We start from the raw sequence: 72,089 nt of genomic DNA, 5'->3' as shown, positions 1-72,089 counted from the left end.
ACACACAAAATTTCTAAATATTCTTGGGGCCATCTAAATTATAATCAAGTTGCTTATTATATTAAAATTCATAGGACCAGAAATCACATCCTGAAAGAAATTTTCCCAAACCTCACAAATATTAACTTCATCACTGGCTTAGTACCATGCTTAAAAAAAGAATAGAAAGTTCAAAAACTCTTCCATTGCTTTAATGGCATGGTGTGCATCACCTCAAAATATGCACCACTTTGGCTTCATGGGGCTGCAATGAGACACAGACTTTGCCACTTAGACATGCATTTATTTCCATTACTAATATTCATGTTCCAGTGCAGACAAGAGGAGATTTGTTTCAAACTAAATTAAACCAGGACAATATCCTAGACCTTTGCAAGTGTGTAGTGATACTATTTAGTAGTACTGCTGAGTAATGATGCTGCTGCTGTTAGCAGTAGCAGTTTTTTTAGCATTAGTAGTAATCGTGGTGTACTGTAGTAATAGTATCACTTCTACTATCTCGCAGTAGTGATGGTAGTGTTACTAGGATAAGTCCCAAGTACTGCTGATTTTCCTGTGCTTATGAAAGTGCACTTAACTGTGAATGCCTGCTTCCAACTTCCTTGACCCTCTCTGCTTGCTTCTTCCCTTTTTGGTCACTGAAACAATAATTTTTTCATTTGTGTACAAGATTACACACTGTCAGAGGTTAGCAAAGTAGGCAAATTGGAGTCTTCATTTTAGAATATTATTTGTCAGTTGACCTTGTAATACTATCTTTTGATAACTGCATATGACACCAGCTTTTAATACTCTGTCTGGCTGATAGATAAAATCCAAGGCACAAATCAGTAACTGTCCAAGGGCCTGATCACCACACCATGCCTAAACTAATGCTGCCTAAAGAAATCTGCGTGAGCTATTAGGAGGGGTTCGTCACTGATAATTTGCTACAGTGGGAACTTGACATCCTTGTAAGGGGCATGCAAAAAGCTTTTCGTTAGTTGTCTAAAATGGCTGAGAAATGCTGTGATGTTATATGTCAGAAATAACATTTTCTTTGATGATACGGGTGGGTCTGGAGAATTGCAAGGCAATCCTCTGTTGCATACTGTAAGAACATGTCACAGACCAGGGCTCAAAGAGCATGAAAATGCTGACCACTAACTCAACACAGTAAGATAATATTAATAATAATAATAATGATAACAATGATCAATTGTCACAGTCTTATTCATAAGCATTTTTTAGATCTGAAATCTTATTAGATCTTCATACACATCCCATCCATATACCTGACAGCCCTCTGCTGAGCCATAAAGGTGAGTGGCACGTGCTCAGTGAAGCTGCCTTATACAGTGAAATGGTTTATGAGAAATGACAATATATGATGAGAATACAAAACTTGATAATAGGTTTATTTATTGATTGCAAATAAAATTCATGAACTGTGAAACTGGAAACTGCACCAGAGGGAACTGGTCCAAGAGGACATTAGGGAAAAAGAAAGAGAGCGTGTGTGTGTGTGTGTGTATTACACATAAACTAAGTTAAAGGTTGCCTAAAGGCTTCTGATTCCACAAGCAGAGCCTCTGAGGATAGGATCTGAAAGCCTTTAATGCTACTAAAGCTTTGTCAGTAAGATATTTGCATATTTTGCCTACAAACCCAAAATGTTGTATTAATTCATTTTTATTTACCTTTCTGCCACTTCCAAAAGAAACCTCACAGGAAGCCATTAATGACACCGCTTCATAAGAGATAATTTTCAGAGAGGCTTTGCAGGCAGTGGCTAAAGGGGGGGGAAATGTGTGTCAAATTTAGGTTATTAACAATATAATCCTTAAACAGGCAGTATCTCAAAAAGTAATTCATCCTCAAATTTGACTGTAAAAACTGCATGATCCTTTCTGTGCATGTGATTTTATATTGCATGTCTTCTTTACTTCCTGTTTACTAGAAAGGGAAACAGGAGAGTTTTGAAGCGCTGGGGCTGGATGCTGGAAAACACAATTTTGTCTTCACGTTATGGCACCTTCCATTCACATTCAGGTCCCTTTCTCCACAGCCCCCCAGCAAAACCAACAGGCAAGCAGCTTTCACAGACCATGTGCAAAGGGCCACCAACAGCACCTACCTGCAGAGGAATCCTTGGGTTAGTTGGGAACCTCTCTGCAGGACACCCCCAGTCCCCAGCAAGGGACAGCACAAAAACTTTGCTTTGCTTTGCCATTTGCATCCTGCACGGGGAATCTGGATTGCCACAACAACTCACCACAAGACAAATCATACTGGTATCCAAAACATTTCCCAGTCTCCCCCACACAAAATCAGGCCTAGTGTCCCTGGTCTGTCCACAACTCACAACTGTAGGCATTTGAGATGAGATTGCTGTATTTGTTATAAGTTAAACAATATTTTTTGTTTACTGTAATGCCAGGTTCTTGGCAGATAGACCTTTGGACAAGCTAAATGAGAAGCAATTGCTCTTAAATCCATGGCTGCAAGAAATCAGGAGTTCCATTTAATACAATTTTAACAACATGATTTTTTAATCACAACATGGTAAAAGCAGTCTTGACCTTTTCCCTACTTAAGCACAAAGTACTGAAACTCTTGTGTCTTCCCACACTGAGAGAAGACCTTTTTTCTCATGTGAATTTATAATATTCAGTACAAGCTTCTTTTAAACTTTCCTTTTGTTTTACTCCCTCTACTCAGATCCTTTGAAGATATAATTTATTAGAGGTGTTCTCTTCCTTCCTGTACTTTTCTGCTCTGGATGCTCTATTTATAGTCTTTGTAATCCAAAATTATGTCTGAGGTAAAACATAAAGAGTCATACATGTAGGCGACATCAATGTCCCCCATTCCACTGCCCAATCCAGCACCTTTGTCCCTCATTTGTCCTTTAAACAAAGATTTCTCCTGATTATTTACATACTAATTTTTCTGCATTTAATCTACATTTAATCGTTTCATCTACATCTACTTTATCTCTATACAGTAGCTTTTGTCTCCTCACATGCTGCATAGACCAGAGTCCCATCACATCCTTGTAGGGCTGGCATATATGTTGTGCCCCTGACTACAGGTGAGTACTGTGTTCTGGTTACAACTCATCAGTGGCTCCAAGAGACTAAATAAAGGTTATATATATGAACCATACGAGGTGCCAGCAACCTGGGCCCCACTGCCCCGGAAGGTGGGCAGAGAGTGGGGAGAAGCAACATCTTCATTACATGACCACTCTCCTTCCACCACCTCCTTGGCCACAGTGCCTGGTTGAAGCTGGTGAGATATTGTGCAATTGTGAGGCTCCTTGGGGATGGGGCAAGGAGGAAAAAGTGCTACCTGGTCATGCCCTGGCACAATCATCTCCTCCTCCCCAATTGAAACAAAACAGGTCTGCACTCAGACTGTCCTTTTCTTGTTCAGGATAAAACTTGACCCATATGGTCTCAGAGAAAAGCAAAACACCTCTATTTATTGCAGAGCTGTTATTCCCTGGCACAACCCCACTGAAATCAATACTGCTTCTTCAGCACAAGTGTTTCAAAGCCCAACCCTACTGTGGTAGGTGCACCTGTGGTCCATTACAAGCTTCCTTCTTTCTGTGACAGATGAGCAGCTGAAAATGCTTAAATAAAAGCCCTAGCCTTTCTGAGTGCCTACCAGCCCTGCAATGCATAGACATGGGTTAGCAGGGAGGTGGACAGGGAGGTGAACAGGAAGGTGAACAGGAAGGATGAAAGACAGCTATGATAGGAATGATAAATTGTTAGTGGAAAGGCCTCAGTACCTAGTGGAGGCTTATGGATGGTTTAGTAAGGTTTTCACGGCTCTGTACTGAAAGGCTACAGTAAACTGCAGTTATATTTGTTCTTTGCAGGTGCTGTTTTGTTTTCCTGGGTTTTTCCACACAAACTGAGGAAACATTGTGTCTGGAAAATTACAAGGTCAGCTTGTGCCAGAAGCTATTGCTGGAGAAACAGCCCAGTGACGCCATTAAACAGGCCACAGTTAATTAGTAGCAAACCCTGAAGATGTTTCTTACATTATGACACAGAGAGATAGTGGAGAAAGCAAGAAAAAGAAAAATCTGGATAGGGGACTTCAAAATGGAATGTTTCTTAAAAAAATTAATATGGAAGAATTAAAAAAAAAAAAAAAAGCTTGGGAATGTAAGGTTGTCAGCTTTTTCTTCCTCCAAGTACAAGTGCTTGAGATATTTTCAAAAACTAGCAACAACTCTGTGTGACAGCATCCTCTCCTGCTGTGTGCTACCCCAGGAATGCGCCTGGGGAAAGTGCCACAGTGGTGAAAACGCATGTGTGGAAAAGGGGTTCTCCAATGCATGTGTTTGCTGGGTGTGCATGAGTAGTGTCTGGAAACGTCTCTTTGTGCTGATGTTCATGCCCTGTAATTCTAATACAACAATTATTTTATAATCCTTTATTATATTTTTAACTAATTTAAAGTTCAAAGTAGATTATCCATATAGCTCAGTTATTTAAATGCTAAAGCCTCTTTTTACACACCAAAAAGAGGGAAATTTAGATATTTCACCTTTAATGCCCCATGATAATTTTTCCCCTTCTTTCAAAAACAGCTGCAAAACCAATAAATAAAGTGAAAGTGAAACGTTCAGGGCCAGAAACTGTTTCTCTTTGCTGCTCCTCAGAGGTCATTACAAAGGTTTAATCCCCACTCTGTTCTATAAGACAAGCAACCCACAGGCAGTGATAGACCAGGGCTTGAGGGTGTGCATTATTGCAGAGTTGCTCTATCTGACTGACGTGGGCACCCTCACTGTGTACCTGCATGGCCTCATCAGTGAGAGCAGCCGGCACTACCAGAAGTGATTCAAGCCAGGCAAGATATGGATTGTGATCCGGAGGTGTCGAGACACATAGGAGTGTCACTTAGGGATATGGTTTAGTGATGAACACAGTGGTGTTGAGTTAATGATTGGACTCGATGACCTTAGAGGTCTTTTCCAAGCTAAATTATTCTCATTCTTTGATCTCCAGACACCTGAAGAGGTTAGTCCGGAAGACTATTTACCTAATTCAGTCACCATGCAAGTCAGCAGTGACAAACACAATCATTCACCCCCTCGTCCCCAACGGATTGTGTGCACCTGCTTCCAAACAATCCAGAAGATAACGATCCTAGCCCATGGCATGCTGCATGCCATATCTGCCACCTATTGCCTTGGAAAAAAGCAGTATTTTCTGCTAGTTGTTTGCCTATTGTTCATGGCCATTTTAATTTGGGTTAAGTTTAATTTGTGTCAAAATTTGTTCTCACCTCATTATAGCCCTATAATATTTGGCCTACCATTTCGATCACCAAAATGTACACACTCTGCTCAACCAAATATATTTGAGCATTTTGGTTTTCCTTTATTTTGATTCTATTTTTTCCAACAAGATATAGAACAGTATTCACTAGAGATTTAACAACTTTGGTACAGGCACTGTACCATAAGCAAAAGTAGAAACGACTAGAAAGCTTCCTGGATTTTATAAAATTTCAATAAAAATAAGATGGTTCTAAATAGTTATCAAATACCTTGCTCAAAACTATTCTTTGTTGATGGACAGAATTATAGTTGAAGTCATAGTTGTCCAGTAACTCCTCTGTGTTTCATTTTTACATGGTCTTATGACAGTTTCTATTTATGTTTCTATTTCTTCAGTTAATAGAGGGGGGGAAAGTATATATTCTCTTTACAAATGTAGGTGGGACAGATATGCAGATATACAACAGATATACCCATGTACAAACCATGTCTAAATATTTGGCCTCTTCCATCTGTAAAACCCTGCAGAAAAATAAAGAAAACCTAATTTTGCTACAATCATTTTGAAAACAATTACTTCATCTGCTAGTGAATTTATTATATTAATCTGTCTGCTTGATTTATCTGTGTTAATTATTTTTTAAAGGAGCAGTAGTAAAAATAACAAGTGGAAGAATCATATGCAAATGTGATGTCTAAAGAGCAGTCATCATATTGGAAAATAATTAGCTATTCATAAATGGTCAAGTTGAACTTACTCTGTATAACAGACTGAAACATAAGCCATTATAGGCAAGTTCCCCTGCTCCTGATAAGACATATTTTAAATTTAGATTTTTAATATTTTAATTTAGATTTGATATCCTAATTTTATTCTTTTCCCTCTGGCTATCAATGCTAGGTGTTATTCAGGTTAACGTCACTCTTTGCATTTATTTTCTTTCTGTTTATAATGTCAAAAAATAAAATTTAAATATATTCACACACACTTGTAAGGGCTTTGGAAATTATGCAGCAAGATTTTTGCAGATCGTTTCTCCTGTCAGGTTTCACTAACACATATACTTACCAATTCCCTTCTAGTGGTTCCTTTCAGGAGATCAGCTGCATTAATTTAACTCTTCTACTGTAATTTCAGGAGACTGAACCTAGGATAAAAGGAGCTTGGTGACTGATTCTGCCTTTTGCTATCATTTGTTTGGTCTGAAGATAATGGTGGCAACATTGACAATGCTAAAAAAAAAAAAAAAGAGGTGTACTCTAGGCTTACATTCTGAGAAACACAAGACAGTTGTCCAAAGACAGAGAGAAAGGGAGAGGTTGTTGAGAAAAAAACTGAGAAAATATGTCAGCTTTGAAAAAGCATCTTTTTGACCTAAATCTTTCCTGTTGGGCTCCTCTTCCATATGTTCAGCTTATCCAAGCAGCCAACCCAGCACTCCACTGCCACCACCATCTATCTGAGGGCCCACCATGACTTTCAGTTCTCCAGATTCCTGCACCATCCTCATCTTTCCACCCAGCAGTGGAAAAGGACCATTCAGCTGGTGGGTTTGCTGGTACTGACAGTCACACTGCATGGGAGGCAGAAGGGTGTGAGACCTGCAGACCCTCTACATCCCCAGCACATGCTGCGATTTAGATATGCTTGCCCAGGGGTAGGATCTGTGTGTGTGTGCGTGCATAAGTCTCCACGTCTTTCCCAGAATGCCTTCTACTGCCTTGCGCCCCAAGCAGCTCTGGAGAGCCATGTTGCCATGGGAGAGACAGCTCTCAAGAATAATATGTGCCTCACAATATAAATAACTAAGATGCACCTCAACCTCTTCTCCACAATTTTTTCGATATATATACTCTAAGGTTTCTAAACAACAGCGAAGAAAAGGGCATTATTAAGCTCCTTCATAGTAAAGAAAAACATATGGCTAAAGTACAGCATACTTACTACTTTGACTGAAAAACAAAACACCTTAGCACAGTATGTGCCATTAAAAAAAAACAAAACACCAACATATAAATTTGCAGATGATTTCAAAAATGTCCAAGTCCCTCAGGAGGGCCTGCACTAGAAATGTCCGGGGGGCAGAAGGTTGGGGCTGGGACACTCCTCAGGCAGTCTAGAGGGCCTGTGGTACACATTCCACTGCCTGGCCTCTCTCTCCACTCACACCTGAGGCTGAGGAGGGAGGGATATGGCACATCCTAACAAGACAAGGTCCCATACATCCAGAAGACCCTTCATATTTGCCTCTCTACTGTCTGCAGCTCCAGAAAAAGCTGAAAGAGGCATGTCATAGATTCCATGACTCCCTGGAGACAGGTGCTAGCATGATCACTTAACATCATGGGAGGTAAAATGAATCACAAGAAAAAGAAAGCTAAACAAAGCAAAAAGGAATCTTTTTATAAATACATCAGGACATCTCAGATACAACACTGTGATCTATAAATTATGAGCCATTGCCTAATACAGCTTGTACCACTTGGTGGCAACACTTCCATGTTTGATTTATTGAACCTTTCTCATAATCTTTCTTCAGATACTTGAAAAGACAAGTGTAGGCTATGATATGTGAAATTAATTACCGTGAAGAATAAAAATAAAAGCTTTGAATGGCTTTGGTACTACTTTCTGTCCAGGAGTCATACTAAATATTTTACAAGAGGACGTTACTTTATATCCTGAGACATTTCTAACCGGAAAATTTCATATTCCTCAGAGACATCGCTGAGAAGCCTTGTACAGCAATCTCAACTTAATACTGGCATAGATAATTTCTTTCAATGTGCAACAAGAACCATGAAAGAAAGTGTTGACCAGCTGCTTGCAGAGCACAGGTACTCAGGAAAGACAAGGTAGATGGCTACCACTGTGCGGGTTTCTCCATTGCAAGTGTGATTTAAGACTGCAGGTGAACATCTGAATGGCATTCAAGCTGTAGTCTTGTATAGTGGACAAGCAACAGCCATGATATGGTGCTTTCTTGCAGCTTAAGTTTGATCTACAAGATTCGTTCTTCCAGCTAAGGTCGCTCAGTGTCCCCACCTGCTCAACTCTGGGCACCCCGCTAAACCTGACAAGCAATATCATTAATGTCAATAATTTCCTGAATTACAGGATGTGCAAACTCACTGGTATTGGGCCCATACCTGCAGTTTGTGGTGTCCAGTTTTGTCACCTGTCTCTACACTAACATGTCACCCTAAGGCTATGAAGGGGCAGGCAGGCTGCTTTGGGAAAAGCAGCCCGAAGTCACACAGCAGCCCAGGGGTGGCACTGAGAATGAGAATCCTCCTGGGTCTCTGTTCACTGCCATGGGCAGACTCTGGGTAGCAAAGCAGTTTACAGATAATGTGGGTGAGGGTCATATGCTGCAATAGCCTGCAGGAGTGCTCACCAGCCCAGACCACGGTAGCCTCAAACAGAACGAGGATAATGCAAAAAGCACTGTAAGGACCATGTGACTGGCCAGCATTTAGCAATGCTGAATGTCTGCAGTCATTACAGACTTGGGAGGCAGCAGCCCAGTGAACAGAGCACCCAGGCGGCTGATGGCCTCACCAGGTCCTCTGCTGCATTTCAGCTTTCCTCCATGAGACTTGTAACTACAAGCCCCCTACAAGATTTAGGATTTAAAAAGGGTTTTTACAGGAATAGGTTCTTTCCACCCACATTGAACCTGTAGCCCAGGCTGCATTTGCAGTAGAAGGGGCCAGGGATGCTGATGCAGCTGTGCTGGCAGACATGCTCTTGCTCCACACACATGTCCAACCCTAGCCAGACAGAGCAGGCATTAGAGAAGTTGGCCACATGGGGACTTTGGTTCTGGCACATGCCCCATCACTGCAGTCAAAGCCACCAGGACAACCCACACAGTCTCAGCCCTGCCAGCTCTAACACTCATCCACTGATTTCCAGTGCAGACGTGGACACTGCGCGGGGAAGGTTTCTGAACCACCTCATATTTCTGATCTACCCAAGCACTGAATCAACACTCAGTATTAATTGATACTGTTGATAACTTGAGCTGAGTAAGGATAAGCTTGAGATCAGCCAGAACATGCTGCAGGAGCCAGGTTTGCATGCCTGTGTTGCCAGAAGCCTTCAGAGCCAGAGGGAACTGAGCAACAGGGCAGGCAGGTAACAGGCAGGGCATTGGAGGCAAAAGCATCAAGTGCAGGAGCACATCAGGGCCCTGGGAAGCAATACCTGGTCAACCCTGGACACCTCAGACCCAGCAAGCTGAGACTCCCCTCACCATGGCACTAGTGCAGCCCCTGGCAAGGAAATGCTGTCTGAAAGAGGCTGGCTGCTGCCTTCTGCCCTTCAACAGATGCTGAAGCAGGTAAGTAAGGTCTTGGCGACCTGCTGCAGTGCTGTAACACTAAAGTCCTGAAGCCAGAAGCTTAACTGGGAGCATTGCTTTTAAAAATATATTTAAGACTCCAAAATTTTGCCCACCTAACTTTTGCAGAGCCTTTGGTTCTTATAGAGCTTCAGATAGTTATATAGCCTAAAGAGAGAATGCTGACATGTTTTCCCAGGAGATACTTTTAATTTCAGGAGGAAATCAGGATTTTGGCAAATGCTTAAAAGGCATAACACACAACCAAGTAGACCATTCCCCAAACCACCACCCTGGTACACAAGGCAGAATCCAACCCCCTGGCTTTAAGTTACCCAAAATATTAAGTATGAAAAGAGTAAAGAAAAAAAAGAAATTAAGAGAAGAAAAAGGAGTAAAGAAAGAGAAAAGATATGAAGAAAAAAGATTAAGAGAAAAACAGCAACAGCAGCTCTTGAGAGAAAAGGCAAGATGAAACCACTGTGCTCCTGTATTTATGTGCTTTGGCCACAATGGCCACCCTTCCCCAGTGGGACATCTGGCTCATTGACTACTCAGTGCATCCTGGGTGGGAGCAATGGGTGATATAGCCGGTCAGAGGCTGGGTTAGGAGTTCCAGGGGGAGTGGTGTGGGCGGGCTCCCAGGCTGCCCTTTTGATTGACAGCTGCTCCATGTGAGTTCTGAGGCTGCCATATGAGTTCTGTGCGCCCTTCCCCACGCACACACAGAGTTGGTTCCAACCCAGTAATTAAAATAATACTTTTACTGATCCCTTGTCTGACAAGTGCCAGGTCTCCAGCAAAATCCACCAGCATGGTGGGGGACAGATAAGTCCCAACTTGTGCCAGCACAGCCACAGTGCAAACCAGCCTCCTGGCTCACAGCCAAGACCAGCCAGATGCTCCTGGGCAGCACCATGTGGCCAAGAAAACACACATGCAGTGGATGCCCGGCATGTGACTGCATAGGAGGAGAGCCTGCTAGAGCCACATTGAAATGTATATATGGCTCTGGGATATGTCCCCCAGCCCCATCACACCCAGGGAAACCAGCTCCACATTTTCTGCTCTTGAACATTCCCATCACTGCTACCATAACATCTTGGTTTGGTGCAGAGCTACCAGGCATGGGTGAAGAAAAGCACATGCTTGCAAAAATTCCCTTATGTCACGCCAGGAAAGGTGAGCAGGAGGAAAGACCACCTGCCCCAATACCTCCCCACTGGGGAGGTTGCTTCCCTGACCCCAAACACCCATCTGAAGGTCATCTCTTATCCCAGATGAGAGACAGGCACCAGGGCCACCCTTGCCATCCCACAATGGCAGCTCTCACCCACTGCAGAGCTTGTCCTGGAACTGATTCCTGAATGGCTAGATGAGCTCAAAGCAGTCCAACAGGAAGACGTGCTCCACCACCAGTGGTGAGGCCACAGCCCGGAGTGAATTCATGTGTACCTGCTGGATGTCCATGGCATATATCGCAACACCAGCATTCCAGGCCTGGGTGGGCACCTCGGTGACATGGTAGTGGACTCATCCATCCATCACAATGATGGAAAATGGAGATCTCCTTATGGAGAGGGTGCACATCCTCCTGCATGGTGAAGGCCACGTTCATGGCATACAGGATGGCCAGTCCCGTCATAGTGCCTGAGCAACTGGAATGCTCTTCAACTCAAAGGGGAGCACACAGACAAATTGGAAAATACTGCTTTGGGCAACTCTTCTGTTCCCCCCACAGCTCCAGGTTTTGTTGCATTTTGCAAGTTTCTGCCTAAAACCAGGGCTCATCTTGTTGCTTGGATTTTTTTAAGGGCAGAAAACGAGACAGTGAAAAGCACAGCTAAGGGCATGCACATGGTGGTGATTGAGCCAAAAGCCCTCTCTTAAATATATGGATCCTACTACTTCCATTGCAAACTGGGAGAGTGTTTAGCAAGTGAAATATCAACTAACATAGTTTGCTTGGCTTGTGTGCAGCCAAGCCTGGGAGAATTTGGCCCTGATGGTAAGCTAACACTTTGAGTCCCCTTGGGATGGTGCCCAGACTTGGGCTGTCTTCTCAACTGCTACAAAGGTCTCCAAGACATACCCGCTACTTTCTCCATTTGGTGCCTGCACTGTTTTTAAACTGGAATTGATTTCAATTGCTCTACCCTGGGAGGAAAGAGGCTGATACCCCTGAGTTTGCTTTGTTCTCCTCCCTCAGGAGACCTATGCAGGAAGCAGTACCCCCTCATGCCTGTTAATTACTGCCCAGTTTCCCCAATGATTCTGTGGCTGCATTTAGCTCTTTGTAAAGTCATTTAATAAATAATGGGGAGAATATTTACCCAACCTACATAGACTTTCTGGGCTCTGCACCAACAATTTAGCATTTTTTATGAGAAATACAAGTTTGGATTAATTAATCCTATGCTGTTCAGCAGCTGCTGGGGCTGGAGAGGATGGTGCTGTGCTTTCAGCTGGTACCAGGATCTGACAGAGGTGGTGCTTGGAGCTACACTTCCAAAGGAGGAGAAAAGACCAGGAAGTAAGGTTTGGATTCAGCCAAAGAGAAACTGTGGAGGAAGAAATCCATCTGAAGAACTTTTGATAGTGCTCTATTCATAGCAAGTGGAAAAGCCTAAAATCAGTTTCTACTGTGAAGTCCCACAGAGTAACCCAAAATAAGGCATTTCTGTGCACAGGACGGCCTTCAATCCTAGTGTTGCACTCTGCCACATGTGCAGAACCCATTGCCCTAGGGTCCCACATAGCCATCTCCACCCCACATGGCTCATGCTCTTCTCCATGAAAAGCACTTTATGAGCTTCTTCCTGAGGCAGCAAGGCCTAAGATGTGCTATTACTAGGATGCTGCAGCAGGTGCTGCATTTTCCAGACCAGGGCAGGACTCTCCAGTTTGTATTTCCTGAGAATGACAAGGAGGGAGGCCAGCAGCCCATGGTACCCCCTGCCCAGGGCTTGATCATGGCCAAGACCCAGCCTTAGCAGGGAAGCAGCTTTTGCCCTGCAAAGTAGCCCATGTCCTCTATTAGGCAATGCAGTGCTTTCAGCCTTGTGCCAAGCTTCATCCATCCATCCATCCATCCATCCATCCATCCATCCATCCATCCATCCATCCATCCATCTCCAGCTCAGAGCTGAGTATGATCTGCCTGTCTCCAGGCCAGTTCCACAGCCCTGGGATGACTGGAAGAAGGGAGTGCCCCCAGTCCAGGTGAGATACTCTCAGCAGGGCTGGTACCTATTGAAGAGCCATTAATGAGCCTCACAGGACCACATAGACACAGCCCTGTCCTGTGATCATAGGGGATCATAGATTCACGGCATCATACACTAGTTTGGGTTGGAAGGGAATTTTAAAGGCCATCTAGTCTAGGTCTCTACCATGGGCAGGGACATCTTCAACTTGATGTTGAAAATGTTGCTCAGACCCCTTACAACCTGACCTTGAATGTTTCCAGGGATGGGATATCCACCACCCGTCTGGGCAACCAGCCCCTGTGTTTCACCACCCTCATTGTAAAAATTTTCTTCCTTGTATCTACTCTGAATCTACACTCTTTTATCTTAAAACAATCACCCCTTGTCCTATTGCAACAGGCCCTGCTAAAAAGTCTGTCCCCATTTTTCTTATAGGTCTCCTTCAAGTGATGAAAGACCACAATAAGGTCTTCCAGGAGCCTTCTCTTCTCCAGGCAGGCATGCCCCTGCACTGCCTGCTACACCTGGCTCTCCTTGCCCCATCACTTAGCAGCAGATGCTGAGAAGGCAAAAGCTCTCAGGGTGCAACCACTGTAGGTTTTTCTCTTGCAAAGTAGTTTGCCAGGGGCCACTAGGGCTGCACGGGGACTGGCTTATCCCAATGACTCTGGGGAAAGGCCAAGTATCACATGTCTTTGTTCAAAGCCCAGCCTGCCTATGCAGTTATTCTCCATCATCCCAGACCTGCTGGTTGGGAGAAACAAGGCAACAGTGATAGCTGAACCCCTTGGCTTTGCATCAGGGGTTTTGTTCAAGTTCTTTTTTGGTGAGATTTTAGGACTTTTTATTGTTTTAAATACACGCATCCCCCTGGGGATTTTGCAGTACAAGAACACAGATGCTTTACAGTAGCCTGGCAATAACAATGCCACATAGCTACTCCACATCTTCATGCTCTGCCCAAGCACTGCAGCCTTCTGCAAGGACCACTTCTTGTTGACAATCTGCTTTTCCAAGTCTTCAAGTCAGGCCATTATGTGAGTAAGTGCTAAGGAGTGTGAGCCTGAGGATTTGGTGGGCAAAGTGTTTTTTCCTCTTGAAGGAGCCTAAAATTATTCCTGTTCCCATTTATCCATCCATCCTTTCCCCTTGCGAAGCCTGTCCCCAGCTGTCCTGCTTCCCAGCAAGGCCAGACATCATCCCAAATTATATTTTTCTTATCAGGCTCTGCAGGATGGCCACAGGGTTCTCTTCTGGAGCTGTACCAGCATCTCACAGTCCCATGGGTTGTGGATCTTCATATCCTCTTTGCCCTTCTCTGTGACCAGGGGGAGATGGTTGCAGTCAGAGCCATGGCCCCAGAGTGCCCAGGTCTCCCCTGCTCCTGCACAGCATGAGTCACTTGTCCCTACAGCCATCGGGGGACCTAAGCTGCCAGGGCTGGACCTGAGCCCTGGGGCTCTCACCCTCCTTTTTCCTTCGTTTTCTGTCCTTGCTTCTTTTTGTCCAACTGCATCCCTGCTAGTCCAGCAAGTTCACTGCCAGGCACCCCATCAGGCATTCCCTAGAACTGCCACACACAGGGTCACACTATGCCAAGGACAGACAGTGCTGAGCTTCACTTGGCCTTCAAGCCACGGTGGCTGGACGTATGCTGACCCTGTGTTTGCAGCCCTGCATAGGTCCCAAAGGCACTGGAGAGCCCTAGCCTGCCCCAGGGCAGGAGACTTTAAACCCCTCCTTGTGAGAAGCACAGGTCTGACTGAAGAGGCACGCCATCTTCGGAGTTGAGGCAGCATCTCTCCAGGCAGGTTGCAAACATGCTTTTATCTATCTTTTATCTCTCTCAAGAGACAGAACACAAATATAATAGTACAGAGACCTTGACAGTGTGTCATGGTTTGAGATAGCCCCAAAATCTAATTCCCTAGTCTAAGCCCCCTCCCACATCTCAACCTAATGTGAGATGGGTTTTTCCAGACAAAACACACCAGACTCCAAATGGGGGAAAGGGAATATATTACAATGACTGTACAAATAAATATTATAGTACATTATACACACGATCACAACTATCTCTACCATGACATATAGTATTTACAATGGATCAGATCTCTTCTCCCCTCCAAATAAAAGTCCAGGAGGGAAAGAAGAACAGATCCCTTCCACATTTAGGGCTGCAGCTCCTCTTCTGTCTTCCATGCAGCAGTTGCAACTGGATTGTTGTAGCTGGATCTCTTTTGGAGACAAGGGGGTCTCCAAGCCCCTCGGCTCTCCTTCGGTCCAAGCGAAGGCCTCACCTGTGGAATGCCAGCAGGGACAAGACTCGCATCACCACAGGTATATCACGAAATGCAGGGGCATCTTCGTGAAATTCCCTTCCTCAGGGGATTCAAATTCCCCTTTGCAGAGCTCCTGTGCTCTGTCTCAACTGCCAACATGGCAGCAGTGGCGAGGGGAGGCGGCCAAGGTCACCCTCCTCTGCATTCCATCTGGCCATCCCGGTCCAGCTCCGGGACGTCTTTTGAGCTTCTTAGCTCCTCTCTGCAGTGCATGTTGCACTTCAAGGCTCTTTCAAGTAAGAGTCTATCATCTTCCTCCTTTCCAGGAGGTCTCAAAGGAGTTTGGGGGGGGTCTGGTATCAGTTCTTACCCCCAGAACTCTGTAGCTTTGCTGCTGACTCTCCTTCTCGGCTCTCCGAGACAACTTGGTGTCTTCCTTACTGAGTTGCATGTCTCTGCTGCTTCTCCGGTTCAGGTCTTATCTGTCCTGGCTCTCTGCCACCGTTTCTGGATGCTGCTTCTGCCGCTGCTGTCTCTGCTCACTCACAGTGGCTCAGCTCTCACCTGCAGGCACTTAGCTCAGCTTTATGCTGTTCCAGGTCCCCGCAGGCCCCTGTTGGGGGGCTGGGGCCCAAAGCCCCCCTGTGGGGCTCTGAGCCCCTTCCTCGTGGCTCTACAACACGACCACCTCTCCTCAACAACCAAACTACAACTCTTCCGTTCAGCTTGTGGAAATGTTTACATTTTGCAGGAGCGCCCATTGGACCAAACTTCAAAACTTCCAGGGGTTTCCACCCCTTGGGGTCTACCACTTTTCTTAGCCTCTGGGGGAAAACAAGATTCAAACTACTACACAGTGGACACAGCAAATTGAGACACTGAGTCTAAAGACTGCAGGGGAGAAGTCTCCTTTTTGCCTGCTGCACAGGGTGATGCTGGTCAGGGTACTGGCATGGGTGCTCTATCCAGACAGAAGGCAGTGGAATCCCTCCCCTCAAAGTGCTGAGCCAGCATGGGGAGTACGTGCCATCTGTGGAGGCTAGGAAGCCCCCACATCCTCCAAAATGGCCTTGTCTACATCTTAGGGTCATGATTTGCTGATAAGAGGAATGAAAGGAAGCCGAGACCAAGAATTTTTGTGTGCTCTCTGGGCACATTTGCAGAGACTAAGCAAAGGAAGCACACTAACAATAAGGGGGAAATGTTTGGCTTATGATATTACCATGTTTATAGCAGCAAGAATAGTATAGGTTCCAAACTTATATAAAATGTTGGACTGCCAGTTTTAAAAGTGAAAGTGTGTAAGAACTATTCATGTTATTTAATACTAATAATAAACACATCTAGGCTCAAGTACTGATATTCAAAGTGCTTGAATTTATGACCACATTAGTTAAGTTCTTTCAGATGTGTTGAAAGAATTAATGACTCAACTGAGAATTACTTACAATATACTCAGAAAGCAGTGCAGATTTGCAAAGGGGAGAAAATGTTCTCCAGAAGTAGCAAATGCTGACTCTCAATGGATGCATGCACATTCCTTTTAATCAGAACCTGAACTGGGGGAGGGAGTGGAGGTTCCTGCCTTCGAACCCATATGCCCCCAAAGGCTAACTTCTGATACCCCACTGTATATTTCTTCATCATTCCCATTTATTTCCCCCCCAGTATTATTCCATTAGTAGTGAATGATTGAAGATGACCTATAACTCCACATTTGCTAGAAAACAGAGAAGCCAATTTCATGTCTGCTCTGTACAGGAGGGAAAGTTGCTCCCTAAGTTGAGCCCAGATTCAATGCTTACATTTCCATGACACAGGACATGTCATTTAGACTGGCTGGTCCTCACTCACTGCCACAGGAAAAAAAATCACTGCTACTTACATAGCTCCTGGCATATATTTCTGCAACCAAATCTCTGGTAATGGCATCTACACATCTTCAGGCACTCCAGTGGTTCAACGTCCCAGCCATAAGAAAGCTTTTCCCAACAGCGGGCTGGCAACTTCCTTACTGCAATTTCATCCCATTATTTTTGTGTAATCCGTCACAAGTATATAGAACAAACTACTTCCTTATTCTTTGCAGCAACATTTCCTGCATTTTAAGACACTCACAATGCTTTTACTTCTTCCTTCACTCCTCTTTCCACTCTAGTTGTCTGTGGAAGAAACAGTACCAGGTCTTTTAGCTTGTCCTCACAGGCTATATTTTCTAGGTCTCTAATCATACTCATTTTTTTCAGTGGACTGATTGGAGAACATTTTTTTCCACATCTTTCTTGAAAACAGCTGATCCACAATATTCAAGTTCACATAAAATTTTCTCTTGAATCAATGAAAATGTACTTGTTCCCTCATGTAACAACTTCAATGGGTTAACCAGAAAGGTCACACTCCCCCCTCACCACACAGACATGCTGTGTAGCCTAATACTCAGGATCTTCTCCTGGGGGGAGTATGAAGCCAGTCTGACTCTCCTTGGGTAAGCTTGGTGTCAGACCTTTGGCCTCCTGCATCCACGCATTGACAGACAGAGACCAGACAGGGGTAGAGGGAGCAATTCCTCTCCCTCTCGCTATGGTCTCAGTGCTGGTTTTGGCTGGGGTAAAGTTAATTTTCTTCACAGTGGCTAATACTGGGCTGTGTTTTGGATTTCTGCTGAACACAAGGTTGAGAATATAGAGATGTTTTTGGTTTTGCTGAGCAGTGCTTATACAGAGCCAAGGCCTTTTATGCTTTTCATACTACCACGTTGGCAAGGGGACTGGGAGACTGGGAGACTGGGAGGAGACATAGCTGGGACAAGTGACCCAAACTGTCCAATGGGATATTCCATACCGTATGGAATGTTCAGTATTTAAAGCAGGAGGAAGAAGGAGGAAAGGGGTACATTTGGACTGATGGTTTTTGTCTTCCCAAGTAAGTGTCTGATGGAGCCCTGCTCTCTTGGGGATGGTTGAACACGTGCCTGCCAATGGGAAGCAGTGAATTAGTTTTTTTACTTTGTTTGTACGCATAGTTTTTGTGTTCCCTATTAAACCATGTTTATCTCAACCCACTAATTTTCAAGCTTTTACCCTTCTGATTTCCTCCACAATCTGGCTGGTGAGGGAGTGAGCAAGCAGCTGCACAGTACTTGGTTGTTGGCTGGGCTTAAACCATGACATTCACAGGGGACCCAGGCCTAGAAAATTCATGTCTGCTCAGCACTGTCAAGACTGAGCCAGCTCTTCACCAACCAGCAGAAGACCTGTAGGTGTGCTGGGAACTCTGCTAAAATAAATGTAGATGATTCTGGTTGTAGGCAGGAGACTGGGAAGCTCGAAATGCAGGTCTTTGGCATGCAGTGTAGCACATGGGCACCCAGGGACAGATGGTTATTACAGTTTAATAAGCTGTGCTGCTCAGCTGATGGTGGCTCAGATTCCTCCATCTTCTTGGCCCTGGGAGGGGCCCAAGCACTGCATTCATACAACTGAACCACAGACCACAGCACTGGCTTGGTTCTGTCATGTCCATGCCTTAGAACTGCAGCGCAGGCAGCTAAAAATAAAGTAATCAACCTTTCCCAAATCAAAGAAAGATATTGCAGGTGAGAATCAACACGGTGGAAGCTAAATAGAAGGCAAAGTAAAACATTTGAAGAAAGAAATCAAAACAACTTTCTGTATTGACACTTGTTTTTAAACTAAAGATATAATTATCCTGTTGCAAGCCTTGGCTACAGAGAAAAACATCTTGTTGGAAACTAATTAAAGAATTAGCCAGTATTTAGCTTCTCATAGATAAAGGAGCATAAGCTTTGAAACAGAAGTGTTTGCAGTAAGCTTTTGAAAACTCTCTGAAGACAGCTGAGCTTAAGTCTGTTAAGACTCTGACTACTAAATGTCTGTTCAAATGTCTTTTTTTTTCTGCCTTGATTTTTTTCTTCTTATAAGAGAAGCTCCTGGTACCTCTAAACAACAGGCATTTTCTCCCTTGCTTGGAGCATGGGGTGGTGTGTTAACATATATCACAGTGATGAACACAGGTCATCCACTGAACCACTGTAAAGGTGGGACAAGTGTTAAAACTGGCATGGAGTGTTTAGTAAATTAAAAGCAACCTGCTGTCACTGCATGCCACAACATCCACCTGAGGTTACGTTCTGACCAGACCTTTCCCAAGCACAGCCATCTGGCCTGGCCCACCTAGATCAGCACCGTGTCCTTGACAGACAACCTCTAGGTGTTATAGGGAATGCCAAGCCCCTTTTAAAAAGCTAACCAAATTCTTGGTCCTGTGTGGGGAAACTTTCACCCAAGTGAAACGGCCATACACCAGCTACCCGCAAGCACCCTCAGTGGAGCCCCAGCTATGCACTCAGGAGTCCTGACAAAAGCAGAGGCAGCCACTGCACTTAGATTGAAACAGCAACTACATTTACCACTTTATCCCCTTTGTATAGAGCATTTAATAATTTTGTGTAATAATTTCCTGCTCCCTGTGTGGACTAACCACCAAGACAGAGTGCTTAAATGCAACATGGGAGTTCTAATTCCCTCTTTGATTTAAGGATTGTTTCTCTCCCTGCCAGAAAAGTGCCATTAAATTTTCTTTTCTTACTTTTCTGGAAGTGTTTTCCATTCAAGTTCAAGAAGAAAACCAAGCCTTGGTTAGTTTCTCTGTTATTTCACATGAATGCAACATATATTGAAAGACAAAAATATTTCCACCATAAAATGTGGATTATACTCTCTGTCTTTGGGAGGGAAAAAAACTCCAACATTCTCCTCACTTTACTGGGGTATCAGCAGTCACTGAGAAGGAAGGCAGGTATTTCCCATGGGTGATCAGGAGATTTTACAGTACTGCTGCAGGGAAATGCCAAGCCCTCTTGGGTTCTTCACACATGGTTAAAAATAGCATGATTGGCAGGTTGATCAAGCCTGAGTTTTTGGCCAAATGTACAGCGTCAGTCTCTTTTTTCCATATTTTCCTTTTTCTTCTTTTTATTTTTTTTCTTTTTCTCTTCAATCTAAATATGAAAGTGCTGTGCAGTTTTCATGAAATTTCAAAAGTTTTTATGCTTGTTTTCAGGTTTCCACACTAATGGTCCTTTCTTATCTTTGCCTTGAGGTCTGGCCAACATCTTGGCCATAGGCTCAGAAGGTCTCTTCAGACCCTGAGGTCTCAGAGCAGCTGGGACACACGCTTGTAGTCATGCAAGTCACTGCTGAAGCTCATCCTGGGCCATTTGCCACCACTATATGATGTACAAGGGCTCATCCCCAACAGCTTAGAAGCTTGTGGTGAGGGGGTGGCTGCTGAAGGTAGGTGGGCAAGGGCCCTGAGTCCCAGGTAAGAGCATTAAACTGTCTGGGAATACAACTTTGGAGATGTATTTTTTGGAGCTGTCAGGTCCATCACAGGCAGCCTCTGTAAAACAGCCCACAGCTGAGTTTTGCCCCATGGAGGCATTTGATAGGAGATGCAGCTGATTTAAACAAACAAATCCAGAGTTGGCAACTGTTGCATCAGTCATAGCACCAATCATATTTCCCTCTTGGCATGCTCCTGACTGACATGCAGTAATGCCATGTTGCAAAACAGCTGGCAGGAGACCGGCAGGAGAACTGGGAACTGCTGTGATTTACTACAGTGCTGCAGTCCAGCCTAAGCCTGCTCCCTTGTGAGCACAATGCTAATAAGTTTTACTTATATCAAAAGCAGATGCTACACTTCTGTTTTTCTAACTCCTCTCCTTCAGTTTACTTAAGAAAAAAAATTATTAAAAAAAAAAAACTTCAAAGATGCCCCTTTCAGGAACAGTAAATATTTAAAGTATAGATTCTTTCCTATGTCAGTCTTGGCAAAGGGAATGAGTCCCTTCTGTACACTGGAAAATGCAACATATCTTTTCTCCAGTAACAGTAGCTAGTGAAAGAGCCTGGGAGGTTAGCTGAGTGGGCTAACAAGGGCTCAATAGTAAAATTACTGCTGTCTAAATTATTCCACTTTCAAAGATGTGTTATGTGGTTTCATTCTGCAGTCCTTTTAGGAAAAAGAACTAGCTTTTATTACCAACCTCAGTTGGTAACAGAAGAGTGACTTTCAGTTATCTCAAATTAATTCCTCCTGGAAATCAGGCTTCCCTCCAGTCCAGCTGCACTGGGAAACAAACATACACTAACACATGCAGACACACACACCTGCCTGCCACCTTGGATACTTTTGTCTTTCCACTTCCCACAGCATCTGTCCAAGAACTGCAAATTGACCAGGAATTGTGCAAAAAAGGGGGCATTTTTCCCCATCTTCAATATTAGTGGTGGCCTGGCTGAGGTGTTTACATGCCTAGGCTGCTGGCTGATATGGCAGTCAAAACTGCCTCTCTCTTAGGTGTGGATATTAGGAAGGGAACTGCTCTGGGAACTGAGGGCATTGTAGCACCCAGCACTGTAATGCCTGCATCTTGTGAGCACTTAGTTTCAAATCCCTCCAGTGCATGGAAGGAGTGAAAAGAGAAGTTAAAAAAACCCCCACAATTTAGAGTGGTGGTACATGTGGGAACTGGCAAGAGCCATTTCCCCTTCCATGACAGCACTTGCAGGTGGAGCCCTGAGGAGCAGGATCTCTCTCCCCTTCAGCACAGGACAGTCATTCACACATCTCCTGTCTCCCAGGAGAAGGCTCAAGTGCCTTGTTTGGCTGTAAGCACAGATACCTCCTGGATCCATCTACATGGGGTTGTGATAGCATCACTAGTGCTGGTGAGCTTTACAGAAGACAGGGGAAGGTTTTTACTGTTGTGCTGCTGGCTCATTCCTTAAATAGCTCTCTTGCCTATCTATGTAACGCTCTGGTGTGAAAGAGAAGCCTGAATGGAGGATGGCTTTGCTCCCTCTGATGGGAGCTGTGACTTCAATCCCCTCTGCCAAGGAGCAAAGGCAAAGCCTGCAGAGGGTGGTCACAGCTCCGTGCTGTAACCGCTAAATATATAAATGCTTGGGTTCCCACTCTCAGCTTTCTATATCAGATTCCTGGCCTCATCCACATCGGTAGGATGATGTATCCGGTTGCAACTCACACTGGCAGAGGGCAGCTCAGTGCCAAAGGCCACTGTTCCCAGGGTGCTTGACAACCTTGTCCCACTCTTAACTCACACCACTGCCCTGTGGCCACTTCTGCCAGCCCAGGTCTGCTCTCACCTATTACTGTTATTAGAAAAGCACAACATAACTTGCTTGCCACAGCACCACCAGCAGCTGTACAGGGCAAAGAGGACCTCTTTTAAGTAGTGCCAACCCTTCTGCCACTGTTTTGCTATACTGGATAATGGTTTTTCATTAAGAAATTGTCTATGCTGCATACAGCATTATGGTGTTCAAAACATCATGCAGCAGCAATGCTTCATAGGTCAGAGGCCATCAGGGACCAGGAAAATACTTTAGGTCACAATTCTGGAAGTTACTAAATTTTAACAGCTGTATCAGAGAAACAAGGCTTGCAAGGGGAGATAGCATTTTTTATTAATCAGACTGCCACAGCTGGGAAAAAAGGGATACATTCTGGCACAGAAACCCTTCTGTTTAAAGGCACTGGCTCTACTCTTTGGAGAGCTCTTTTCCCCAAGTGCACAAGTTTAAATCTTCATTCTGATTTTGCTGCTCTGAGGTGTTTTAGCACAAGACAGTCAGCAGGTATGAGCTGAGAAACTGTCAAAATTAAAGGAACTAATAACAGCTGCATGTAACCACAAGTGATCTTCAGAGCTCCACCGTTTAGACTACAGGGTACTTCTTTCCATGTTTCTCACCAGCCCCCCATACAGCAGGCTTTTAAGAGCCAGTTACACTCCGACTGCCCTCCTGTCAAATCAGTGTCCAGTGTGTTGGCTAAGATCAGGGATCACAAACTGCCTCCTCTCTGGCAGGAAGACTTACCACTGTGGGTGTCCAATACAGGAGTGCTAGGCATGCTGGCACTGACTGCATTTGCTACAACATAGGAATTGCTGTTGACTGCAGTTGACCCAGGGCAGCATCTCCAACTATGTTTAAAATAAGCATACATGCAGATGAAATTATCCCTGCTTTTCACAAGACAGACTAAAAATTCTATCTATGCTTTACGGAAGAGGATGGGAGTTTTACCAACTCTCTGAGAGACAACATTATGTGGGAAAGGGGAATTGATTTTTACTAACCTCTCTTCCACTGTCATGCTACTTTTCAATTTTCAGTGCAACCTCTGATATCAGACGCATTCTCAAGAGTCATGGGAATTGTCAGTGCAAATATATTTAGCCATATCCCTTTGGGTAGGTGGGGGAGGAAAGAGACCCCTAAATAGCTGTAAGATAACAATTACTGCAAACATATTTGCTTAGGCAAAGTTTAGTCAGAGTTCAGAGAGAAGTTCTTGGCAGCTGGATGGCCAACAGCCAGCTTCTTCTCAAACTGTCCCTAAGAACCTTTAGTCTGTGAGGAGCATGATCAGAAGAGAAACGCCTCTGCTTTCCTTAAGTCTTCTCCACATGCTCTAAGCACTCCTCAGTGTAAAAGAAATGCTTAAATAAATGGCAAATTATTTAGAGATCTCTTCCCTTTAACAAAAACAACAAAAAAAAACAAAAACAAAAACAAACAAACAAACAAAAAACCAAAACAAAAAGTAAAATCCAAGCCCTGAATGATAGAACGCATGTTTTAAATAGGAAAAGGAAAATTCTCACTATTCACAATACTGCAAAGGAATCAGAAAGTTCACAGCTCTACTAAACGGGTAAAAATGCCCTGGCTTTCATTCAACTGCAGCATTAGTGGGAGTGAGGAGAAGTCTCCCACACAGCCATAGGAGAAAACTGTGGGAGTCAGAGTGGAAAAGTAGCAGGGGGAGGATGTGAACACTGTTAAAAATAAAACTTATCAAACAACAATTGAATCATGAGAATGTTATCTGGTTCAACAGGAGTGTGAAAACAAATAGGCATTTCAAGAAGAGGGCCACTAGCAAGGTAAATAACTTTCAAATAGCAGGATGTGACCAACGAAATGTACCAAACTGAGGACAACAAAAAAAGGTCTCCCCAACAGCAGAAGACAGTGGTGGATATGGATTTCAGTGTCACCTCTGTGCAGTGCCACTACCCTACATCCAGCAGCGTGGCACTGCACCTATCCCTCACATCCCTAGCCATAGTAAGACACAAGACTGAAGAGATTTGCACAGGACAACGTTTAACATGACCCAGTGTTTATTGACTCCTGCTACAGTTTTTTTTTAATAGTAACAGGAACACAAAATGTGATGGATGGTAAAATACTACTAGGAGTTTCTATATGAATCCAATGCAAAGTGCCAGCATTGTTGACCAGCATACAACCTGACAAGAGAAGATGTAGTTATAACTCACTCTCAGATATCTGCTGGGAGTACATCACAAAGTAGAAGTAGTCATTTGCCTGCAAATAGATATTTTCTTCTAGATGCAAGTGGTGTTAGAGCCAGCTATTTTGCAACAACAAATACATATAATATATTCCAACATTTTAAAAAACACAATTGGAAAGGACTAAAACTGTTTAAAGATAGAAGGAAAAAAGAGTGGATCTTTTTAGTCACTACTTTGTAGAGGTCATTCCTCATAGAGTCAGAAGTAATCTAGAGAAAAAGATTTATTAGAGGCTACTTTGCTCAAAAGGCCAGTGGCTGCAGGTTTAGGAATAAAAATAATCTCTTGATTTTCAGCACTGTTTCCTGGCCTTTTTCCTCCCTGCACAACAAAAACCACCTGTTGAAAATTGTGGTTTGGTGGCTCTGCACATTTTTCCCATGCAACTGCATTTGAAAAGGCAACCGTATTTCTTAAGAGCCATGAAAAACTTGTATGATGTGCACATGTGGCATGAAATATCTTCACAGATACAAATGATGAAGGCACATTTTCTAAAGGTTAAGAAAAAAAAGCCCAGAACTTTTGGAGGATTAAACTTAAATGCTTTAGAGAAAACACTTTCCCAACTGGCTAACAAGTGCTGTTTGGCCATATATGATTCAAACAGCTTACCATGAAGACAATACCCAAGGAAAGAGCCTCGTTGAAATGCCCTCCCCACTGTAGCAACCTGCTTCCCCCACAGTTCTTTAGTCAATTGCATTCTTACACAGCAGTTTGCAACAATCCCAGAGACAAGTAAGAGAAATCTATGTAGAAAACATCACGCCTGGGTATTCCTACATGAGCAACACCCCATACCTCCCACCCCCAATTAAACTACAGTATCTTCAAGGAGATAATCCCACTCTTCTGGAAACAGGGTAAAAGTCTGAAACAGAGGACTGAGAAAATGGTTTTAAAATCCTGTTCCCTCAACTTTTTTGCACTTGATTATGTGTGTTAATAAAGACAGGGCTCTCTGACACAGAATAATCATTCTGTCTTCTATCTAGATGAGGAAGATATTGGCTAAAAATGAAAACATGTACTTTATTTACAATAAATGCAATCATACGGCTCCATGCTCCATCCACCACCCATGTGTTGCTGACCACTGCAGAAACCAGGTGGTAACAACAGTGGTAACTAAAGTACTTCCCTTTTTCAGACTTTAAACAAAAGCCTTTCCCCTCCCATCACGTTGGTTTTTCACTGTTCCAGGCTCCAGTAAGATGTGTACTAACATCTCTTATTAGTGCATTTTTAAAGTTACAGTTACTAGAGGCAAAGCAATACTTGCTCTGCTCTGTTTTAGCTGGTTTTACTCCTTTTAAAATCATGCAGGAGTTTAAAATTTACATAACATTATCAACTTTGCATAGTAATACAACAGGTGGTGTTCCACCACCTTTTCTAAATAAGGGCCCCCTTTTTCAACACCTCACATGTTTCAAAGGATTACCTCTCACTCTCAAGGAAGAGCCCTAACTTTCTCCTCCCACACGGGCATTGCAGAATGAGAATTAAGTTATCATTAAGTTTCCTTCAAATTTATGGTGTGTTACTTAGAAGCAACTATAGAGGAATAATGTTTTTCATAACATTAGACATTTATCAGATTATTTGTTGTTTTCTGGTCTTGAGTTGTAAGAATATTTGTCACACATGTTCCCTCATACTCCTCTCTTAAGGTGCACAGTGGTCAGGCCTATAAGACCATAGCTGGATCTCTGGGAGAAGCCAGAGAGAATGAGGGGTTTCTTAGCACTACTGTATTTACATTCAGCATTCAAGGACAGGCTGAAGAATGCCCAGTTTATTTTCTTTTTTAAGACATAAAACTGCTTTAAAAATACTCCTTTATATTATAATTTTTTAAGTTATGAAAGTTATTTTTTTTCTGTCCTATGCAGCTGTTACCCTTCTGCCGCTGACATTTAATAGTTGCCATTGCACACTACTTTTCCATTCCCTAGCTCAAGTGCAACAGAGCTGGCCTGCAGACCCATCACTAGCATGACAGCCTGGCACAGTGTGGTGAACCAGTGCAGGGGCCAGTGGTCCAGACAGACCACCCTCACCACTGTGGGCAGGTGGCACGGGAAAATATGGGACACGGAAGGGGGCATCTATTTGGAACATTTAATAGGGTGTGACATACACACTGACAACATGAGATAAAAATGAATGCAAGTGGGTATATTAAGTTGAGAACAGTTAGTGTGAGTGACAAATACACCCACCACCAGCTCCCAGCTTCATTAAGAGCTATTCTGAACTGCACAGAAAGTGCTGGTTGTAGAAGCTTAGACAGATTGGAGATAGCTGACCAGTTACTCATTGAGTCTATTGTTTAAAAAAATAATGGAGAAAAAAATGTGTGCTTTGCCATTGAATGACTGATCCCACAGCTTGGGCACAACAGTAATAGTTACCTGGAATAACAGACCAACTGAAACGGAATTGCTGTTTCATTCAAATTACACATGCATGCAAAATTAAACAAGTGTGTTAACTAAGAATAATCAACATAAAAATCAAGTCTAAGTTACCCATTATTTATCATATATTTGTCAGACTGCCAGATATCTCTTTTCCTTTCAGATTCGTATCTGTGTCATACAGAACATAACAGATGGAGAAGTCACAAAGCAAACCCTAAACTCTGCATATCACTGGCCTTTAGTGCCAAAGTATTATGTGCCATAAGCCTTCCAAGTTTACCAGACTTTAGGGAGAAAACAGCTGCTGTACCCAACTGTGAAAATAGAAAATGTAGAACCCATCCTGCTCAGAACAGAAAGGAAATGGTTTTACAAAGTTGTGAACAGATACATAACTACTAACCCCTCAGTCCTGAGACAAAAAGAGCAGTGCAACTAGTGCAACTAGCTAGAACTTGCTTCTTGAAAAGCAAACAAAATCCAGGAAATGCAATGATTGTGTAGACAAAAATCTGTTTGGAAAGTCATGCTATCAAAGAGCTGAACCAGTGTTCTGCAAAGTGATGAACAGTACATCAACAGCTCCACTTGGGACAGACCATGAGATGACACTCTACAAATCTGTGAAATATCCAATTTAGTTTCACATGTCCAATATATCTCCGTGCCTATTACCAGTCTGCCACAGATTTTAAACTTACAAAGCTCCTTCCCATTGAGCTAGACTTTTTCTTCACCATAAAGTGCAAATAAGACTCAGGTTTTTACCACTAGTTCCAATGATCATTATCTTAGTTACAAGAGTGATCAAAAGCCAGTTGGCTGAGCCACTACTACTAGGCTTAGTGATACTCTTTTTTCTTTTTAACCCTGGTTACTTTTTCCAGCAAAAGGCAAAGAGAAAACAAGTGTTCCTTTTGCCAGATGCAGCATGACAGGAGGCTGCCTTAAGTACCATCAGTATAAGATGCACATTCTAGACAAAACCAGTACGTTCTTGTGCATAATAATGATTTGCCATTGTTTGCTGGAAATGGAAGTCATCTTTGGGATCTTATTTCCTCACAAAGAGTTCAGAAACAGTTGATTAGTCTTCATTAAGAGGTGCTTCTCTCTTCCTTGCATCTACATCAAAAAAAAGAAAAAAGTGAGAAGCAGTTAAACCGGGGGGTTCTGACAGAACTCATCTGAAAACTCAGAAACAAGTTGGTTTGTTTTCAATGGACAATACTTTCCATTTCAGAATTGTGATATGAATCCACTATGTGGCCTGAATTGCTGTATGACACCGCAGCATGTTAATGAAACAGTCACACCAAGATTTTGTACCTTTGTCCCACCGAAACTGAAGATGACCCATACAGTATTTAAGAAGCCCAATAAACTTTCAGACTCCAGATTAGTGATACTTCCTCCCACCACTTCTTGGCTCACAATCCCCTTTAAAAGTGAAGCCAGTATTTGCTTTGCATATAAGTACAGAGATGACAACAGTCTGTTCTGGAAATCATTCAACTAATTACAACTTTGCTGAACCCAGCTGCACATGTTTTCAAAAAGACAAGTGCTCTCCACACTGTATTTTGAGGAACTGCCTGAGGCAGCCCCTGAAGACCAAATCTTACACTGCTCCAAACAGCAAACCTTTGATCATGGTCCCAGGTAGGGTGTTGGGACACATCTGGGCAACTCAGTCCATGACTCATATGCCATTACTACAGTAGCAGGTAGTGTGGCTGCCATTAGAAAGCTGGGGTCATCTCTTTGTGGGCTTCTGCCGAAGTGTCTGTGGGCTGACTTGAAGCTACTAGGTAGCTCTTGAAGTGCACCATGATCACAGCTACTCCAGTACTGCCTGCCAAAAGATGCACTTCTTTCCAGCTCATAATCTATACATTCCAAGGTCACTATAAATTTTTCCACTTAGAAATATACCTCCTAAATAACAAAAGATGATCTGACTCTATGAGTAGAACCTTGGGTTGAAAAAAAATCTCAGTCATTTGCTGGGAGAAAAATCAGAAACTGTCTCTCCTATTTTCCCCATCACGTTCAACAGGGATACTAGGGCCAGGCCTAAATCTTCTTCTGCCACAGCTTCTCCACTTTGCATAAAATAACTCACTAGTGATTAGAGGTGAAAAAGCTTTCCGAAAAAGCATTACATACCCCTCTAGCTACAGAATCATTCCTGGTCTGTCTCTGACTTTGGAAATATCAAATGCATTAAATTCTTTCTGGTGAACATTTATTAAAAAAAAAAAATCATACCCGTTAAGCTCCTGAACTTTTTTTTGGCTTCTGCTCTTTCTTCGGCATCAAAATACCACACAGTCATGGCATATCTATAAAAGAAAGAAACCGTGTGTTTGTTTCAACTTTTGCTATTAAAATAGAACTCTGGAGTTTTATGCCCATGGAGAAAGCAAAAAACAAAACTGGATTAGTAGATAAAAAAATAGGATGAAAATGGCTCATCTTTATAGACAAATACAGACAGCATTTTAGCATGTATTTTATCAAGTCAAATAGAAATATAGGTGAGAATTTCTGCTTGGGGGCACAACAGAGAGCACAGCCCCTGGTAATAGAGGGCAAAAGTAGCTTTCAGGCCTTTGCATGTTTTTCTGCTCTGGGACGCCTGTAGGCAGCTTGGGGGTTGCCCTGCATCACATCAGCTTTTCATAGCCTGCTGACAGATGGTAGACCCAACAATCCCGATAGTATTACAAGGGCAAAAGAATAACCCAGCACTTCCCAGCTAAATAGTTATGCCTGCTTCGAAGATTTCTCCTGTCAATGGTTAAAGGCCTTTTTTTCCATCACACAAGGAAACTTACCATTCAAGCTTGCTCTTCCTTATTTAATGAGAGAATTCCTAGTGACTAACCAGAAAATTCACTCAAAACCTATTTTTTATGCACATGTGTATTTAAACATGACGGCCATAATGTTAGATACAAATATCGGTAGAAGAGCTGCTTTGGCGTTTTTCCTAGCCAAATACCAATACCAAATATGCTACTTACCTGGTTGCATAAGAAGGCTGGACTTCATGTGGGTTCCTTCTATCTGACCAAAAAAAAAGTAATCGGTCAAAAATTGGCTCAACATCTGCTACATAGGACTTTCCTTCTGGGAATATTCGAAGAATTCCACCATGCAGCTGAAAGAAAAGGAAAGATTGCTTTTTACATATATTAACATCCACACATTCATGTGAACCATAACTTATTTCTCCCTCCTCAACACCCAACAAATGAGGAATAAACATCTAATGATAACCAAGACAGCTATGTGACAACATTGGAAAACCTTACTGAATCTCCTGGCCACCTTAATTTTCCCAAACAGCTTGTAATGCTTCAGCATAACCTTCTATCTAAAGTAAATGGAACCAAGATAAAGATAACGCTAGCCCTGTAGCAAACACTGGGAAACTTCTGAGCTCCCAGTCACATTTCTAGAAACAGTGAATACCACAGAGCTGCTCCACCTGACCAGCCTGAATTCAAACTCTCCTCCCAGCAATTGGTAGACACTGCTTATAGTGTTTCAGTGCCTGCATCTGATAATATATGAATTAACTTTTATGCCCTGGGAAGAGTGAAGTCTGTTCTATTGTTAGATTTGTAAAGCTTCCCCTTAATACATTATAGCTCCCAGTCATCATTGTCCTTACTTAGACATAGCCTCGTTTCTCTCCCATATAATTTCTGCCTTTCTGTGTGCCATAATATTTAGGGAAAAGGTCTGATGATCTGCACGCACTGTGGAAACTTCAAAAGATGAAGATGAACCCTGCCTCATCCCTGCTGCTGTTAGAGAGTTCTTTGGAGGTTTTTATGATGCACCAGAGAACAGCAAAGATGCTGTCAACCCAGCACTGACCCGACGTAGTACCTCTATGCGGCATGCAGATCTCAGTGAGAAACTACTAGGTCAGGTTTAAAGCCACAGTTGCTTTCAAAGCCCAGTACAGTTATACTGTTATATTGCATCTCCTCCAGCATACACTTACATAAAATTACCGTCACACCTACCTAATGAACTCCATCAGTGTCCTGGATTTCAGTTAGCTTTTCTTAGTGCCCACTCGGGTGCTTCCTCACTATCTGAGTAAGAGTGCAGTGCACAAAATAAATTGGATATTTGCATTTCCTCTCACATCTCCTCCTTCATTTTATTACATTGAGATGTTTCACTGTCATACTCTCTGTAAAGGGATGTGTTTTTCTGCAACAGTGCATTTTTCAATGGCATCATCTCTATACCTGAACTCCCTTATGGGGGTTCATAGTATTTACATGTGCTTAAAGAGCATCTTGGCCTGAAAACGGGTTAGAGAAGCAAAAAACACTGGAAAATTTTCAATAGATCAGCCACGTGAATGGTTTGTGCTGCATTATGACAACAGAATTGTAAAGAGACATCCTGCAGTTTTACAAACCCTTCTTTTGTTCCTAACTTAAAGGTATGGTACATTCAAGGCTGACTTAACTGTCTTAGTAATATAGGCAGAAACTAGAGCTCTGTGCTGTCAAGAGACCCACTGGTAGAATCAAAGCTGGAGAGCATGAACCAAACCATGTGTTTATTCCTCTTACTAAGCCCCACTGCTTCCTAAAGAAAACCACAAAGGGAACTGTCTGAAGATCTTCTGCAGGTTAGCCTGAAGTATCAAGAATGATAAAGGCACAAATTTGGACTGTCATTTTACTCTGCTCCCATAATCCACTTATTCTTTAGTGGATTGTTTTTCTTTCTAGTGCTGTTTCCTCTAAACAAAGTGTTAAGAGCACACAGCTCAGTGCTTAGAAGCTTTATTTTATAGCAACAAAAGAGTATGTGTGTATGATGGGAGAGAGAATGGTAAGGAAACGGTTCAGCTTTTTACTTCCAAAGGGTTGCCATAAACACCAAGAAAAAAAAATGGAGAGATGAAAAATAGACCAGCTGTTCAGAAGCTGAGAGTTCACAGAAACAAACCAACAGCTCCAAAGCTCTGTTTCTGAAGTAGTTTTTCTTTCATGTTCTGCCTCAAACCTGTGGCTCACTCACCTTGGAGTCCCAATTCTTATTCAGGTAATAAATACAGGTGATGCAGCGCCCATCACCATTTGGATTGTCCACATGACGAACATAACCAGTTCCATTTCCAGGATAGCAAGCAACCATAGCCTGCAAGATAAAGATTGTAAAATAATTAATCCTACAAGATGCCTAACTTCAGTTTTAATTTTCTAAGCATCCTCCCATCACCAGTTTGGTTCAGTATTTTTCAGCTTATCAATCCAAAACCTGCAGCAGACACCACCAGAAGGTATATTTGCACAAACTTCTTTCACAGGAGAGGTTAGCCAGAATGAAATTCCAAACTGGAAAATAAACACCCTTCATAATTCACAATATATACACTAAGGTAGAAAAAAATTGAATTAAACTAAAGCACTAATATGTATGGTACAAGTTTGTCATCTACAAGCTACGTGACTTTGAAGGAGTTTCAGCTGAAGTTTGCTTAGGTTTCTAAAGATAAGCAGTCATTGCAAAATTGATTTGCCAGTCATAATGAAAGTAGAAAGCAATCCGAGCACGTCATGCCTTACTACCATCATCCTCCTCTGTTCATATCTTCCAGTCACTGTCATATAGACCCCTAAGTCCAACACAAAGTAAGGGTTCCCAGGAAGTGTGGGTAAAAGTCCACAGAGCAAAGTCTGCAAAAAACTGCAGCTCCTTTGTGCTGTGTTTGTACAGGGCAGGGCATGTTTGCTTTCATGGACTGAGCCACAGAACTAACCAAACAGCTTTCAGAGCATACTTCTCTCTTTGATCATCTTCAGACTTGCTGATACAATCGCTTAATTCACGGTTTAAATTTCACGTTGAATGATGAGATAAGCCTAACATGAATTACTCCAAACCACATGACAGTCAACGTCTTATAAGGCTTTTTACAGCAAAGATGTTGACATCATTAGCAGCCTAAGCAGAATGCAGGGAAGAGCAGGTGAGACTGTTGGTAAGGTATAGATCTTTGTCTCAGAGTCAATTCTTCACTATTGGGGCTACTTGGTAGTGATACCAATCACCCCTAAAGTTGTTGCAATAGAAGTCTTGTTCCCAGTCCTCTGACATTTCCTTTCATTGCCTGCCAGTAGTAGCAGCAAGAGTGATGGGAGATGATGAACTAAGTTTGGTTGGAAAGCTGCACACAGTATCCAGATGTGGTTTCTCCAGAGATGAGAGGGCAATAATCACTCCCCTCAATCTATGTGCTGTGCTTCTGTAAATAGTGCCCTGAAGCCTCTTGTGCAGGAAGCACGCTGCAGGCTCATGTTCAGTTCACTTTCCACCAAGACCACCTGAGTGTTCCCAGGCTCCCCGGGGAGGGAGCAGAGCTGATCAGAGCTGCTGGCAGCCCCCAGCCTGCTGCAAGGCACTCTTCCTTCCCAGGAGCAGGACTTGTGTTTGCCCATATTTATTTCCATAAGGTTCCTGTTGGCCTGTTCCCTGAGTCCATCTGGGACCCTTTGGTTGCAGCCTTGCCCTCGAGGTCATCAACTGGCCCCCTCAGTTTGGGGTCTTCTGCACACTTGAAGAGAGGGCACTCTACCATCTGCTTCAGGTTACTGATAAATAAGAGTGGTTAACATGATTGGTCCCATGATAGATCCCTGTGGTGCTCCATTTGTTACCAGCCTCCAGGTATAATATGACTGATTGACCACAACCCTCCAAATCCAACCATCCAACCAGTTTTTTGCCCATCTAGTTTTCCATCCATTCAGACCATAACATCCTACCTTCAGATGCAAGAGTATTGTCCATACCTGTCCCCCAGGACAAGGATATGACTGTGTACCATTTGTATGACCTGCTCCAATGATCTGCCATGCACAGTTGATAGCGTTGGAGATTGACAGTACAGGCTTTACTAAGACCAGTTGAAATTTTTATCTAAGAACCCCAGAAGTCTTGTTTTCGTCTTCCAAGCACATGCTAAAGCCATGCTGTTCTCATGGGGCACATGACCAGCTAGAGTATAGCACATGCTGCTTTAATCACCAAGGTAATCACCATGCCAACAAACACCAGCGCAGAAGCTATTGCCAGCCAGCACAGAGGATCCCTTGAACCCCCTGCTACCAAGAACAAAATCTATCCACAGGAGTCAGCATGTATGAATTAACTTTCCTTCCTCCCCACAAGCACCAGAACAGTACCTGCAGGCAGAAGTAAGTCACCAGGACCTGTTCTTCACCTTGACACCTCAAGCCACAGATGCCTAGAGACTGGTGGCCTACAGAGGCAGGAGATTATGCTAAACAAGAGCAAATACCTTTAATTCCAAGTAATAAGCTCTCTTCCATCACACCTGGCAGTTGGCTAGATGTTTTGCTGTAGACCCTGTCTGCTCTGTTGTCATTCTGCCATTATATATGGCTTCACAGCTGCATCTGTATTTCACTATCAGCCTGATAACAGCAGTAAGGGTCAACCTACAGCCAGTGTTGGAAATAAGTCTGTTAGAAGCAGAAGTCTGGCGGAAACCACAAGTCAGCTGTATCTGCAACGTAAAAATGGTCTGAGGGAGCTGTGCCCTCACTGGTGTGGATAACCCACCTCACGCATCCCTCCCCCCACAGCAACTCATGCAGGTGCACTCTTCACCCATCCCATGCACAGTGAGCTGAATTAGATCTAACAATTAAAATAGTAACCTTTTGCAAAACTGGATCCTCATACACTGGGAAACACAACCTTGGTGCCCAGCAAAGCTGCTCCATCATTACCCTCTTCAACTGAGCAGGGGCGAGAAAAATGTAATGAAAGGCTCACAGGTCAAGATGAGGACAGGGAGAGACCGCCCATCAGTTACTGTCACAGGCAGAACAGACTTGACCTGGGGAAACTAGTTTAATTTATTGCCAATCAAATCAGAGTACGAAAATGAGAAATAAAACCAAACCTTAAAACACCTTCCCTCTACCCCTCCCTTCTTCCTGGGATGAGCTTCATTTCCAAGTTCTCTATTTGGTCAGCAGTAGGTCCACCTTGTAGCCAGCTGGCATTGGCTCTGTTGGACATGGGGGGAGGCTTCTAGCAGCTTCTCACAAAAGTCACCCTGGTAGCACCACCAGCTACCAAAACCTTGCCCTGCAAACCCAACACATCCTGGGAGCTGAGAGTGCAAAGGAGAAGGGGCAGCGATTCCAACAGACAGGCAGGGAGGAGGGCTGTGCCAGGGGAACTGGGTGCTCATCTCTGCCACAGGCACAGCTGCTTCCAAAGGGGATGTGCAGCTACACTATCAGTGTGAGCTCGGTAGAGCTCTGCTAACCATACCAGAGGGATGACACAAGATGGGAACAAAACTCTGTTGACTGATAATACCTCGATTTTAAGTCGATGTACAACACAAAATTATGAAGGCCTGAAGTCTCTCTTTGGAGAGTAGATATTATTCCAAGATTACTGAACTGCCTAAAAATTAATTCAATATTACTACTCTTTTTTAATGCCACAATCAAAAAGCTGCTGAACAACAACAGACTGTAGGCCAGATCCTTAAAGGGATTCAGGTGCTTTACTTACTATGGAAATCCGGGCAGAAGGCCAGCGTTTTCCCCAGCCTCCCCCACATAATATGTTCTCTTACCAGAACGTGTGCTTTGTCTCTGAGACGTTGATGCATTATTTATTTATTTATTTATTTACAGTGTGCACCTTTTGCAATTGCAACACTGATTCCCTGGAGATGAAGTGGAACAATTTCCACAGAATTCTAAAGCACTGGCCACACTCTAGCTTAACTTTCAGAAAAGAAAAGAGAAAAAAGTTTTTTAGTAGCAGCAGCAAAAGGAGAAAAGCAGAAGTGAAATATCCTTTTCCTGGCACAGTGAATATTTGAATGAAACCTTAAACAATGAAGGGAAATCATTCTGGTCCTCCTAGATGAAATGATATCAAGCTTTATCAGAGCACTGGCTGGAGCAGCTCCAGAGCAGATCAAGCTGGCCTCAGCAGGGATTCCAGCTGTTAGCACTACTTTTGGATTCATTCAAAGCAAACAAGAAACAGGAGATGAGATGCATGACCCAGACTTAATTTAGGTAATTGGTGAACAATGTTATTTGCCAGTTTAGTGCACAGTCTAGCTACAAAAGCCAGATGCTCCATCACAATAATCAAACCATTTACCAGGTGCACATATGGAATGTGAGTAAAAAATGTTTCCTATACTTTTGGCTATTGTGTCCAGAAGAGCACACTCCAAATTTTTGGATACAACTCCTCCCTTCGTTAACCAACTCCAAACCTAAACTAACTACAGCAGGCTGTAATGAGCAGGAATATACCTAACTTTTTTTTCCCAATACAATCCATTACAATGACTGTTAGTTGGCTTAACTTCCTAGTGTAAGCACTCAGAAAATTTCAGCAACACTACCCTTTTCTAAGTTAAAATAGAAAGGTTGGTCTTACTGAACAGTTAAAAATTCTGATATACAGATGCATGCCTTTCCAGTCACACATACACACACCATCATATGAAGACCAACGCTCTGGCAGTCAACAGTTATAAATTAGAGACTACAAAACTTGGAAAATGAAAAGCAAAACATTAAGACTTAAGTTTCTGTACTGTCATTTTCAGGAACGTTAGCTTTCCCAAAAGGGTGCAAATCAACCACAAGTTAAACAAGCAGCAATTACCAGCTTTAGTAAGGACCCAGGAATCATCAGTAAATTCCACATTGCACAGAAGCTTGCAAAAATGTTATTCATCACTCAGGCTAAGTATTACACTCAAGTCAGCCAGAGAAATCTGCAAGTCAAACTGCAAGACACCAGCAAAGTTTGGAGGCAGATAATAAACAACTGTTCCATAGAGAGGACTTTTCCCTGCCTCCCAGTGCTTCTAGCAAGAAGAAAAACAAATTCTCTTAGCTGATGGCCAGGATCATGCTGTGAGACATGATTCTGCTACGTTTCACAAAATAAGCAGTGCTAGAGCAGCCTGACACTTGGAACAAAACATTTCAGAAAATACCTCAGCTAGAAGATGCTAACACTGCTTAATAAGAAGCGGTGATCACACCAGGTCAGAAGGAGAAGCTCTCTGTACCTCCTAGCACTAAGCTAGGGCCTCAGTACACTCCTAGTGCAGATTGCATAGGTGGTATTGTAACCCCATACTAATCCTGTATTTTCCTCTCAGAACTAGTATGACCTTTGCAGCCAGCAGAGAAAATCCTGACCCGTGTAACTCTATCCCGCCAACACCAACCACCTTTGCAGATTAAGCTACAGACTCCATAATATGGTTTTCCATTTTCTGTACCAGATTTGTACTGTATATTGCTGAACAGCTGCTACTTTTGATCCCTAGTGTAGATGATTTCTTGTACATCAAACAGTTAAATTCAGAAATTACTTGTGACGTCTGTTAGATGAAAGGTGCTATACAGGCCCAAAGCAATACTCCTCTACAATATCACTATGATGGTTGCCTAGAAAACCAAGGTATTAATGAGAATTAACAGTGCTATAGCCACTACAGCTTTCAAATATGTTTCTATTTGGCTACACACTTCCCAAATTCCAGCCCAATATGTGGTTCTCAGACCTGAACTTGAGGGCAAACAAAAATAACTTGACCAGTCCTCTAGAAAATGAGGACTACCAGGGTTCACTTGATGGTCTAAGTGCATGTTGTGCTCAGCCTGATTCTAGTTCATAGACGTGCACAGTCTGTACATCCAGAAAGTGAAAGGCACCCAGCATGCTCTACATTAAAAGAACATGAGTAGTCTGACATTTCATGATCAAAGACAAGAGATTCTCAGTTGAGGCTTGTCTGACACACAAGCACAACAGGATGTTTCTTTAGTAATTTCTTGTTGCACCCAATTGCACCCAAGAGTTTTCTGCCATGTAGCTTATAATGGTTAAGTATAAAATATTCATGAACATTATTAAATATTAGTTTGTTTGAATTTATGAAAGTTAAAACACTCAACTGCTATACTGAGGCATGAACTAGGAAAATTGGTCTAATTTAATACTCTGTAGGGATGAGAAGAAACAGAGGGAAGAAAATTATGTTAAAACACCAACAAATCAGAAACATTAGCTTTGTGCCTGTTGGAAAGGGAATCACCAGTTCCAAGAGGGGGTGAAACCCTGCTCGCTGCAGTCATGCAACACATGAAATGGGCTTCAGTGGCAGTATTGCATAAGAAACTGGGCCCTCATTTCCTCACCCATAACTGGATTATCAGTCTTCAATCAAACAGCTGTTAGAGAGCTAAACCTTGCCATCTCCTCTTTTATCAGCTTCTTGCTCAGAGGCAGAGGCAAGAGAGAAGAAAAGTTTTGTGAGGAAGGAGCTTATGTTTTGAAATTAAGAAATACTGGGGAAAGTGCTAGAATTCGGCAGGGCAAGACACACAGAACTTTTCACTTCAACTTTCAAATTCATATGGAGGCCTAAACGGAAGCCATGTGGAAGACATCTGAAAAGCAAAAAATCCAACAGAAATAACAATAAACACCCTGGTGAAGCAGTTATTTTCTGTCTGAAACACAAAGCAGATCAAACTCAGCTCCAAAAACAGGTTGCTGAACACTTCCTTCTTAGCTTGCAGAAGTAGTCCTACACAAAGTCACCTTGGATGCAGGTTACAAGTGTCTAATGAAGGGGCAGATGAGCCATGGCAAACAAGATATGAAAGACTGATAGGACCCTTTACCAGTAGGTGACTCATCTCTGGAGCACTACATCTTAGATGAGATTGCCATGATCACAGTTATTTTTGCTCCTGGCTCTTGTATTATGTCAGCAAACCCGAGCATTTTAGAGGAAAGAAGAACATTTCTATGGCCAGAGATGCAATCACACAAGTGAAAATACATCCATTCTCATAATTTCTCATCTCAGGTGCATAACGCTGTTTTCATGATGCCCATCAGGGGGTTTTTTTGTCTGTTTGCATGGTTGGTTGGTTTTTTAATACCTCTCTGCTGGGCAAGTACTTGCATCTGTACAAAAATCTTGTTTGGATTGCATAGCATTTTAGCCAGGACATCTGATACTTGTTTCTCTATGCTTACATGCAACCTTAATCATCAGATTCAGATCCTCCAAGAACTGCAACCTCATCTCTCCTTTATTATTTTATTTAGTCTTTTGCATGAACCGTGGTAGCTTGACTATTGTTTCTAGGTACATAAAAGCTCAGCTTTTGAGAATATTTTGAGGAACAGCCCAAGAGTCTGGGAAGGACTATTCTCTCATCTGCAGGAAAAAGATGACAAGACACTGGTTTATTTTTGCTTATCAACCAAAAGTCTATTACTACCTGAAAACATTCTAATTACCATAAGATGGAAAACTGTTCCTGCTTGTTAAATTTCTTCTAAGAACTAAGAGTAGACAGAAAGAACTACCCATGAAAGCTCTGTTCATAGATTATCTCCATGCCACACAGCTGTTGATGACTGGCACGTTATATAGTGGTAGCTCAAGGAGCCCCTAATAAGCTTTCAAAACTTATGGAATGTGTTTGTAAGGATGCCAGATCACAGATTGATGCTGCTATAAAAATGAGCTCCCTATTAAATGAATACGTGATGGAGCTTAAGAAGCTTTCCTAATAATTGGCAACAAAATTTAGTTTCTCATGGCCTGAAGAGTCCTATTAATGTGGAAGACTGCTTTAGCCTGTGACAATTTTTTTAATTTCTTTTCTTCACTGAACACATGCTTAGAGATAAATCTGGATGCCCTTCAAGTTCAAGCTGGCTGCTAGAGCAGTGCCACTGTGAAATGGGAAGGCATGGAATAGCCATGCCTCATGTCAGTGGTGGCCACCTGCAACTGTCAAGAGAATAGGGAGCATTTGTGAACCAAGCTTTGGAGGCAGTGGTGAGTTCTGTTGAGCTATCTCCAGAACCTTATGGGATCCTAAAGTGAAGGGGCAATTCAGGAAACTCTGAAAGAAATTGACTGAGGGAGAAGTTCTCCAGGCTTCCAAGAAGAGGAGTCTGACTGGTGATTTCCTGGGCAGAAGAGTCCCAGGCATTCATCTGCCACTGTATATACTGACTACATTGCCTGCTTTTTAAAAAAGCCAAGAAAAATAAGATTGCTTTCCATCACCCAAACTCTCTGTATTCAGCCTCTGGGCATGGCAAGGAGAAAACAGAACACTGAAAGTTAAGGAAACAAATCCGAAATTGCCACAGGATCACAACTGTCCTTGTGGTGCACATCTTTGTTCTAATAATTAAAAGTATTAACCTCCTTTCTTGTGCGCTTAATTAATCTACACGTCTGCATGCCTGTCAATTAGCACTTTTCTCCAGTACTCCTCTCATCTTATGCAAAGGCAAAAATCAGGTAAGATTTTTATTTTACATCCTCCTCCGACCTAAAACTACATTTTGGTCTGCGACATTACTGGGTCGTTGTGGCTTGCACGCACACAGCGACAATGCCGCTTGAGAAGCGATTAGCGTGCTGTGAAGAGCAGGCATACCATCACGGCAGGACCTGAAATTTAAAAGGCTATTGCCAGTGAATTAGTTCAGTCAAGGATATTCAGATTAAGTATCCAATTAGCAGCTGCAAACATGCGCAGTGCATCGATCTATCAATAAAGGCTGTTTCAGTTTAGAGAGACCGCCCGGCCCTGCGCCGCGGAGCCCTGGCTCGGGGCCAGCGAGATGATGGCTTAACGACAGTGCTACGTGCGGAGCGTGAGGCGATCGGCGATCAAACGCAAACTTTACTCCAGAGTGCACTTCAGAGACAGGCTGCGGAGGGAAGAGGGGAAACCCACATATGCAGCGAGCGCACAGGCAATTAGGGCGCTTCTCGTCTCTCGTTCTTACTGGGCTCTCTCTCCCTTCTGCTGCACACAGAGGCACACACGCTTATTTCCCACACTTAAAAAAATAATACTGTTTAATTAAATTTTAGGATTATTTTTGCGTGTTCTTGAAGCCCTCTTTCATCACACAGAAAACGCTTTCAGTCCCCTCCTCTCCCCCAAGAACCAAACCTGGTCAAGTTGCACTAATGAGAAAGCATCTCAAGCAATTGATGCAGATGGAGAAAGCATCCCCTGTAATGAGCCCTGGGGGGACACCATGACAAACGCCACCCCTGCAGAAAGGCAAATTCATAAGTAAGTGCAGGCTCATTAAGAAAATCTGTAAGGACTGTCCCTGTATGTTCAGGTTCTCAGCAGGGAATAAAGGCATGGTAACCAGCAGAGACATCCTCTGAGGAATATCCTCATCTGTGTAGTAGAAAGATAATTTCATAGTTCCTGAAATATTCCAGCCTTTCATTCTTTGTCAGCACTTAAGACCTTCTCAGTTCTGGTACTAATCACCCAGAGGATTACACGACTTTTTTTTTTCCAACATTTAAAGAACTCTGCACATTTTGGTGCTCTTCTGGTTGCGCAAAGAAAGGTCACGAAAGACAGCCACAACACAGGCAAACTGTGTTTTGCTGGTTTTGGAGTTGCCCGAATTGGCCAACATCATTTTTTTACTATTACCCATTACTTTTAGCCTGTGGGCCCAGGGCAAGTGAGCAACGCTGCCCATAAGACTTATCAGCTCACATATGGTATGCAGCACTTCGTACACTTCCTGGGATTTCATCGGGGCAGCCCTGGGCACCCTGGCAGGCAGAGGTGATGAGCCACCACCTTGACCCAGGTGTGCCATGGGGACAGCAGACCCCAGCTGTGCAGCACAGTCCTTCCTTGGGGACACCGCCCAGGACACCTCTTGTGACCTCGCATGCTCCCACAGCAGAGGCAGCACCACACCGGGGAAATGGTTTCCTTTGTCCCCTTTGGCTTAGTGAAAGTCTCTCTCCACTGCCAGAGAGGAATGCAGGGTTCAGACAAGCACTGTCACACTTGGCAGGTACCCCAAACACTCCTCAAGGGTCCTCCCAGAACTGTCAAAGCTGTCTAGGCTTCTGAGCCTGCTAAGACATTACTGCACTGAATAAACAGGGAGATCAATGGTTTGTTATCACAGCAGTAGCACCAAATCAAGGCTAATTTGATGAGACCGGTTATCTTCTATGTTAATTTTGGAAGGAAGCAGTGTCACCCTCCACACATCTTTTGCTCACCCACACCTTTAGAGAGGACCTTGCCTAGCTAACAATACATGTATTCCTGCATAGGATTTTGTGTGAATGAGTATTTATTGGTAAAACTTACTAAAATTACCTGTAACATCAGGAATAATTTCTGCTACACTTCAGTAGCTTGTGTGGTCTTTACCTCTAAGGCTTTGCCTGCACATAAAGTTGTACTGCTCTGTGTACATGTGCACATTACAACAGTTCAATCTCTTACTTAAAGGAGATGGATGTATATGGAGTAACACACCATCTTTCCATGTAGGAAGGGAAACAAGACATTCAGATTCAAGGCAATTTCATAGTAATATAACTATACACCTGTTCTAAGGTTAGGCAATAAAATATATTAGTAAAAAACCCAAATAAATCTTTCTAAGTGTTGCAGTGCCTCCCCTCTCTTCCACCTATACAGTTCGTACTTGCACCAGTAAGTATAGACAGAAACTCAGCAACTCTGATCAAGGCAAGCTTGCACAGACACAGACATGCACACACACAAGAAACTGAGCTCCAGCCTCACATTTGCACATCGTAAAGATATTCACAAAAGCTCTCATCTCTTAAAAGGAAGTCTGGTCTTTAACCCAGATGCAGGACATCAGATTCTGGATTTGAACATGAGCTGCAGAATTCCCACTTCTCTTTTTCCACTGGTCAAGTCTCTCCCACGGATTTATGCTGCCACCACCTGACAGAAGTGACCAGCCCTAAAGGTTGCCAGCGTTGCAGCCACTGACATAGGCTTTGACCGTCCTGCTGGGACAGTGGCCGTGCCCAGGGACACAGCCATGCCTGACAGGTTCCCTGCACAGGGACACAGCAGGCCTGACAGGTTCCAGCCTGCTCACTCCTGCTGCTCTGCTTTGCTGCGGTCCCCTCCAGAACATTACCCAGCCATTCCCACCACAATTCACTGAACCAGCAGTCCTTGGGAGGTTTCTCAAGACCCAGCTCAGGGCTGAGTCTTAAAGTAATAATGTTCTTTGGCATTTAAGGTAGTTTTTGCAGGAAGCACAGCAACTCTTGAGCAAAGAAGGTGGTCTCTCTAGTGTGAGTTCAGGATGTTTCCTGAGGATGCAGAAAGCCTGGAGTGGTCTTTCTGGCTCATTCCCCTCCTTTTTCCTCTTCCTCTCCATAATCTTTCCTCTCTGGCTGCCAGAGTGACAAGAGCAGCATGTACTCAGAACCACCACAGGGGCAGCCAGGGTTGAGCCAAACTGGAGGTTGGACAGGGGCTGCTCTCCCAGGATGCCAGCTGGTTGGGCAGCCAGAGGAAGAAGCAGCCCTCATCCCTGGGATTGAAATGAGAGTTGGTGACTGTATAGGCATGACAGGCTGTGGTAAGAACCAGGGTAAGAAATCCCTTGGTGGGGGTCCTGCAGCTGGCTTTGCTAGAGGTGTGGGGTGCAAGTACATCTCTGCAATGAGAAACACAAAGGGGAAAGGCAGGACAGATGAATGCAGGGAAGGCAGAGCTATGGGGTTACATGTGCCCATTCAGGGGTGAGGGTGAAGTAGGTACCATGTCTGCCCATAGCTATGGCCACCACTGGCACAGCCAGTGCCTTTCCTAACTGCAGCCAAAACATTGTACTAATTGAGCTCATAACTAACAGCAGTAGTGTCTACAGATGGTAAGCAGTGAAACAGGCTTTTAGCCAAGTGCCAGCAAGAGACAAAAGTAAACTAACAAAGAAATAAAATTGTATTTGTTTCAGTTACAGAGACATCTCAGTGTAAAGAAACAAACAAACAAAATCCAAGTCAACCACGTTTTTAACCTTGCCAAGAAATTATCAGTCCAAGTGTGAGACTGGTACTGAGCCTTTAGGTCACTAGTTAAACATCAAGTTTTGCACTCAGAAATATAATAGTAAAATGCACAACTTTGACACTTCAGTGTTTGACCACCACGAAATGTTGAATTACAGCAAATTTGGCAATGAGGACCAGCATTCATAAATCCTCTCATTGCTCCTGCATGAAGAGGAAGTCTATAAAACAGTTAACCAGGCGGTGACTCTTCATGTTGGCCTGCTTCATGTTAATTCAGTGGAAGTGGAAACATTGGTGAATATTGTAAAGAACAGAGTTATTGATACAACCTTGGGGACCCTGTTCTGTTTGTGCACATATGACATAGCTATGTGTCTTAACAACAGGACATGTTACAGCATCTACAGCGAAGCTTCTTTTTCCACTTCTCAGACTACTTCTACCAGGTTTCCTGTGGGAAATCAGAAGGGGAAGGTGCAGTTACACAGTCATCAGCAGCAAGCAACAACACCCTAAGACTGTTAACAACCAAAGAACAGGCAAGTTGAGGACTAATTGACACTTCCCTTCTCCCCCCCACTTCTTCACTATCCTGGTTCTGCACTATTCTTCCTACCCACGTGGTCCAGTGAGGGGCTGTGCAAGACACTTTCTTCACCCCCTGGAGTCTCGGGGCAGTCAAGAGGCTCCATCCACTACAATGAAGGCCACTCAGAATCAGAATCACTCAGGATCACATTCTGAGTTGGAAGAGACCCAAAAGGATCATCAAGTCACACTCAAGAGAATGGCCCATATAGGGATCAAATTCACGACCTTGATGTTATTAGCAATAAGCTCTATCCAGCTGGGGTCCTTGCACCCAAGGCTTCTCCCATTCAGGGGGGTGTTCCCCACCACGCACTGCCTATCTCCTTGTATGTATTACTGGAATAACTGGCACTGTTAATGGTATAAGACAGGTTTGCTGCAAGACAGTCAGTTGCAAAGGTCATAAAATCACAACTGCTATCTATTCCATCAAGTAAGGTTCCTTGCTGCCTCCCAAGAGACCATATAAAAGATGGCTTGCACTTCAAATAGAAGAAAAAAATTTATAGCAAGACCAGGAATGGCACAAGAAATCACTACAACTTTTCCTGAAGCTTTCTAAACATATTCTAGCATACTCTAAGCCAAGCACCAAAGGATATGCTTCAGGTCCCATTTATCTGAAAGAGCTTTAAAAAAAAGTAGTTAAGTGAATTGCTGAACTGGGGCCAAAACTTTAAAAATATTTGTTTTACTAATTTGCATAAAAAATAACAGCACAAGAAGACATAAGCAATGATTAATTATTATTATGACTTAGAGACAAGAAAAATGCAGACATATTTCTTGTTTGGATTTTCAGGTCCAGAAAGAAAGCACAGAAAACAGACTTCATATGAACTACATAGATACAAGACTCAAAATGGTTATCGTCTTTTTTGCTACAAACTAGGATGCAATTCCCTGATGTCTGGCAAAAGACAAAGCTACCCTGCCATTTCCAACTGTCAAAGCTTTGGACAAACTGTGCTCTTTCCAGTCAGTGCAAACAGCATGCTATGCTGTACTCTTGTAATTTACACTATTAATTTTTAGCTGGATGGCTGATGGCATGAACATTTAGTAAGCCTCCGTGGAACCATTGTGGTCAGTAGAAATCTCTTGCATTACTTTATTTGCAAAAAATCAGAGCAACAAGTAACTTATTTAATCGACTGCTTTCTAATAAGTGCTTTGCATATGGCACTAAGTTTCTTCATCTACTAATCTTATCAAAGCACAATATCAAGAGAAAAATGACTCCAGGGCAAAAAGCTCCTTTCTATCACTGAGAGATAGTAAATGCATATGTGTGAGTGACAGAGAGGAAATGGGCCTTACAGCCAAGGAATCAAATCACTCACAGCAATGATCATGAGTGGTGTGCTGATGGGATGACATGCCTGTGAATAGTTTAAACAGCAGGAGACAGAGGTTTTACTTGGCATGAGCCTCCTTCGTGGTCTTACTCCATCTCACTGCCTGAACAGAGACCTTGCTTTTCTGACCTACTCCCTGTCAGCTCTTTTTAAAGCAGTAAAAGGTCTAAACTAATTGCTATGTAGTGCTATGCATCAGCCAAAGTCTTTTGTCAAGGCCCACCACATTCTGTACCACTGCATCAGTTATTCACCTTGAAGCCCACCATAGTAGCCATCATCTGCCCTAGGCACAGATACCACAAGCAGTTTCCAAAACACCTCTTACCAAGAATTCATCTATAAATAAAACAAAATCTTTCCACAGAAGCCTAGGGAGGCTTGTGTTGCTGGCAGCTTTCTAACAATCTTATTTCAGTCTTCAGCTTTGTCACAGAAGGATTACAGTCATGATAAATCCAACCCCTTTTCCATTAATCTGAAACCAGCAACACTTACTCCTAGGCTTCCCTTCCTGATCTCCTCATTTTCTCAAGCCATCTACTGCAAGATGGGTGAGTGTTACATGGCCCATTAGTGCCAAAGGACCACTTGCCCCTGGCCCATTACATATTGGGAAAAGGCAATCCAACTGCAAGAGGAACAGTAAAAAACTTTTTAAAAAGTAAACACCTCAAAATTAGTTAAAAAAAAAAAATTTAAAAAAAAGATTCTTTGACTTTGTAAGAGTCATCTTGAAACATTTGATAAAAGTATTAATCTCTTCCAGGTCTGTCAAGTCTATTCAACAACCATCAAAAATTCATCTAATTAAAAATACATTCATGCTTGGACATTGTGGTTTTATCTTCTCCCTCTATCTCATCCCCTTCTACACATATGTGTAAAGGACTTGCTGAAGGAGTAAAGACACTGTTGAACAACCCCATCACTGCAGGGAAAAAAAAAATTAAAACAGTGTGCAAGATAGAAGAGGAGGAGGGAGAAGATACTTCCATGTAATTAATTGAGCAAATTTCTCAGGAAACAACATTCAAGGTAAGGCTGTATTGAGCCACCATCCAGATAAATTTTGAAGTCAAAGAAAGAAGAGTTTACTGTGAAATCAAATAAAGACACTGGGATTCACACAGCTGGAATCCTTAATGCAAAGAAACAAGCCACTTTTACTGTGTACATCCTGCCCTGCATCAGTGTAATAAGCATCAATCTCCATTTTAACATATACTGTTATTAGCAATGAGCTGTATGTAATGGACTGAATTATCCATTAATAATTACCTTGGGAAAAGGCGTACAAATATTAATAGTAAGGACCATTAGGAAGAAATTCTTGAATGTTAGGAAGAAATTCTTCACACAAAGAGTGATTAGCTATTGGAATGGGCTGCTGGAGTCACCATCCCTGGAGGTGCTTAAGGAAAGACTGAACATGGCATTTAGTGCCATGGTCTAGGGGACATGGTGGTGTTTGGTCATATGTTGGACTCGATGATCTCAGAGGTCTTTTCCAACCTGACTGATTCCATGATTCTGTGACCAACTCTCCTCCCTCTCAAAACGCAAGCTCAGCGGGACGGGGCACTGAACTCTGATTCTTGCCATTTGCCCAGTGGTTCTCCTCAGGATAATGCACCTTGCAATGCTGCACACTCCCCCGCCAGTCCAAAGGACAAACACTCCCTGTATGCAGAGGCCTTAATGCCACCTATATTACAGTTACACTGGCATTTAATGAGCAACGAGCCCTCATACACACAAACTAGAAGCACATAGGTATTTAGGGCTCACAAATAATCAAGATATTGGCAGGCATACCAGCAGGGCTACCACAAGTCTCTGGCATTAAGAGCTGACATAGTGCTGCTAGCAAGGAGTGGCACTAGAGCAGGCACTGCAACAAATAAGAAGTTACTGTGAAAAACGCACTACCAATATGGGAGACATTATGGAAAACTTCACCTCTTTGCCATCAATCTCTAACTCCAGAGTCTAGTAAGACTCGTGAAGAGTCTTTGCTGGACTGCAAAACTACAGACAATAAAAAAAATTAAGTAACCTGCCCTGATGCCACAAACACATGCACAAACTCAGGATAAACAGACCACTCAGATCTTTACATTATCTGAGAGCACTGCCTGAGAGCACTGGTTTATTTCCCTTCTCTTACAGGATTAACAACCTTCTGCCTTCCTCTGGGACTGTGACTGTAAAGCACATAGAAGGCTCCTAGCACAGTGTAAGAAAGGTCACTAGGCAGACATACTTCTCCTCTGCAAGAGTGGGAAAGGAGGACCAAGAGAAGACATCTGGCTGCCAAAGGCTCTGGTGTAACACACACTGAAGGCAGCATGTTTTTGTCACCATGAAATAAGTCTAGCAGTGCACTACAGTCAGGTTTTTAAGAGCGATGATACATAATAGATACCAAATTCTATCTGGTTGTAACCTCCACACCCAAGTATTACCTCAAATACCATTTCATAAAGGTTCCGCATGCTTCTGAACCCACTTACAGATATGTGCATCACTGTCTGTAAAATATTGACCCATTTCTCTAATACCCAGTCCCTGCTGAGTGAAAAACAATCTGAGAGATTCTCCAAGTGCCTCTTTCAGAGAAGTAGTTCTTTTGAAAGTTTCAAAAGTCATTGAGAATAATTTGATGAAGAACAAAAACAAGTGCTAATATGCCCAAGTTTATACTCATCTGATTGTCAAGTAAAAATTATACATTCCTGTGTATAATTAACCAGGCTAACTAATCTTGCTTGACAAACACAGATGTAAACATCAGCTTTGACAACGAGCCAAAGCAACCACTCTAGGATCTGTGCCAATGCTGAATTCTTCAGTCTGATATCATAAAATGACTTGTCTGTTGTATTTACAGTTCCAGTGGCTCTGGACTCTGCCGGCAGCTGGCCAGAAGAACAGATTTGAACTTATCCATTATGCCAGAACATGTGCATTTGATTAAAAGAAAGAAGTTATGCATATTTTTTCTGGATGGTGGTATTCATCGGACCTCCCATAGTAAACTAATTGCAAGGCATGTTGCTACCAAAGTATCAAAACCACTTTGTGACATATAATAAACCAGTATATTTCTATAGGCAGTATTGCTCTTCAGCCTACCATGCCTATAGTTTTCTGTTATCCTGCTCTTCAAATCTGCACCTCAAGTTAGAAAATTCAGCATTTCATGGTGTTTTAATTGCAAAGGATAGAATTCAAATGCTATAGAACAGACCTCTTCTTTCTTCGTACATAAATGCAAAAATACCTTACCTCAGTTATGAGGGACTTTGTGAAACCACTCCTGTGACATCTCATCTACTCCTCCAATCCTCAGGAACAGAAACCTTGGTAACAAGCTGCTAGGCAGACCATGTTTCAAAACCTACCTAAGAACACCCCATCATGTGATAGGCAGAACCACCCATTCTGGTTTTCAGCAAACACTTGCTAGGCATGAAGTGCCACCACAAAAGACTAGCTTCTCCTGTGACCATCAGAGAGGGTCCAACAGGGTGAGGTGAGCAGGGTGGTTTCACAGCTACAAATAAAGGAAGCAAGTTTTCAAGAAGGTTCAAATCCCACAGGGACTTCTAAATTAACTAATCTCATATTGAAAACACTTTTTTTTTTAACTTCAGGCCAGATACACTGAATGTGAACAGTTGTGTTCTGAGCTGAAATCATCAGTCATGGGCTTCCTTTAACAACAGATCAACTCTTAAGATTACGAATTCTTGTCTTATTCTCTAGCCAGCAGGACTCATTGGTATCCAGGTGCAAGATGAGCTCAATGTCCCCAGTGGCAGACCTGACATAGATTTCAGCCCTTGATGGTACCCAGGAGGGTACTTGTGACTCAGAGCAGAATGTGCTGCTGTCAGGACGAGGTGCAGAGTCCATGCAGAGTGCAGTCACACCAGTTCAAAGTACCTTCCACCCCTCGCCCGTGAGGACCAACGCAGCCTGTTGGCAGCACGTCAAGCACTGAGGGCAGCAGGCACTGACAGCACTGCTCTGGGACCCTGCCCACCACAGGGAAAGCTGCCCTTCACCAGCAGAGGGAAATGAGAAAGAGGGAATAACCACAGCCTCTTAGCAGCAGATGAGCTGCCCAGCCATCACACTGCAAACACAGCTTTTAGGTTTGCACATCACCAGCCAGCCAACCTGGTTCCTACCATCCTCTGTCCCCTGTCTCCTCGAAGCAGGGACTTCCAGGGCTCCCCAGAAGCTCCTAAAAAAACAAACAAAACAAAACAACAGAACAAACCAAAAAAACCACAAAAGATACCACCAAACAAACAAAATCTAGCCCACAAAACAAAAAACCTCCACCCACCACCAAAATATTTCTCAGGTCTTGAAGGAGAAATTGAAAGGGCTTCTCCTCTGGAATATTTTCCTGCCTTTAAAAAAGAGTTACTGCCCTTACTTACATATAATACGGGGGGAATTTTCCACAGGGCATCCCGTCAAGTCACCGCAAATGCCAGTTAACCCAAAGAAGAGACCTTGGGACCTGAGGAACTGGAAGCTGCAGCACAACACCCTTTCACACGTGGTCCCTGGAGCATCATCTGACCCTGGGGAGCACTCCAGGTGACTGGCCTCACAGACCAAGCTGCAGCTTTTCTTCCTGGCCCCAACCACCCACCAGCTTTTCTTCAAGCAAAGCTCCAATAGAGTAGAAAGAGGTCTTCAAAATCAGAGTGACCTTGGTCCCCAGGCCAGAGCATCCCTCCACTCAAGGACATGAATCTTCTCACTCTGAGTAGAGGGCTAAACCTGGATCAACAACACCTCAGTGATATTCTCAGCCATTTACCTACTAGAAAAAGGGAATCTTTGTATTATCTTACTGGAAAACAGAGGCTCTAGTTGAGGAGAATGCAAAAGCCAGCAAGCAGTGCAAGTCTATCAACAGAAGAATCCTTTTATTATCTGGTTATTTTGATCATTTAACCATGTTTTGATCATCTAATCAGCTAATATTTTAAACTATGACTTACTCCAAAGATAGATTTTTATCACTAGTCTGCAAAGATGAAAGGTTACATTTCATTATCAGCCCTCAAATGTCAACCAACAGCTCATAAGAATATCCAATACCCTTGTAAAATTTTACTTCTATCCATTCTCTTTCATGCAATCTTAACTTTCTTGAAATGTTCTTGAAATTCATTTGGAAACAGTAAAATCTTAACTGGCTCACTTCTCTCATGTAGCTACAAGGAAAGTTTCCTTTAATGGACAAAAGTTCTTCTTGTGTTCCTTTGTGTAGCTACAAAAACATGAAGCACTTCACGCTAAGTTGATAGTAATCTGACATAAGTTCATTTACCAGGTAAACCTCTCCCCCTCTTCCAACACTTAGGCTGAAGACTGAAGTCACACTATTTATTTAAAAGTATAAACCTTTAAATAATGATGGGTCAATACGAGATGGATACATTTTCATGACAAGAGGAGTTACCATGTAGCCAAAGGCTTACATTTTAAACAAATTGTTCTGGACTCTTAGCTCATATAATACCTATATTCCAAAACAATAAATTACAATAGCATATGTCCCACAAAGAAGTTCTATGAAAGTTTATGGGCATCCATTTATGTGTATAATCTGTCTGATAAAAATACACTGAATTTAAATTAGGGATTTGTGTATATGCATTCACAAGACTTTAGATGATAAGCAAAATGAGAAGGTTTAATGATGGAACAGAAACGTCAGTAGATGACGTGGGAACCTGCATGCACTGTAGTAGTCAGTTGATTAGTCACAGGAATAATCTTCCTGCTGAAGACATCCAACATCTCAGTTACAGATGGCAGCTGCTATTCCAGGGCCTCACATATCCATGGTGCTTATTATTATAACAAGGGGATTGGTGACTATTAATGTCTGATAAAAATTTCTCTGCATTTAGTTTTACAAACAATATTGAGTCCCTTTCAGTCCTGGATTGCTGTGTAGCCCTTCCATGCGTTGTTCAGAGTCCGACACTTTCCACACTAAAGCACAAGCATCGAAAGTCTCTCTTTAAAGCAAGTAGCTTGGTGTCTATTTATAACACAAGTTCTGTCCTTTCTGTTATTACCATTTGTGCAAAAATGACTTCAAGAACAACACAATTCAGTTTTAAAATCATCTCCAAAACCCAAAGTCACTCAGCAAAAGATCCTTCTCCCTACCCAGTGCCAAAAGCCTTCACTCATCCAGTTGTCTTTTTCCAAATACCTTGTAAAAAGGCTGGACAACCTCCTTTCACTCCAATCCAACTTTAAAGTAAGCCCCTATTCTTTCACCCCCTCAACACCCACTCCATTAGCCAGTAACACACTTTCAGCAATAAACAGAAGTCACCCAGAGAAAGGACGAAGATGACCTTAAAGGTATGCCAAAGCAGAATGGTTATTTATACCTCCTAATACCAGGCTCCCAACAGGAATAAGTGAAATCCAATCTACCCACATTTTAAACCATATCTACCCAAGCATTAACTGAATTGATGATCAGTAATTCAGTGGAGCTAAGCATAGGAGCAGTGTTTCAACCTTTTATTATTACCACCACTGAGAGGAAATGTGGGAGGGTGCATGCGTAGGTTTCAGTATTCCCAAGCAACTGGTAAGCATCACCATTCTGTTTTCTTCATTTTTGTGGCGGGGAAAAATAAATCTCAGTACCACTCACACATCCTCTTAGTCCAGTGCAAGTAAGGGCCAAAAGAAATGCCTAACTGCTCACTGTTGTCATTTTTTTAAAGTTTCATTGTTTTTTGTTTCTGGAATATCTCTGAAAGCAGTGGACATTTTGAAAATATACTATATATTACAGGAATAAATAAATGGGGATGTTTTCAGCATTCAGGACAACGAATGAACTTAGTTCCAAGCCAGTCCACTTTGCCACAGCAAAACAGACAAGTAAAAAAAAGACAAGTTATCTCAAACTAATGACGTTGCAAGTGCAAATAAACTTCATTGGGAAAGAAACCAACAATACAAGTGTCCTATAACAACACAAGTGTCCTCTCCATTTCTGAGCAAAAAAGCCTAGAAAAAACAACTCTTTAAGACAAAAGTTTGCAGTGCTCAAACTGAGCATCCCTTATTTTGTGCCACATACCCAATGCAATAACGATAATCTCTTCTGCTACTGGACGCTGCCATGAGTAGGAACTTCGAAACTACTTTGTATAATACTACCACATGGGCGCAAACAACCAAATAATAGGATCCGACCTGGGTACGTTCGCAGGGAGGGAGGTGGAGAGCTTCCTCACCCCCGAAACATAGACAAGGCTAGACGTTTTTGGCGGGGTAAGCCCCGCGCCGGTCCACCCTCTCCGCACCTGGGGCGAGCAGTAGCGAGCGGCGGGGTGCAGCGGGTCCGGCCCCACCACCGAGAAGCGGGGAGCTGCCTGCAGCCCCCTGGACGGCTGCGAAGTGATCGCCGGTGCCACACAGAGGAACAGGCAAAGGACTGACCAGGGTCCGGCAGCCGAAGAGCCCAGCGAAAACCCAGCAAGAGGAGCCGCCCCGGAGCGCTGCCTGCACCAGCGGGGCGAGGGACCCCCGCACCCGGCCGCCCGCCGGCAAGGGCGTCCCTCGGGCAGCGCACGGCGCCTCCGCAACCCGGGGCGGTGCTGCGGGACAGCCCGAGCCCACAGGCACCCACAGGCGGACGGCGCGGACGCCCGTGTTAAGTTTCCAGCAGGTCCCACGAGCAGCTGCGAGGCGGGTCGGGCCGGCTGGGAGCCGGTGCGGGCGGGCGGGCAGGAGGGATGGGACCCCGGGGACCCTCACCTTGGATCGCTCTTTCACGTAGTACTTGCCGAGTCGGCTCCCGCAGTACATCACCAGCCGGTCTATCAGCGTGAGGAGAAAGTTGATGGCCTCGCAGCCCTCCTCCGTGCCCCCGATCCACTTGATCTGGTCGCCGCGGAGGTGCCGCTTGGCGACGCCGCGGCTGGGGCCGGCCAGCTGCCCGTCGGCCAGCTCCCCGTCGCGGTGCATCCGCTTCACCCGCTCCAGCACGCAGTCCCCCACCACCTCCCCCAAGAAGTTGTCCAGGTAGCAGAAGCCGATGTCGTGCAAGCAGGGCACGACGTACTCCAGGGCGATTCTCTCCAGGTCCAGCCTCATGATGTGCCCCAGCGGCATGGCGCGGCGGGGACGGGAGCGCCGGTGCCCTGCCGGCGCCCGCGTCGGGAGGCGATGCCCGCCGGGCCGCCGCCGGCTCCAGGCCGAGCCGGGCAAGGGCTCCGCCGCGACGCGGGGCCAGGCGAGGCGAGGCAAAACTTTCGCAGCGGCGGGCTCGGCTACGCACCGCGGCCCGGCGCTGCGGGAGCGGCGGTGCTGCCGGAGCCCAGCGCTGCTACTGCCGCCGCCACCGCCCCAGCAGCGTGCGGGACCGCCCTGGGGCGTGCGGGAGGGCGCGGCAGCCCCCGCCCGGCGCGCGGACGGCGGCGGCAGATGGCCCCACGCTGATTAACACGCCGGCTACGTGCGGGATGTGTGCTCGCGCCGCCGCGCGGGGGTGGAGCCGCCGGCGCGGGCCGAGTGCCCCGCCCACTCCTTGCCCGCGGCAGCGCGGACAGCCAATCGCCTGGGGTGGGGCGGGGCCAGCCCCCGGGGAACAGGCGGCGAGGGCTCCCACACGTGCACGCGGGGGGCGTGGCCCCGGTGCCACCTCCTCGCGGGGTGGGCGTGGCCAGCGCCATTGAGGAATTCTCGCCTTGCATGTCGGCGGGGCTGAGACCCCCCCGGCCCCACCGAGCCGTCCCGCAGGCACCCTGGGACACACCGCACCGCACCTCGACGTACCCCGCCGCTCCGGGGCTCTTGGACTAGTCCAAGTGAACTTTGCAAAAGCCTCCCTGGGCTTCTCCTGCCGCCTCTTACCTCCGACTGCTGCAGCGGCAGTTTCAGCACCAGACAGATGTGTCGCATTAGGCGGCAGGTACCGCTTTTCTGGGCGAGGAATGCACTCCTTTATAAAGGTTTATGTAATAAAATAACACTTCCCTGAATTATTTACCCCAAAGGGCCCGTTAGGTTGCTTGGCTCTGCTAGCAGGAAACACCTCTTGAACCGTCGGCGGCTTCGTGCCACGCCGGGACAACTGCAGTCAAACCGTGACAAACTTCATTCCTCGCTTCCAAACCAAAACTCGCCGTTCCTCCGCGTGACCCCTTGCCAGTAACACTGTCCCTGCACTGGCCGGCCACGAAATACTGTCCCGCTGTCGCTGTTCAGTCTGTGTCCGACCGAGCAGCACGCTTTCACGGAAAAACGCCTCATGAGAAAGGAAAAGTAAATAACCGCTCAGCTCCTCTCACACACGCAACATGCTCGGGATTCACTAAACAAACACACGAAGCCTCTACAGAAATCAAAACCAAAGCAAAGACACGTTGCGGAGAGACGCTGCCTGCGGCCAAGCCGGGCGGGACACCGGGCGGGACAGGGCGGACGTGCCTCACTCGGTGTCCCTGAAGTTACCGGCATCACGCCCCGCTCTAATTTCGCCACCCTGCATCCATCCGTGTGACGAGGGCATCCATTCTGCTCGGTGGCGACCTGTGCTGTCCCACGCGTTCCGCGGCACCGCGTCCCGCGGTGCCTGCACACGCACACCCACCCCCCGCAATTCCACCGATGACAGCGCGGGCTCAGAGCCGCCCGGGATTCCCGCAAGATGCGGCGGGGGTGTGTCCGTATCGTGTCCCGCAGGGCCCCGCGCAGAGCCCGGCACAGCGCGGGGTGACATGCGCTTCAGCTGGAACCCGGTACATTTCACCCCCTAAAAAGGCAAAATCCATGCTGGTTCTTTTCTTCCCCTTCACGTCGCGAATCCTGACGAGATTACAAGCAGTGCGTGCTGCTGATGCTGCTCGAGCTGCAAACTCCAGGTCCCGGCACATGCAGGAGTGGGTCACGTATCCCACGTTTGTTCTCCTTGAATCCAGTAGCATCTACCCCTCAGTGCACAGCACTAAGCACAGGTCTAATCCTATAATATTACTCCCTGACAGCTCTATCGACATCCAAGCAGTATGACATCAGATAAATTCATATGTGGTGAGATACGGACTGTGAAATGACTTCCTTTGATTTAGGTACACACTTCACATTTAAGTGGTTTTATAACTAATAAGATACAATTCTGCATCTTATTAATCCCTTAATGCTTATCTGAAAAATCAATCAGGCATGATAGACTAAGAGCAGCTGTCATAATCAGCAAGGGATGCAAGGTTCAACTACAAAATCTCAAAGTTATGAAATTTGAATACAGTAGGAAATATTGCTGCATTCACACTTTTTTGTCATGTAAAAGCTATTATGTGCCAAAATCCTTTGAATTCTCTTGGATTTCCCCCATTTTCTTGTTTACACACCCATTCAAGCACATACTCCTGTGCCAGAATCAGGTATTTGTAGATTCTGACCTTCTAGCCTTTCTGTCAAGTGTAATGATGCTGCCTTGACAAGTGAAGGGCTGAGAGTGATGTCTTCCAGCAGTAGCTGAAGTTGGTCATTACAGCTTTATTTTTCTCCTTTTGAGAGTTTTTAATTATGAGTTAGGCAGATCTGCACCAGAAAAAGCCACCTTAGAGAGTTATAGATTTGTCTTAGAAAACTGAGTCCGTGGCCCTATTTGCAGAGTGAGGTTCACAGAGTTGTAAATACTTTTATTTCTCAAGCATTGACAAGTCATGTCTTCCTCGGGAGGGCATCTGCTGCCCTTTGTTTGCAAATCAGGTTTTCTGGCGGACAGTGTGCTTTGTCCCTTAAAGCATGATGTGCTTTTCACACTAGCATTTGCAGTAGCAGTCAGACTGTTACATGTGAAGATAAAACATCAAGAGAAACAAAACCAAAGAGTGGTGATTTTTATTTATATTTATTTACGAGTGCTATTTTACTTCATCTGTTTGCCCATTAGTTTGTGAGAAATGTGATGATGATGAAGAAGCTTGTGATTGTTTAGGTTAGAAACTCTTTCTCCATGCATACAGACTGCACCAAGAAGCAGTCTTCTCATCATTATACAGGAACGAATTTGTAAACAGCCTCTATCAGCCACCTTCATCATCACCAAGGAAGGACAGATTCCTGCCTAGCCCACAGACACTCTGCAAGAGCTCTCTTAATCCCCTTAAGGCTTCCAAAGCTGAATCAAGAGATTCTGGGCTGCAATGTTGGTAATTCCCAAGCTAAACTATGAACTTGCCAATAAAGATGCAAAGCAGCCCTCAGCGTATGCTATCCTGTACAAGAACCACCCAGAGGAATAAAAGCCAGAGCAGGACCAGACATTGAACCTTCCCAACCACTCTACTGCTCGCCAAAAAAAGCTATCATGTAGGACATACAATGTAAGTGTTGCACAGGGCACGAATAAAGGCATGAAGGTGTGAAACCAGGCAATTCACAATGTCACCCACACTTTTGAACATGGACAGTTTGTCTACATTGCTGTGTATCACAGCCATGAAAGGCGTTACCACATTCAATTATATATGAGCAATCCCTTTGCCATGAGAAGCCCTGTTTATCCTTACATTGTAGAAAATTTTATTTTCCCTTTTAAAATTAATTCTGTATTTTCTTACTTTCCATTCTAGAATCTCACTTTCAAAACTTCTAAGTCTGTTGCTTACACCTGCCGCTATGGCACATAGTAAAGTTCAGTAGACCAAAACAGAGCATTAGCATGCTGGCAGAATGATTTTAAGGAGATTTGTTTCAGAGGATTAGAATAATTGGTGTCAGTCAAGCTGGATACTTGTTACACACTAATGCATTTTTCTTACAACAGAATTTACAGATGAACTGCTTCACACTTTTTTAGAGCAGTGAGTTTTAAACGTTTTAAGTCTTGTTTTCAGATTTTTTCTTTTTGGAAAGCCAGACCACTTCAGCGCCAAGGGCTTAACTGCAAAGGCTCCAGCAAGAGAAAGGGAAGAAGGGAAAAGTATTCTTTATATCAGTGAGAAATGGTAAAATAGTATTTTTAATACCTCATAATACAATTTGTAGAGCTGATGTCTCATGATCTAGTAAGGCATTAATTGAAGCCCTGCCTACAGAAACTACTTTTCTGGCAATGTTGGTATGGTTATACAACCCCTTTGGCCAAGGCAGTGTTTGTACAGGGATGGCACACCAGTGCTAGCACATCTTGCCATGCCTTCTTGAGAGGTCACTAACCCCACTTGCCTTTCCCATCCCTCTGCTGCAGGTTGCAACCTCTCCCCTGCAGGGCTGACAGAAGAGAACATGTGTTTCTGCCTCGGCCCCTTCAAAAGTGCAAAGTCCAGAGCCTTACACCCACCTTCACTGGAGACTTAGTTTTACACAGAAAAAGCGGAGGCATCAGCACCTGTACCATTACTCTGCCTGCTGTGCACATACCAACTCCTGGCAGAGCAGTCATGTTTTGGTGTGGTCTCCTCCAACTACAGCAGCGAGACTTGACAGAGCTCCTTTGTCAGCACCCTTAATATTATGTCATACTGAAAGCAGGCATGAGGGCAAAGGTACGTGTCATGGCTTGAGCTGATCTAGTAACTCATTCAGTGCCTTTTCCCCCACACCTCTCTTTGCACTCGCTTTGGCACACTTTAAACTCCTTCACAGCCGATCCCACTTGCTAAGGTGACAAAAAGGCTATCCTGAGCAAAACAATAAAGAAAGAGTCATTGTATGCCAGGTTGGAGGGTTAAGTTACCTTGAGTCAGGTCCAGTGAGATGCACTGGAAGGATGGGAATCATTGGGACTGACCCACTTGGGCAGGAGTGAATGATCTGATAAACAAGAAGGAACACAGGTTACAGAGAAGGCTGGGCTACTCAAAAAGTTCTTTGCCACAGTCTTCACCAGCAGTCAGGCCTCCCATGTCTCTCAGTCCATGAGCCTCTAGATGGGAGTTGGGGGAGTGAAGTCCCTCACCTTGTAAGTGAAGAGCAGGTTCGAGATCCCCTGATGATACTGAATAGGCACAAGTCTATGAGGCCTGATGAGATGCATCCCAGAGTCCTGAGGGAACTGGTTGATGGTATTGCCAAACCACTCTCCATGGTATTTGAAAAGTAATGGCTGTCAGATGAAGTCCCTGTTGATTGGAAAAAGGGAAACATCACTTCTATTTTTAAAATGGGGAGAAAGGAAGACCTGGGAAACTACAGACTGGTACCTCACGTCTGTGCCTGGTAAGATCATGAACCAGGCCCTCATGGCTGCAATGTTAAGGCACATGTAAGACTAGGAAGTGATCCAAGACAGCCAACATGGCTTCACTAAGGGCAAATCATGCCTGACTAATATGGTGGCCTTGTATGGTGGAATGACTGCAACAGTTGACATGGGAAGACCGACCGATGCAATCTCCTTAGACTCTTGTAAGGCCTGCAACATGGTCCCAGCATGACATCCTTATCTTTAAACTGTAGAGATAAGGATTTGAAGGGACTATTCAGTGGATAAGGAATTGGATGGATGGATGCAACTAGAGAGTTGTAGTCAATGGCTGTATGTCCAGATGGAGGCCAGTGATGAATGATGTCCCTCAGGGCTCTGTCTTGGGACTGGAGCTCTTTAATGTCTTTATTGATGACATAGACAGTGAGATAGAGTGCACCCTCAGCAACTTTGCAGATGACCCAAAGCGGTACAGTTAACACAACAGAAGGAAGATATGCCATCCGCAGGAACCTGAACAAACTTGAGAAGTGGGCCCATGAGAATCTCATTAAGTTAACATGTCCAGGTGCAAGGTGATGCACCTGGGTCAGGGTAATCCAAGATATGAGTACAGACTGGGAGAAGAACTCACTGAGAGTAGCCCTGAAGAGAAGGGCTTGGGGGTTCTTGTGGATTAAAAGCTGGACATGAGCCAACAGTGTGCACTAACAGCCCAGAAGGCCAACCACATCCTGGACTGCATCAAAAGAAGCATGGCCAGCAGGTTGAGGGATGTGATTCTGCCCCTCAGGTCTGCCTTTGTGAGACCCCACCTGGAGTATTGTCTCCAGGGCTTGAGTCTTCAGCACAAGGATATGGATCTGTTAGAACAGGCCCGGAGGGGGGCCACAAAAATAATCTGAGGGATGGAGCACCTGTTTTATGAAGACAGGCTGAGAGAGCTGGCATTTTTCATCACAGAGAAGAGAAGGCTCTGGGGCGACCTCATTGTGGCTTCCCAGAGCTTAAAGGGTGCTTATGAAAAAGAGGGAGAGGGACTTTTTACACAGGCAGATAGTGATAAGGCAAGGGAGAATAGTTTTAAACTAAAAGAGTAGAGATTTAGACTGGATGTTAGGATTTAGACTGGATGTTCAGGCACTGGCACAGGTTGCCCAGAGAAGTTGTGGATGCCCCATCCCTGCAAGTATTTAAGGCCAGGTTGGATGGGGTTCTGAGCAATCTGATCTAGTGGGTGGCATCCTTGCCCTTTGCAGGGGGTTTGGAACTAGGTGATGTTTAAAGTCCCTTCCAATCCAAGGCATTCTGTGATCTATGATAGCTCAGCCCTCACTGCCACAGTCACCTGGCCTGCACTAGGTTTCAGAGTTAGTAATGTGATGAAACTTCAGGATAGGCTTTGACTCAGCTTAACATCTGCTAAAGATTCCATTGTTTGTAGTAGGCTGTGTATCTGATGCATCAGTAAGTATCTTCCAAATCCTAGTCTTGGGAAAATATAACACTATAAATGTTGTTATGGCTAAGGGACCTCAGCTAGCCTCAGCCACAATTGAGTGTTTTATCAAAGTTTTCCTAAAGCATTCTAGGTGCAAAAATGGCCTTCCTGATAGGATTAAGTGCCCTTATCTTGTGCCAGCCATTCCTGAGGTATGCCAAATGTTAAACTTGCAGCTTTTACTGGCCTGTGGTGCATCTCTTCTAGAAGAATGGTTGTTTGTGGCATCCTGTCAGCTGCTTGAGGAGCCGTGGGGCATTCAAAACTGTCCTTCAGGGAGTTAGCAAGTGAGCAGAATGCAAGTAGATCGAAGTTGTATAGTAAATGCAATTAATGCACAATCTGACCAATATAGCACTAGGCAGTTAATTTTATGGCTATCAAGTATCATACCACCAAGAACTTGGAAGTATGGCTATGAGGAAAAAAAGGCAATTATTGAGACTTTCATTATGTAAACAGAGAAGTTCAATGTGGTAAGTAAATAGCGCAAATAAGGGAAAGCAGTAAACTTTGACAGTATAATATTTTTGTAAAACTAAGTTTCAATGAATTTTAAATTGTTAATATCTTTATAGAAATCTGAGTGTACGGATATTCAGATATATATTTCCATGTTTTAGAGAGGTTTGTGTTACCTTTTTGACTTGGAGTGATCAGTTAAGAACTATATCTATGCAAGTACTTACGTTTGAAATTAAATAGAAAATTACCATAGATAACATTATGATTACCTTAAAACTTATTTCCATTTTAAGTAGATATTCATCCCCAGAAACCATATAATTTGCTCCCAAGTGTATCTCAGTGTTTCTGGAATTAAACAGTAAATCCTGAGAACAGGGAAATAAGTGTGCCCCAAATGATGCATTGTAACAAAATAGAGAATCTGTCCAGGAAAACAATAAGCCACTGATCAGAAGACTGGAGCCATAGCCAAGTTAGCTGCATTGCCAAGTATTTCAAAACACAAATTTTGGCAGACCAGAAATCAAAGTTCTTGATATTAAAGAGATTTCTGCTGATAGAACCTGACTTTGAAATCTTTTTTATGTCTTTTCTTTCTCAAAGACATTAACTGGTCATTTAACATTAATATAGGTGAAGAATAAGAGAACCAGAAATAAATATCTTTTCTGGTGGGTTGCAGGTGAGTTTTCACATTTCTAGTTCTCTTCCAGCTTCCAAGGAAAACAAGAAATAAGTATGTGATGTAAACAAAAACCAAAACAAGAGGATCTTAGAGGATGGACAGTTTTAGGGATCAGACTTTCCACTTTTCCTGTCGTGTTAGTTAATGAATGAGCAGTAGCTTATTATCTGGATTTTATAATTAAAGCCTCCACTGTGCAATTGTCAGTACAGGCAGATTTAATTTCTGAGAAATCCCTAGCTGGCAACAAAAATTACAGTTGACTTTCAGCAGTTACTGATATGCCAGTAAATAAGAGAGTTGTCTGGGTTAGTTTGTTGTTGAGTTTTCTCTTTGAGTGTTTTTTTTTATGGGGGGGGTGCTATGTTTTTAATAGCTTTAATTAAAGTTGCTGAAACAGAGACAGCAAAACACCTTATAAGGGAACAAAATCAGAATTCCGGTTCTTCTTACCTTTTCTGATCAACATGGCTATAAAAATAGTCTTCAATATGAGTCATGATTTTGCTTTATCTTATTTCATCTCTTTGCCTTTTTATTTAGGAAGTTGTTACTGACTACTGGAAAATTTTTAAGCAGCCTAGTGAATATACATTTTAACTCTCATGCCTTATCTCTCAAGAATTATAGTCCTCCACTCTGTCTTTAGATTAAGATATGATACAAGTTAAACAAACAGAAAATAAGATTTTTTCAAACTGCCTGAGTGAGAAGTCAAAATATGTCTAGACTACTTAAGATAATTAAAGCTGTGTATTTCTGCCCTCTTTTTCCTATTCTACAAGTATTGGTGTATTTATACACATACAAAGGTGCTTTATACTAGTATATAGGGTTTTTTTGCATCAGATGGAGAATAAATCCTATAAAATATAAGGCACATTTATATTGCTGTACTTATATCCACATCAGTACTTATACCAGTATAATTATTCAGTTAAAAAATGTAAAAAATACTGATTATCATGTTGTGTATAGCCAGGCTATAAATAATATGCTACTTCTGCCTTCCTAAATGCTTATCTGTAGCAGAAAGACTTTTTCAATTGTGTTAATGAAAATATAGAACATACCTTCCTGGGTTTTTTTATTTTATTAAAAATAAAGTTGGCACTTTTGCATAAAGATCACAATAAAATATTTGGGGTTTGGGTTTCTGTCATACAAAATGAATGCAAATGTTAACTTTTTCTATATAGTAAGTTTGATTATTAGGAATAGATGTTCAAGGAGTTGGACGTCTTATCCTATATATAATTACTAGAGCTGTCCTCCTAATCATAGCATGCAAAACTGATCACTTACCATATCTAATTAAAGCAATTTTTCCTCCTAATGCAGAACCATGAAAGTACTGTTCCCTAAATTCTCTTCTGAATGGTTTGCTAGTAAAACATAAAAGATTTGTTTTCCTCTCTTAAATTAATTTTTCTAATAAAGCTCATCTATTTTGTAGGATGTTTGCTACATGTTACTCCAAGCAAGTACTGCCTAAGTTTTAGTTTGCATAACATATAAAATACATGTCCATAGGAAGTTATAAAAACAATAATTTATACATGTAAAGTTGTAGAACCAGCGTTAAAGCAAAGCTGCACTCAGTTTGTCCTATACACAGTTCTAACTAAACGCCCTTGTGGCAGGACATAGGCTTTGATCTACTTAAAATAAGACTTTCTTTTTTTTGTAAATAAAATGTAATTAAAATCTTGACACTCATGCACTTCTGAGGATCTCATAGGTGGTTACCTCTTGTTCACACATTTGATTTTCTGATAAGCAATTTTTTTCTTTACATTTTTTTGCTGCCTCAAGCACTGATAGCAAGCTATCCAGCCACAAAATAGCAACAAAAATCAATGTTATTAGGTGATTCTCATAAGTCAAACGTTAACAGCAGAAGTTACAGTAGTTATCAATCACACTGGCACAGTTTTCAGCTGGTGTTGGCCAAATGCTACACTATTACTCCTAAACCTGAAAGTCCTTTTCCTGGTGTTTGAATAGTGTGCACAACACTTTATCATCTCTGACATGGGGCTCCAACAGTCTTTGCTGGCCAAATGACATTGCCTTTCACAAACCATATGCAATTCAGCAGAAAAAAAACACTACTCGTAGTTAAAACCTGACTTTTCAAACATAGTTTGTGTTTCCAACTAGCCAGTAGTCTTTCCCCAGCAAAACATTCAAAAGGCAATGCAGAAAAGAAAATCCAAGCCTTCATGTAGTGCCTAGAAAAAGCAGGCTCTTAAAGGGATTATAAGAATTGTGGCAAAAAGAGATACTGTGCATATCTTTTCTCATAAGTGTTGAAATTATTTTTGTGGCTTGCAATGGGAAAACTTAAAAGGAACTTGTGTTACAGGCACAAAATGGTGACTTAACTGATAGATAAGGGGGTTTAATGGAGAAAGGCCTTGTGGAATGACTGTCTTGCTTAATTAGTTCTAAAAGCAAAAGGACTGAAAAATATTATAATCAAAGGAGCAGACTATATATTTAATTTATATACAGTTAAAGCGTTAATGTGGTAGACAAGGCAATAATCCTACAATTCATCTTGTAGCAAAAGCAAGGATCCAGTTACTCCTAGTTCATTGTCAGAATGGATTAATTGACTTTAATTCATGTTTTTCATCATCTATCCATAGAGGCTGATGTTATTTTGTTTTTCACTGTCTGTTTGCCTATGAAATGTTAGCATGTCAGAATGCTGATAGGTTCAAATAAAACCCTTGGACATGGTGACCATAATCTCCTTTGAAGAGGTACATTTTTGTCACCAATTTTTTTTCCATGAGGGATTTTTCGAGCTGCCTTTCCTGCACAGAAATTGCAGTAATTAGATTCAGTTCAAAATGTCATTCTTCCTTAATAAACAGATCAATCTCACTTCGCAGTTCCTTCTCTGCCTTTCTGGGGATTTCCGAGTCAGAGGGTAAGTAGCTATTTACTGCCAAAAACCCAGTGGAGGTTCAATAGCAATGTCGAGGAAGTCAGGCTTGGAGATCACAGAGCAACACCAGCTTTGGGAATGTGGGCGCCCAAACCAGATGGGAGCAGCTAATATCTTCAGTGGAGATTTAGCTAGATTAAGATAATTTGAGCAGATACCAGATACTTGCCAAATCCGGAGATTGGAGCAGCTAGGCATGTGTTCAAGGCTTTATGTCTATGGTAAGTGAGATACATGAATCTACATGATTCATTCTTTAGCAATTTTCAGGGAAAAATATCTATTTTTTCTGGATATATGGAAGAAAGAGAAAAACACTTGGAGAACACCTATGACTAAGCTTGTCTCCCCATTGTGTGGTGGTGAATGGAAACTTCATCTGGGTTCTTATCTGCACTACTGTGCTCTGAATGATCTGACATTATTATCTGAATGAATTAAAAAAAACAAACAAACAAACAAACAAAAACTTTAAATTGTTCATTTTCTCCCTTCCCTAAGGAAGAAAAAGGTGTTTATGTTTTGCAAAGAAAGATTTTTAGCAAATGACTGCACCCTTACTTCACTAGGAATTACTGATTATGCTTTCTGGCTTGGGACTGAGGAGTCACGTGAAGAGATCTGTGCCACATTGTATTGTAATTTGAGAGGTTGATTACACTATTTTCTTAGGCTTGATCTAGGTAAAAATCTATCCTGGGGTCCAAGGAGAGTATTTTTAAGGCATGTTATATCCCAGGAGCTACCCTGCCTTATAAGCGTAAGAACAAACTGCCTGATGAAAAGCCCATTGAAATCTTGCTTGTGATCTCAGTAAAGTCTTGGGGGAAAAAGACATTTCTTCTGGCAGAGTTATTGCTTTTCTAGAGGCCATAGTCTCAGTAGGTTATAATGTATTGATCACAGAGTGGATTGATTCATATTCATCTTTTTTTCTTGTCATTTCTCTTATAAATTCCTATGTCTTTTCAATTAAATACAGAAAAGATAAATCAACATCTTAAAGATAATCTTTAAAGTAAGTTGCTGTTTCATCAACAAGCTGTCTGAGTGTATGTGTATTATTAAATATGTGACCAGGAGTAGATGTTATTAAATGTGACCAGTACAGCATCAACGATAAGGATAGGCTGATTTTACACAGAAAAGTGGATCATTGCATTAATCTATCTGGTATCAACAACACACATTTTAGTGCAAATCAACTATGCACTAAGAAGTAAAGAACACAGATAAGATGTGGTCTCTGTGTTCATGTATATTTAGATGTATAATAGCTGAACTATATACTATTTTGTGCTCTGGGATCCAGAGTGATTTTCAAAAGGCCTTAAAGGTCAGGGAAAATAAGTTTACTTTGTAGGATCATGGCCGAGAAACTGTTGCAATCATGACAGAATTGTTGGTCTAAGTGCAGAAATTATGTCATTAGAATTCATTTTGCTCTAGTAGATATCTGTGTGCATCCTACCCATATCTACCTGACACTGACACATCCTACTGACACTTTGGCATACTCTTTTCTCATAGTGCAAACTCTTCCCAGTGGGCCACATCAGAGCAGTGGAAATGGTGACTTACACTGATACAGCCCTCTGAATGCAGGTTTTCTCACATTCCACAGTCAAGAATCTGGCAAACTTTTTGAGTGCTTCTGTTCATAATTCAAAGTTGCAATGATATTAAAAGGCTTTTTATATTATGAGATGCTACATTCCCCACTTCTATTCCCTGTCAATGAACATTCACTACATGATCAGTAAGGTGCAGAAAGGAAGTCATGTATTGTCTTGGACAGAAAGGCAAAGAACAAGTACAATAAATTGTCTGAAAGCCCAGCATTGGTCCATGTCCAACCCTAACACAGAGGTGGAGCTCAGAATCTTACTCAGATGCCTGAAGTTTTATTCCACAAGAAACAAAACTCAGCTAAGCATTTTATACTAATCTCTGTCAAATTACCTTGGATTCAAAGTAATGTTTACTGTACTTAGATTTTCAGTAAGCATCTCTGGCCCCTACCTTCTCAGATGATGAAAATAAATAGATATGAGTTAAAAGATAGGGATTCTGTCTTTTCTCCACCTCATTCACATGGTTTCAAATCATCGTCCATTTCCTTTCTGGCAAGATTTTTTTTCCAATTCTCCACTGCCTAAAACAAACAAACACCACCCAAAGCCCCAAATAGTTTCTTGAAAATGGATCATAAGGTTTCTCAAACTCACTAAAATTCTCTTTTATAACAGTTCACTCACTAATTTCCAGCAAGCGGCTTCTTCTATCCTTACATAACACCCAGAGGCACCTAATTATTGCCAAAAGCTGAATGCAAGAACAAAACACACTGCTTGGGGATGGCAGCATTTTCACCTCAGTGATAATAGTATACAATAACTTGTTGATCTTTTTAAAGCACATAATTCAATCCATTAATGAAAACCACTTAAATCACATGAAGTGTATTATACAGGATTTGTATGACAAAACTAATTTTTATGTCATGCCATCATATAGAAAAATAGAGGAGTAAATTATATGTATAGATGCATACAAACCACACTTATTGATTGTGTTACATGTGGTGTGAAATGTGATGCACACATATAAGCAACTAAGGGAAAAGACATGTAAGCTTACAAAAATTCAAGTTTTTAAGTAGAACAGGATTTTTTTTTCAAACTCAGTCACAGATACATAAACTTGCCTTGCATGTGCATCAGAAACCCACCTTTTTTGTTTAGACATGGATTTGAGTAGTGGATTGTGCCATGCATGTTTCAGGTCACGCTCTGCCTGTCTTGGCACGTGATACAAGTACGGGCAAAGGCAGTATTTATTTAGGGCATGGGAAGTAGAGGCATTATCTACAGGGTAATGTTACTGGGCTATAAGGAGCTTGCCACGGCCTCTGAATCCCCAATGCAGACACACAGTGATGAGCCAGTACTGGAGAGGCAGAGGGGAGGGAGCAGGAGAGGCCGCTTGGCAGAAGCTTCTAACAACTCGCTGGAGGTAACCACACTCAGTCCTGTTGTTTACAGCTATAGAAACCCGTTAGCATTCATGTATTTAGAGACAGTATTTCATAAGGTGCTTAACGTTTTGCTAGCACTGCACAGAAGAGGAAACAATGTGGCAAGAAAGGAAAACATTCGTCATATTATTCCACCAGCCCTTCTCAGAAGGCTGTAAAAGATATTGGTTTCATATTTTCCCAGATTGTGTCTTGCCACTTAGGGATTCCTCTTGAAAGATATTCCCTCAAGGATTCTGTCTGGAATGGTTTAACATCCTTCATTAAATACTTCATCTGCTTACCCTTCCCTATCCCTTTAGCTCAGTACTCCCAGGAGAAGTTTTACAATATGCTGATCTTGCACAGTAAGGCCTTAAATGGACTTCAAGACTCTAATTAAGGTTTAAATACATGGTTTTAAGTGGGGAAATAAAAAAACTAGGAACAATTATCTGTTCTTTGTTTTTTCAGTTCATGCATAACCTGAAGAAGTAAATTTCTGCAATATCTTACAGATATTTTACAATACCTCTGCAAAATTTCTGGTCAAGGTTTGAACCATAGGAGAAAAAAAAAGAGCAGTGAGCATGTATTTTGTAAGCTTATGTACAGAGGTCAACAAAAACACCAACAGATACTGTCCTACAGTATGTACTGCTGCCACAAGGAGAATGGTAACTGGATTTCCCCTACAGTCTAGTATGGCCATCCTTCTGTGAATGGCAAAGAAATACTGAAAGACATGCTGTTGGATGCTATCTGGACAATGAAACACAAGACTAACTACTGTAAATAATAGCAAGGGGTACACTTGCAAGGACAGGAAATATAAGCCCAGAGCTATAGAGCTGAAGGCATGCAAATCCTTGCCACCAGCAAATGCATACATCATACTCCATCAACTCACCTCCTCCTGCTCCTCCTCTGGAGCTCTCAATTGACTTCATCATCTTACAACAATGCCTTGTTAATGAAGTTCAAGTGTTTTGTAGATCAATGTCCTTTTATTGTAAGTGATAACCATAAGAATAGATAGGAGATGAACAATAGAGAGAGTAGAGATAAGCACTAGGGTGCAGCCTTACAATCACTCCTATATCATGATCACCTACTCTCAAACTAGTACTGTATTGCCATCCCCATCCAAAATGGCGGTACATTCACATGCTAAAAGTGAACTTCACAAATTCTATATACCAAAAATGAAACAGGAGAGGTAGTCTCATGTAGTTTTCTTGTTGAACTTAAGCCCTATTATAAGATACATCCACTTGCCTATTGACTTTCCACAGAACTGCTCAACACCTTCTATGATCACCTGCCACTTGTCTCCTTTAGCAAGAAGACAACTCTGCTTTTTATTAGCCTGGAAAAGAAGAGAGACAGGCAGGGACAGCTAGTATCTTGATTAGTGTCATGAATATCAACTAGATGATTAGGGGAGGGAGAAGTCCTTACAAACAGCTTTGCCAAATGTTTTGCCTAATGCTCTTCTCCACCCCAGGCTGATGGTACTGAGGCATCCCCAGTAACCTGCTAACATGGGAGTTACTAGCTCCTGTAGGTGAGGATGACAAAAAATCACAATCAATTACACCCACAATCAATTAGGAACTTGGAATGAGTACATATGGGGAATGTAGTCTCCCTGTACATTTTGTTGCTGAAAATCCACAGCTCCAAGGACATGATGCGCCCTGTTTTTTTAGTTTCGTTGCTAGCCAATATAACAACCAGATTCACCAAATTGTTCATCTGCCCTGCAAACACTACACTTACAAGCGATTAAACTTTATTCCTCTCTGACATCTTTTCCACCCTTGGACATAAATACTTCCAGCGTCCTCCCTATTACAGCAGTGTATATCCTGACCTAACAATACGAAAGTACTTAATTATTCGGTCCTTATCCGTGCAGGTGATGGTACCCTCAGGAATGAGACAGTCAAATAAATTAATAGATTAAACAAAGAAAAAGTCAGTGTTTGAACCTCAGCTCCCACTATTACGATGAGAGATGGTATGCTGACAGGGCCCCAGGAGTATCCCTGCTCCCAGAGGTCTGGGTTTGGGGTCCCTTTGGTGGCTGTGGTAAAAGGCTGCCAGGCAACACTTCTCGGAGCCACAGCAAGGGCTAGACCCCCTTTCCATGGGAGCTGCTCTGAGCCAAGTCCCAACCATTTGCCTGCCACCTCAACTGGACCATCCCAGGGCTGTCTGACCCTAGGCCTCCATCCACAGGCTGAGATCTCAGCCTGACCATATGCCTGTCCTTAGTGCTCCCCAGCCTGCCCTGGAACCTGGCTGGGGATGGTGGGATGGCCCTGTCTGGGAGGCCCTGCCCTGCTTGCTCCCGGCTGCTCACAGCACCCTGATGCATGAGTGGTCACTGCTGACCTCTCTAACAGACACAGCTACAGCGAGTAAGATCATGGACATTGGTTGTCCATGTGTGGTGGACTTCCACACTGTCACATGGAGAGAAGAGCTGGGACACAACAGGGCTCAGAGTCAGCCGCCCTACCAATAACATTTTTTGGGTAAGCAAAATCAACAGTTGTATTTTTAGCTAACATGTAGATTCTGAAAGATAGAAGCATTAGTATGTGGCTTGTGCTAATACAAGTGTATCTGGTGCCACCACACACCACAGCAGATAGACCATGACTGGAATAGTCCAGTGTCCTATTCCTATTTAGGTCATTCCTAAAGAAAATGTAAAAAAAATTTTTGAAAGGTTCCTAAAGAGAATGAATGGCAGAAAACCCACCTGATAGGAAGACCAAGGAGACTGTATTACTTCACAGGGAGAAAAGTCTTTACTTTGGTATACAAACATGGAAATCAATCCAATGGCTAGAAGCCAAAGCTTCAATGTCAGATTACTAATAGGGGGCACAGCAAAGGAAATAACTTACTAAGTGCAAAACAAAAATTTTCATCCCTTGAAGTGACCATAAGTGAGCATGAAAACCTTCCAATGCCCTCTGTCTTGACCCAAGATAGGGACTAAACTAGGAAGTTCCACTGTGAAAGTTCAATGGTTTCTGCTACGCCTATGGGCAGACAATACTTCCCAAGGGCTACTCCAGTTATTAAATCTTTTTTCCCCCAAGAGTTTAACAAGAAAAAGTTATTTCAGAGTTTTTTTTTGTAAGAGTAAATATCTTTTACCAAGCTTGGATAAAAATGTTGGAAAGTACAATGTCCTCAATCCTAGTTTAAGGAAGAAAACAGAAGAGAAAGGCAGTGGGAGGTGATCCTTCCCCTCTACTCAGCACTGATGAAGCCATACCTGGAATACTGCATCTAGTTTTGGACTCCCCACTATCAGAGAGACATGAACATACTGGAGACAGTCCAGCAAAGGATGATAAAGGGACTAGAGTATCTCTCATATGAGGAAAGGCTGTTTAGCCTGAAGAAGATAATGCTTGGGGGCATCTCATCAATGTGCACAAATACCTGGGGGGAGGGTGCAAAGCGGATGGAGCCAGACTCTTTTCAGTGGTGCTCAGTGACAGGAACAGATGCAATGGGCACAAAATGAAACACAGGAGGGTCCATCTGAACATTAGGAAACACTTTTTTACTGTGATGGTGACTGAGCACTGGCACAGGTTAGCTGGGGAGGTTGTGAAGTCTCCATCCTTGGAGATATTCAAACCCCAACTGGACATGGTCTGTGGCAACCTGCACTAGGTGGCCCTGCTTGAGCAGAGGGATGGGCCATGTGATCTGCAGATGCCCCTTTCATCCTAAGCACTTCTGTTATTCTGTGTTTCTGAGAACAAAATCGAGTGGGTTGTCATCGGAATTGCTTGCATGTATTTTTTAAAATTACATTCCATTACAATTTTTTACTTGTATCTCAGGTGGTTTTTTTTCCTCTTGTCTGTGGAACTAGTCTTTGCTCTGAGTTTTATCAGTAGAGACCGAGGGCATATTAGTCCAAAGAATCTGTGTTACAATGTCCTTCTGCTAATCAAAATTCCACTTTTTGATATGGTGACATTTGTACCTGGGGACATAATGAAAGGGAGCCTGTATGAATTGTCCAGTCAGTCTCTGCCAAAACTCTTTCCAGGGGAAAAGTACTAACACCTTGAAATGGATGAAAATATTTAGTGTAAAACATCAGACCCTGATCCTGCTCTAACGCTAAAAGGGTTAAGCCTTCTATTCTGTTAAATCAACAAAAGCACTGTTACTATTTCCTCCTTGCTTGCCAGTGTGGTTTCCTCTGCAGTAACATCTGTGATACCACAGAATTTTTTCAAGACCTAATTAGTGATGTTAGAAGACAATATTAGTTCACC

At 43.1% G+C, this 72,089-nt stretch overlaps 1 protein-coding gene and 1 long non-coding RNA gene across 2 annotated transcripts in view; one reads left to right on the top strand and one right to left on the bottom strand.

Moving 5' to 3' along the window:
- Nucleotides 1–4,126, top strand: part of LOC108499994 — a 10,876-nt gene extending 6,750 nt beyond the window's left edge. The window contains exon 3 of the long non-coding RNA XR_001875734.1: nt 3,872–4,126. This is a non-coding gene — a long non-coding RNA (uncharacterized LOC108499994). The remainder of the gene's footprint in view (nt 1–3,871) is intronic.
- Nucleotides 4,127–26,989: 22,863 nt separating this feature from the next.
- EGLN3 (egl-9 family hypoxia inducible factor 3) lies at nt 26,990–54,137 on the bottom strand. The gene is made up of 5 exons (XM_017820469.1): nt 53,735–54,137; nt 32,054–32,173; nt 30,022–30,158; nt 29,264–29,337; nt 26,990–28,117 (listed from the first exon to the last, which is right to left on the bottom strand). The coding sequence occupies exons 1-5, from the start codon at nt 54,089–54,091 to the stop codon at nt 28,080–28,082; spliced, it is 726 nt and encodes a 241-aa protein (XP_017675958.1). The 5' UTR covers nt 54,092–54,137; the 3' UTR covers nt 26,990–28,079.
- Nucleotides 54,138–72,089: the final 17,952 nt, after the last annotated feature.

The sequence above is a fragment of the Lepidothrix coronata genome, unplaced genomic scaffold, assembly GCF_001604755.1.
Source record: "Lepidothrix coronata isolate B3197 unplaced genomic scaffold, Lepidothrix_coronata-1.0 Scaffold83, whole genome shotgun sequence".
Classification (NCBI taxonomy): Eukaryota; Metazoa; Chordata; class Aves; order Passeriformes; family Pipridae; genus Lepidothrix; species Lepidothrix coronata.
The sequence above is the reverse complement of the archived record's forward strand: the minus strand, read 5'-3'. Positions and strand labels throughout refer to the sequence as shown.

Coding starts and splice junctions, on each gene's coding strand:
- EGLN3 (XM_017820469.1), bottom strand. CDS start 54,091: ATGCCGCTGGGGCACATCATGAGGCTGGACCTGGAGAGAATCGCCCTG. Junction 30,159..32,053: donor ATAAGAATTGGGACTCCAAG/GTGAGTGAGCCA, acceptor CTTTTCTTTCAG/CTGCATGGTGGAATTCTTCG. Junction 28,118..29,263: donor AAAGTTCAGGAGCTTAACGG/GTATGATTTTTT, acceptor TTTTTGATGTAG/ATGCAAGGAAGAGAGAAGCA.